The following is a 71,568-nucleotide window of genomic DNA, read 5'->3' as shown; positions in this document are numbered from 1 at the left end:
CTATTTAGTCCCTGAACTGTGGACAGACTTGGACCCTCACAGCAGATTAGCTTTAAAAAAAGCACATGTTTTTTTACCTGATAACAGATGCCATGGAGGAAACAAACCACAGTCACTGTCCTCCCACTGTGCCTGCTACATGCCAGTGTGTGTCCTCCCACATGCCAACATGTGGGATATAAGCAGGCAAAACCAAAGAGCAACTTGGTATTCAGCTGGGGTGCACAAACAGCTACCACTTTCTGCAGTTCCTGTGATCCAGCCCATCAAAGAGACAACAAAGGCAGCAGCAGCAGTGGCAGCAGCAGCAGTAGCAGCACCATCCTGACTCTGCAGGCCTAAGGGCCCATCCTCCTCCTGGCAAAGAGACAAGGGAGACTGCCTGGGAGATCCAGGGCTGGAAGCTGAAGAGGAAGCTTAAGGCAGCTATTATGTTAACCACTGTTGTGAAAAAGGCCTCAGCCCATCAGAGACTGCAGCATCCTCTGACTCCACACAGCCAGGAAACTCCTCTCAGAAGAAAACCTGTGCGCTTGATTCAAAACCCCAGACAGTTTAAGACTCCCAGGCAGCAACTGTGTATTTAGCACTTTCCACTGTTAATGTGATTTTGGCAGGGAAAAGTCAGGGGCAACAACACATATCTTGTCAGGTGCTCTTGCAGGTGCTGCTTGGAATGGCTGGCAGACAATCAGCTTGTTTCTGTCAGGCTTCTAACCAAGGCAGACCTGTGAGCCAAGGAACAGGAGTCATTCACAACAAAACACTTCCTTTCAGAGATTCTCTCCATGCAGGTATTCTGAGTACAAAGAACTCACAGGCAAAGCAAGGCCAAATAGAGGTAAATGGACTACCTAGGTGGATTGAGTTTCTTCACTCTCCTGTAGGAAGTTCACCTTAGCTGACTCTTCTCCTCAGAACACTTCACAGTTTTTCATTGGCTTTTCTTTTATAGATATAGTATTTTATGTAATATTTATGTTCACTATAAATTCATATTAATATAATTTTTAATATACTCACTGGCATGTAATTCCTAAAAGTATTTTACACAAAAGTAATGGCAACTCTTGAGATAAGTAATTATTTCCTCCCTTAGGCTCTTGCAATTAACCACTGTAGACATGCCGTCAGATACTTCTCCATAATTTTGCCCGTGCTGTCAAATACTTCTCCATACTTCTGCCCAAAACATTTTGAGTCATCCCTTGTCACAACATTTGATGACACTAAAAAATAATGATTAGTGATCTAAGAAGAAAGAATGCAAACTGGTTAATCACAGGTGAAGGCAAGTCATCCAAATAATACTATCTCACTAGGACATCTGGATTGCTCCCTCAGGCAAGTGTGACCTTCACCCCCTCACCTTGTGCTTTTTTCCAGTAACAACTGCATCTTCTGCCCTTAACAGTTATCATCCTACCATTCACAGCCCCAGATAGTACTTGGAGTAGATTCATTCTCACCCAAAAGCCTTAAAACATTTTAACTTGAAGCATTTAAAAGATACTATTTAAATAAGTGCTGGTTTGTTTTTTTTTTAGCTAAGCACCAAGGAACTTGAATGCACTGAAGTACATGAACAAAGTTTGTCTGAAAACTTCAAAGATGATACAAACCCTACTTTTCACAGTCACATACTGATGTATACAAAGCACTGACTATGCTGCGATTCATTTCACTTCTCCTCCTTCGTTGGTTTGGGTGCCCCTCCTCCTTGGGAAAAGCATCATAAAGATTTAAATCTGATCATTTTCGTCAGCAATTTTAAAACACTGTTCCTCCCCACCACCAAGAGCTTCAGAGGAGGCATTTTCACACACATACGAAATATGCCCCATGCAGAAAGCGAGAAACTGGCTACCCCAGAGAATTCAGGGAAAGATGGCAACTGAGGCGCTGGATACGCTCCGCTTGGACGGGAGTCCGCATCTGTGAGCATCAGCACTCCTGGCACCCGCCGTCGCAGGCACCGGGCGTGCTGCCAGACATTTACACCCGTCCCAGAGCGTGACCCAGCATCATTTGTCTCAGGTGGGGGAACAGCTGTCCCCGAGCAGTGACAGCCGCGCCCAGGCCATGGTACAGCCTTAGGTAACAAGGTTTTATTTCGCTCTCCTCTCGCGGGTTCAAGGAGCACACGCCAGAGCCTGCGCAGCCACCAAATAAATCAATAAGAGATTTCGAGTTTTGCCCAAGGGCTTTAAGTGCAAAACCGTAAACGGGCACAGGTGATGCCAGGCAGGAGGCGGCCCAGCCCCTCTCCTCTGCAGCCGAGGCGAGGGCACAGACGCACCCCGGGGCTCCCCAGCCCGCAGCGCTGCCGGGGAACCCGCACACCAGCCCGCGCCCCGCGGCCGGAGGAGCCGTGCCGGCCGGCCCACCCCGCCTGGGCACGGGGGAAACACGGCGCCGGAAGGGGAGCGAGCCCGCCCCCGCGGGGAACCCCACCGGGACAAACCCGCCGGAGCCGCCCCCCCCCCGCCTTACCTCCCAGCGTCTTCACCAGCACCCCTGTAGCTCGGAGATGCCCAGCGAGACGCCCAAGCGCAGAGCAGCACGATGGCCCGAGCACCACGGCCAGCACACGGCGCCCACCCGCGCCGCCACCGACACACCACAACGTCCTCCATGGCGGCAAGCCGCGCACGAACGCCGCCGCCTCCGCCGGCACACCGCGGAGAGAGGGCACCCCTCCGCCGGCCCTAAAAGCACCGCGGCCGCCCCCGGACCGCCCCGAGCCCGCCCCGCTCCGCCCGCCGGGGCCGCGGCCACGCCCCAGCGGGCAGAGGGACGGCGGGGCCTCGGGGTGGGGTGTGCTGTCACCCTGCCGCACCGGGTCACTTGTCGGGAAGGGCAGCAGCGGGTGCTGCGGGCCGGGCGTGTTGGGAGCAGGCGGGATGTGCCTCGGGTGAGGGTGCTGGCGGGGCGGAAAGCAGCTGAAAACGGGGCACGGCCGCGCTGAAAACTCCCGGTGTGGGAAAAACGGCTCCAACGGAGCGGTGCTGGCGGGGCGCGCTCAGGGCTGCGTGGCAGGAGCGCGGGCAGGGAAGCCGCAGGGAGAAGCCGAAAAGAGCAGCCGGGGAAGTGGAAGAGGAAAATTGGGGGAAGCCTCTAGATCTGTGAATAGTGAATAAGGACAGCTAAAGAAGGTGAAAGGGACAAGGTCTGCACTTCAGCCTGCAGCACGCACGGTCCGTCTCGTGCCTTGGGCTAGGAAGGGGGGTTCACTCCAGCCCCCAGGGTACCCCACCAGGCATTAGGCCATGAGAAATGGAACTCTGTGGGAAGTGGCTAGGCACAGCAGTCCTATAGCACTTGCAATTACACAATATATTTCCAAAAAAACGTTGTAAGCAGAAAGAGGCTGAAGAGGGATGGCAGCCTTGACAAAGCATCCCGGGGAAAGGGAACAACATCCTCCTCCAAGAAAAAGTCATTCGACCTTTCTGCGTGCATCTTTCATAAGTGTTTCATAGAAATGGGATGTTTTATTTCCCTCTCCATATTCAAGAGATCAGAAATCTAAGAGCCAAGTACTTAGTATCCAAGAAAAAAAACTGAATTAGAGTCCACAGCCTAAAGAACTATTTCCAGGAGAGTCATGTGAACAAGGATGTCGCATTCTGGCTCCTCTTTTTGGCTCTGGCACTACATCATCTTGGGCAAGTCTTCTCTGCTCTCAGTGTCTTGCCTCTCCTCCTACTCTTTGCCTCATCTGGTTAGATAATTTCACTGAGGCAGAGACAGGATGATCCCTGATGAAGCCTCTAGGGACTACAAGCACAGAAACAATTGTCCAGCTAGATCTGACATTGCCAAACAAAACTTCAGTGTCTTTGTAGGTGTTTAGTTATGATCATGCCCGAAAGGCCCAGTTAGGACTGAAGGCAGTAGCCTGCCTGTGCCATACACACAGAAAGAGTCCCTACTCCAAAGACCTGCACTACAAGTGGTTTTCAAACATTACAGGGGTGTGTAGATCCGAGTCAATTATTAAGTGTCCAAAGCCTGGAACAGAAACAATTCAGAAGAACATTAGTTTCCAATCTGGGTGATATTCATAACACAGACACCAGTGGGTAGCTTATTTTAAATTTGTATTGTGTCTGTTGCACAGCAACAGCAGAATGTGATAGAGGTCTTTTAGTACTTGCTCATGAATTTTCATCTGGGGTGCAAATGGCAGAGGCCAAAGTCTTGGTTGATTTGTTTTTATCTGGCCTTAAGGAGCAAAAGTCTCCATTCAAAGGACAGATATAGCCCAAGCAGCAACAGTGGATGCTGTCTAGATCCTGAGGAAAACAGGACAGCGTTCACAGTAATATGTCACACAGATTTGCGTCTCCATTACATTTCAATATCTTCATTTAGATCGTAACATCTAAAATTGCCATCTGAAGCAAGAATTATAATACAGATAATCCCGTGCAAGGCAGTGTTGCCTTGTGTGTTTGTTGAGAAAACAAACCTTGAAAATTGAAAATAATTTGTTTGACTTAGTCCATGTGCTTGTTAACCTCTGCTTTAGTAAAATGGCACAGCCTATGTCAAATTTGATGGCGTGTGGCAAATTCCTGAGTCTCAGAGGGCTGAAATCCATCAGTGTACCTGAAGCAACAAAAGAAGATTCTGGAGATGTCTACTTGTAATGTTCATTGTGTGGAATTAAGGGTTTATTATTGCTTTTTTTATGCAATAGCCCAGCTATTGGAGCTACTGTCACTGTCCTCAGGCTCCATAAACAAAGAGTAGGAAGGGAGCAGTCTCTTCCAACATTTGTGTTTTCAGAGCAGGGGAAGGCAGCTGGTTTGATCCTTGCAGTCACTACACACTAGGGGGAAAAAAACACTGGTGAAAACATCTTTTGATGGGAGGCAGCCATCCTGTATGAGCTGAACAGAACCAGGACAGATGCAAGACTCACACATAAACAGAAACACTTTCTTTATTGCATCCAGGTTTCCCCTCCATGCTTGCATGAATAATTCACAAAGCTATTAATATTACATTGGAAAAAAATAATCACTTCTGTTATTGAGTTGCTTGAAAAACCACCTTCTCTGCCTGGGACAGCAGGGAGGAAATGTGCCACCTCACCTGACAGCCTCCTGGTGACAGAGCTGCTGGCAAAGTCCTATTATGACTGTGCTGAAGTTCAGCCTTTACATAGATCTTGCACTCCCATCACAGAATAGCTGACTGTTAACTGCAAAAACTTTGACTTGTTTAAAAAAAAACAAGCAGCTTGCTCTCTTTGCCAAAGGCCCTTTGCCTTTTAAACATATAGCTGTTATAAACCACTGATCACCCATCTACTGATAAATTAGTTTCAAATGAATGACATCATTACATTTTATTTGTTTGCTCTGTAACCTGTGAGGACATACAATTTCTCTGCCTCACTTTTACCAGTAAGCCTGTTTTCTTAAGAGAGGAGGACTTCTTTCTTCAAGCGCTGAGACCATACTTTCAGCATGGGTAACATGGCATGGTTCCATTAAAGCCATGGAAAAAATGCTAGTTTTAACAATCTTCCATGCTTTCATTTTTTCAAGGCCTATTTTGTGTACAAAGGCTACATTTAGTCATGCTTGCTATAGAGTATTTTCCACTAAAAAGTGCAAATGGGGAGAAGGACACATCCCATGAGAATACATTGGAGTCTATACACTTGGAAGAAAAAAATTTCATATATCCTTATTTTTCAATTTATTTCACAAAGTACAGTGCATACCAAAAAAGCTTTGGTTGAAATTATGTGCTTCATGTTTGTCTAAACCAGGTATTCCAAATGGATACAAAAGGTTTTGGTTTTTTTTTTTAACTTTGTGAGAAGTTACCAACATTCTTAATTTTTGTTCTATTAACACTAGCAATAATGTATTTTTATGTCTGTAGCAAAAATATATTTATTGCCTAAATATACATGGTTTTGTGATGTAGATGTAATGCATGACTTTAATGGGGGTTGGATTGAATCACAGGCAGAGAAAAGCATCTGTAAAATTCTCATCAGTTTTACCCCGCTGCTTCTGTAAATGGTTTATTTTTTTGTTCCTATGGCTATACTTATTTTATCCCACTTAATTATCAGCACATACCAAATTTTGGTGGCATGAAGCATGGCTGCAAGCTTGGTTTTCCAGGAAGGGGGAAGCCTTGTTAAACCAACTTGGGAAGAAAGCCTGGACCTGAGGTGGCAGTCCGACTCTGTCTTTGCTAAGCTATTGCATGTTATTGGCTTCTGGTAGGTCAGATCTAATAAAAAGTAGCATTTCATTTGTCTCCTGTCACAGAAGCCGGGTAGCCCCAGAATATCAAACAGTTTCATCTCATGTAAATATCTGTATTGTATTGGAAATAAATAGGGTCAGAGTAGTTATCCTGGTACTCCCTTTTATCTTCTGCTGTTGAGGAATGGCAGGTAGCCAGCAAGCCACTCAGGGGAATACTTTACTCTCTTGTCTGTCTTCTGGCTGCAAGCAGGTTATATTTTTTCTCTACCACTGTATTTGCTATAACTCACTCTAAAAATTGATACCCTTTATACAAGGAGTCAGATGTTTTCAGCTTCACTTTGTATCCAGGAACCTAAGTGGAATTTTACCATCTGCTGTCATGGACCTCCAGTTCTTATTACACTGAAAATAAATACAAGTAGTTTGGCTTCTATGCACCCTATAAGCCCAGAACTGTGTATTGACAGAGCTGCAGCCTTGTGTGTTGTCTCCAGCAGGAATGAAGGCTTGAACACAGCACACAGGCATGCCCCCACCTCAAACAACCTCATTTCCATAATTTAGAAATTTAGGTTTCTAGTTCAGCAATCCAGCTACAATTCAAACCCTGTTAAAAGCCCTGAGTTTACTTACTCCTTACGATGAATGGGGAAATATGACGAAATGGAGGGGATCCTAGCTAGACCAGCTAATAGGAAACACATTGTGCTGAAGGCAATTGCAGGCCATAGGAACTGCATGCATGTTCCACACAATCTTGAGCATCTCAGGTGTGCCTATGGTGAGATGACTCAGTGAGAAACTGAGTCTTTAATACTGGGGAGTAAGAGAGAAGAGAGAGATCTTCACTAATGCAATGGTCACATGAATAAATCCCAGTGCAGCACCCAGCACTTTTCATTTGGAGTCCCTAAGCACAGGTTTTGTGGTCATTTGGCCTCCCATGTACAGCAGGATTTTATCACTTGGAGCATAACAGCTGAGATTCCTTGTTAGTCTTGGAATCAGGACCTCGAGACCTTTCTAGCAAGCCCTACGCTTGCACATTTTTCAGTGGGACATCTCAGAGCTTGTTCTTGCAAGCTGCTAAAGTTGCTGGCCTTTATACAGCAAAATATGTAAGTGTACACTTAAAGCTTGGTTCTGCAGTGGGAGAGGAGCGTCAGAATTCAGCAATGCTCTTCCCTTTGTGACTTTAACAGCATCTGACCAAACGACGAAGAAACCTTCACCCTGGCATTTACATGGAAGGAGCTTTGTAAGTATCTGAGTGGTTCTATGGGTCAAGCACAGGAGGAGATGCAGACACCATCTTCAGAGCAAAAATGGTACAAACAACCTGGCAGATGTGTTAGAATCTGTGGCATCAACACAAGGATGGCACCCCCTTCTGCTGTCCACCATGACCTGAGGCCTGGCAGCCTGGCTTTCTACTGCATTTGGAGAGATGAAAAGTGAAGGAAAAAACATTTATATGTGTTATTCCAGAACTTCATGATCTCTTTAATGACTGAATCTTCCAGTGTAACAGAATTACCACTTAAAAGAACCTATTCTTTTCCATTCATGCCAGGATTTTAAGGAAGGACAAAACATGTTGATGGCCAGTAAATTAACTTACCTTTGCATCTCTTTTTTTTTTTCCTTAAGTGATATTAAAGCCTACACTTCCTAAAAGAGTATTAGTAAGGTTCTAGTCCTCATGGCAGTGTTAGACACACATACAGGGGTGCCACCTCCTGGTTCCAGCACACAGTGTAATGCATGTGCTCGATGCACGTACCAGATCCCCGTGTCACACATACAATGCAAAGGGGGAGGGTGCAACATGCAAAGAATAACTTGCAAACCCAAATGTTTAAGACAACATCTGGAGAGAAATCAGCCTCAGTTTTCTAACAGAAATGGAATTTTTATATAGATATCCCTCCTTATAATACCTTGTAAGTGTATTTTAGAAAATTACATTAATAAAATGCAAGATTGAGTGGTTATTTGAAGTATAACATACAGATTATTTTATTGATTGTGTGTACATACTTAGATCTTATGTGAAGTTATAAATTAGATGAGTAGACTGCTCATAGCCATATACGATGAGCAATTTTTTAAAAAAATCCCTATTATATAATTAATAAACACAGGATTCAACATATGAACTAATGAGTGCTTATCACATAGTTATAAAATAGGCCGTTTAACAGCTGTCTGTATAAACTTAAAAGTACTTATTAATAACTATCCCTTATAAAAAGAAGAAATAAACCTTTCAAAATTATTTAATAACCTACTTCTTAAAATTTTGATATGCAAGAATATAGTATTTCCCCCAGAATTACTCTATTTAATATCCACAGTTTAGATATTAATCACCTTTCACCACATGCATCTTTCCTAGAGTCAAACAGAAATACCAAGGGATATCAACTGCTGTCAATAATCTGCTGTTGCACACAAATCATGACTACTGATTAGTAAAGCAATTATCATATTAAAAGAGTTCAACAGGGCTCAACATACTGTAAAATTAGAAATCGGTCAATACCACTGCCATTATATAGAACATCATTGATTGGATGTACCAAACGCTGGCCTTGATGACAATTGATCACGATGAACTCTGCTCACAGAGGAGTCTGGTACACTAATTGAGGAGCCATCGTTAAACAGAATAATAAATAGAGGAAGAGAGGAGAGGAGAGGAGAAATGGCTACAAAACTAGGGTCCTTCCTTGTGTGTACAACAAAAACAATAAAAAGACAAAGAGCCAGGAAGGCCTCTGTCTCTACTGTATGTCCACTAACTTCTAAGTCTACATTTCCAAAACCAAATGAACCTGTGAACCCCTTGCAGGTCATCTCCACAATCTGCGCCACAGCTGGGAAACAAGCTCAAAAGAGCCTGAACAACACTTCAGCACAAGCGTTTCCAAAACCAAATCCCACAGAGAGGATAGAAAGCCCAGAGGTCTCACCCATAGCATATCTGTGACCTAAATCCATTGGCCTACTTGAAATGAGGCCTCAGACTGCACGTGTAACCAAAATATGTTCCTTGAGGCTAAAACCAAACACCAGGGGAGGAGCCGCCCAGGCTGCTTTCCTTGTTTGGTTCATGGCAAGCTGCACACGAAAGAGTTTCAGTGAAATGCAGGCTTGTTAAATTTGGCACTAGCTGTTCGCTGTTCTCACTACAGCTCAAGGAAATGCATGCTGGTAGGAAACAAGTTCGGAACATCTCCCTTATTATCCTGAAAACTTGTTTTCTTCTGAAAGCATCATCAGTCTCAGATCAGGAACAAACTGCAGCAAGGTACAGAAGAAACTCATCACAGCAAATCCAAATGTCCTACTGCCTTCAGGTTTGTTGCCTCTACTGAGTTTTAAAATACAAATAAAAGCCCAGGGGTTAGACTCATACCTGACTTTGAATGAACTGAAGGACAGAAGTAGTTCTGACTTTGGTTTGTCACAGGGTAGAGATGACCTGGGGAAACCCCACACAACACAGGCTGCTGAAACTTCGAACAAGCACAGGCTTTGCTGGTATTAAACCACGACCAGTAATCAAAGATCCCATGCTGGGGGTACACAGCATTATTTCTATGTTTTCATGGTTTCCTGGAAATGTAGGAGAAATAACAGGCTCATTTATCGGCATTTAGGGCGAGCAGGTTGTGCAAGGCGGAGTTTGCTACTAGTTGAGTGGACGCCACCAGATGGCCCCCGTTGCCCATTTCTTCTAATGCTCGTGGTGCAGCCACGGGAACGTACCTTGAGCCGGGAAAAAGAGCTTCCCAGTAACGCAGAGCTGGTCAGCAGAAGTCGGAGAGAGATGGGCGTTTCAGACGTTCCCAAAGGTAAGACACAGCTTTAGAAAAGCGCATTTGGATCCAAGGGAATTAAGGACCTGAGCTACATCAATCGTTGTTAACATGCAAGTACGTTACAGTGAAAAATTATCACACATTTTAGCCAACAACTGTTCAGTTGTCATAGTACAAGAGGTCATCAAGTTGCTTAACACTACATCTTCTAATAATCCACGACATTTCTATTGTTATAAGTAACTCATGTTTCTCATGTCCACACTGTGCTCCTAATAGATAGAAGGCACTTGGTCATCCCTTTATACACATACTCTGTGTGTGTATAGACAGAAAAAAATATTTATTTGTAAATATATATAAAAAGAAACCTCAAAACTCCTGGTCCCATCTTGTATTTGAGTCAAATACGTTCCCGGAGGCCCAGGAAATTTAGAGAACCTTCCTGAAAAATAGGCTCAAATACATTAAGGCAATGGTGGTCATTTACACAGAAATTCACCTTACGCTGCTTAACACTGCATAATTACAATCTGTTTCAGGTTACTTTACCCTTGCAGCAGAGCAGCACAATATACTTTAAACATGAATAGGGGTAACATCCAAATAATCTCTTCTTAATCCACAGATGAAAAGCCAGAAATGAGACAGATGTTGAAGCTATTTCAGTCTGCAGATTTAGTTTAAAAGGGTCAAAACATAATTCACCTTTACAAGTTCTACTCCCAACTGAGGAAAAATTAGGTAATAGCAATGCAAACATTCAAAAACATGTTTTCAGAGGACTCCTTCTCAAGCTGTGATTTTGGAAGCCTGCCTAAGGAAGGAGAGGCATGTTACACGCAGTGACCCAGCCTTTATGGGATTTTGTAGGGTGCCCTTACTTGTCCAAGGCTTCAGGACTCTAAATATAGGGAACACAGCTCCAGCCTGAAACAGGATAACACCCAAGTGACTTAAGGTCCGGAGCCACCCCAGAACCCACACTGTGTACAAAGATTCTGCACTGTGCCTTGACCATGCTGCAGTTTTATTAAGGACCTAAAGGAGGAGTTTTTTGAATAGATCTGGTTTTCCATCCGCACAGTTGATCAAACAGTGATGTCTCTGAAAGTTAGAAACAGCAGCTATGTTCAACTCTCTGTCTCTGACTCACTCACATAGCAAGAGGGTATGATTTTACTGTTACCATGCCCTCCTGCTGGAGGTGTAAGACACACTTATCTGTGGTGTCCTTTTGGATAGTAATCAATTCCTCTATAACCTTATCACTCTAAGGGCAGTATACAATTTCAGGTAAAAGTAATTGCCAAGGCCAGTGCTGATATATTCTGTATTTCATTTGCATTTCAAAAGAATGGAGGAGGTGGACGGTAGGTAAAGAAAGCATCACTAAAAACCACAAACATTTCTTTAAAGCAGGACAAGACAAAATAGTCTCTGTTTCAAGTTAGGCTGGTATTTTTTAGCAGCTAACAAAGCACACTTCACTCATCATTAAGAAGTTCTTGTGTTCATTACTTGCTTTACATTTCCCTATTCTATATGTATGTACCTACTTCACAGAGTTTTCAGCTTTTTTTGTCAAGACAGCCAAAAAATGGCAGAGGAAATACTGACAATCCCACCATCCTCCCACAGATGACATGTAATACTCATACCTTCAGGGGTCTGAGCTATACTTGTACAAGACTTGGAGTCATAGATATGAGGATCACAGATTCAAAGGCTCCTCTTCTCTTTTTTAGCTGGGGAAGTGTAGCAGGCTGAGGAAAAAGGCACATCATCTCCTAATTTCTTACAGAAGCAGAGCCCAGATTAGAATATGTCTCTTCCAACAGTCTTATCTCCCCATATTTTCCTGTCTCTACCCCCTTTTTTTTTTTGCTTACTCAGTTTCCCCTTTTACCTTTGAGCAGGAAGAAAGCACATAGTAGTGTGGGAAGGATGCTCCCCACACTTGTCTTACTGCAGCCTCTGTTAGTGACTCTCAGACAGCAGTCACACAGAAAGAAAATCTCTCAATTTTAAACTCTGGCACACTGAAGAGATTTAACAGTTATCAGGATTGTCTACCACATTTCTTCACATTTTTATACCTAGAAAATAAATCAGCAGCTTCAGCAGCCGTGGAAGCACAGCTTACTACACTCAGGAGCCAACAGCCCTCTTTCACAGCAGGAGAGCCTGAGGCAATTCTCCTCTGTAGACATACTGCTAGCACTCTCCCTACCTGAGTGGCTAAAAGCTTTGTAGAAGAGCAGTTTCTTCTACTGCTTACCTATGACACCAAAATTTGGACTGACTGATCCACCAAAAGGATTCACATACCTGTAACAAAGCCCAGCCTGGCCCCAGAAGAGGAGAGCTCAGTTCCATGCCACTTCTGTGCCATGCAGCCTCAGGGCAGTTATCACCTCTGTTAGCCCCTCCTCTGAATATTAGTTTTCTAGACTCTCCAGGGCTGGGCAAAGCTGTATCTGTGCATCTGTGCCTCTGCAGGGTGTGTTTGTGATCACCACAACAGATCCTTCATCTCTTCATCAATGGGCTCTCATGTAAACCTTATTAACTGTCCTTACCAACATCTCTGTCACAGAGCACCTATCTGTGTGTGTTTCATTAGGGCTATTCAGATCATTTAAGAAGCCAGATCCTTCCATATGGGAGCTACTTACCAGGAGAGCAAATATTTTATACCACTAAATACTGTAAGTGATGGAAATATTTCCATCTCATACTTCTTATGTGCAGTTGTTCTACTTATTTCTGGAGGGTGGGCTTGTCAGAGAGCAAATCCTTAGCCTTCATACTGAGTGGTAACATAAGCAGGTGGTTCTCCAGAAATAATGATAACAGAGGACAATGGATGTCACATCAAATGTTTTCTTTAATTTGGGTAATACATACAAAGAGACACAGAAAGGGACACAACAAAACTAGAAGATAAAATGTAATTTAAAACCACAATATATTTTCTTTGACACTGTCCTTGGCTGTGATTAATTTACCTCAGCATCACACACCCAGGCATCAGGGGCATGCTGCCCTGGACACTGTTATGCTCTTTGTCAGAATAGAAAACTTTCTACATTGCTGTCCCTGGTCTTGTGACATGGAGAGGAAAGTCAGCACGTGTTTTTTTTCCCCCTCTGACATCCAACACTTCCTCTCCAACATACAATTTGGAAAACATGTTTTGGTGAACTGCCTAACTCCTGATGTGAGGAGCTCTCCACAGCAACATGGTTACTGTGGCTGACAGGAACACTGCTAGTCCAAGTCACTGAGACAGCAGGCTAGGACTACAGAGTTGTTTTGTTAGAAGCTAACAGGTAACCATTTAAGTCCTCAAGGTATTGCAAATGTTTTAAAATGGTGTTTTAATAAGCCTAAGTAATTTTATTGCCAATTTTTCTCACTCAACATCGGAGAGAATTTTACTAGTAGATTGTATATTTTCCTATTTATAAAATTAGAGTCTTTTGCATTAAATAAGGATATCTCTTTATGGTTTCCCTGCTGTGCCATATGCAAAATATCTTACAGAGACAGAAGGAAAACATGTTTGGTTTCCTATAAAAACCAGTCTATTTTCTGGTAGAGATAAGTCATGGAAAAATGAGATAAAATAAATACCGTTTAACAAACATTTCCGTTTCCCACAGATCCATTTTCTATTACTATCTGGCAATATTTTTTCTGTTGCTCTTCCTTGAAAGACTCTTTCACCTTTTTCCTTTTTAGTCCCCCATCCCTGAAAAATACAGAAAAGAAAGAGCCTTGAGCTCACTTCAGGGTCAAGGCAGAAAAACATTGCAATATTTAGACCGCGTAGTTTCCACTCTTTAATGTTGGATTTTGTACAACAATGTTAAATGATCTGTACTGCCAAGTCTTACCACACAACAATGCCCTTTCTTAACCCAGCATTTAACAGTCAAATAATTCATTTTCACCTAACACTGCCTGCTGGCTAGATCTACCTGTCAGCTCTATTTCTCTCTATATACTATATTATTCTATTTATTCTAATGGAATGGTTCAAGGAATATTTTCTGGATTTAGTCACTAAGGGTGATGGACTACAGTGCAAGCAAAGCAAATCTGGAAGAAGTTTTAAAGGATTCCAGGCTAATGTTTCAGAATACAGAACACCTTAAAATGCTTTAAACCCAATCTCAGCGGTGTTGCTTCTTACCAAGGAAGCACAGACATTCCTCCCCGAGCAGCAATGGCAGCCTTGACTCTGTTGGCAAAGTGAACAGCATCTTCTTCTTCCTGAAAAATATAGTAATTATTTGCTTTACAACATAAACATTTTTTCTGTGCCTCACTTAAAGACATTTTGTCAGACAGCAGGCACTTCCAGACCCACAAGCCAGATGTGACTTGCAGGGCAGTTCCAGCTGATCCTGGGGAACGCTGCCCAGTTTGCCACCAGTCAGTGCCAAAAAGAGCTAAGTGGAGGCGCTCTGGTTTCTGGGGCAATCTCAAACAACACACAGTATGAGGTCACAGGTCTGGCCAGAGCAGGGGATGTGTCTACTCCCAGTACTTCAGCATGAGTCTGAAGCTGGGAACACACCAACAGGATCCCCCTTGCAGGAGACAGGGTTCTTGAACAGGGTTGGGCCTGGTGCATTCAAATTTTTGTGAGCTCACAGGACTCTGCCCAAACTTCAGAGGACTGAAGATACATGCATTACAGCAGCTTCCCTGCCAAAATTAGGGCTAAGGAAAGACCATGGTAGACAATACCAAACTAGGGCTTTGCTAGAGAAAAAGCCTTGAGCACTTTGTCAGTGTCAGGGTAGTATATAGGGTAGTGGGCTGGGAGGCTCTGCCAAGTTGTGGGGTAAAGCTGCTGGGCAAAGGATTAGCTGGATATGCTGCAGGGCTGAGAAACAAGGTGGTGGGAGGAAGCTGTTACAGAGAACAGGGTGTTGGGAAGATGCTGGTAGTGGGGGGGACACAGAAGGCAGAAGTGACCCTGTATGGAGTGAAGGCCTGAATCTATGTATCCCTTCTAGAGTAAAAACAGGAGGTCTATGCCAGACTGAGGGGCAGGACTCCTGCAGCATAAACCTATGTCTCTTCTAGTCTCAAGGATCAGAAGAAAGCAACTGCATCTGCACCCAAGTAAAGGTTTTAGCAGCAATAGGGAGCACAGTGGAGGAATGTCTGAATATTTTCAAGGTTAGTTTTTATTTGAAGATAACTAACCCACATGAATCCATGCTCAATTTTAAGACTGTAGTGTTGCTTTCTGGTCTTAGTCCATTAAGTTATCAATAAAAATTCACAAACACTATGCATAGTAACACAGACAACATTTTAAAAGCATTTTCAAAACTTAGAAAAGCATAAGTACTTCTTGGACCATCGGTGGCAGGTACCATACGTTACAGACAATAGCCCAGCTGGTCAACAGATTGAAAGTATAGGTCATCATAGAATGCTTTGTGCTGTTCCAGAAGGCGTCTCCAAAGCGGGGGTCATACTGGAAGACAAGAAGAATAAGCACAAGGGCATGATCTGCTACCTTAGTTTAAATCACATAAGCTGCTTTTTTTTCAGCCACAAAGTCACAGTTCAACTTAATAAAAAGGGGTAAATCTACTCACACCTCCTAAAAGAATCAGTTAATTTAAAGTAAAGCTCCAACATTTATTATAAGTTTCTAACATTTTTCATTTACAAGCCATGCAGGACCTCAAACTGTAACAGACCCATTGAAACACAACTGTAACAAGAGATTTACTCAAAATGTAAAGACTTGTCATCTACAGATATGCTGACTATGAAGGTTTAATGAAAAATGTTCACACCACTTTTAATGATTTCCTTAAGATTAGGCAATGTTAGAGTTCCAGAAAAAGTAACTAACATATCTAGATCTAGGGCAACTTGGCTAAAGCTACTCAGAAAGACTTGGAAGTGCTAAGCAAAGTGCCTTTATCCTCAGAGCTCACAAGAGCCAGGAGCCCTAGGACAGAATGAGCAAGCAGAATTGAACACACAACACGGCAAGGGCCACTGTACTTTTCAGGTCGCTCCTAACCAGTTGCAAAGATCCTCAATGAAACATTTCCCATACTGCACTGAACATTGCAAACCATCAAGTTTTTGTTTTCTCAGGGTTTATTCAGTACCTCATTCACACCAAACAAGCCCCTTTATAAGGTTTACACATGAACATCTTCTCTGACACGAGAAGCTTTTGCAAACAATCCTTCCATATTTGGAAAACTGCAGTTACATTACCTTGATTGCTACTGGATGGATGGTCCCTCCTACCTCAAAGCTTCCCTTCTTAAACATCATTACTGATGTGTTGTTAATGCAGGTACCTGGTCAGAATTAAAACAGATGAAGAGCTTAATCCATTCTGAGAAAACTATCAGCAAATGAATCATAAACTGTCTTAAGGAGACTTAAGTTGCCAAAGGAGAAAGTAAGCTTTAGTTCTGGAACAAAATCCCAGAGCCTGTACTCTCTTCCACTATGTTATATGCTAAAGCAAATAGACTGTCATAAAACTGTTGTAAGATACTAGAACTTGACTTTTAATATCTCACAAGAGCTAATTAATTCTACAAACTAAAAACAAACACCTCACTTGTAAAGACTGGATACAATAAACTGCACTCAGTGGCAAGAAGTGAGAAGAGCAATAAAATCAACGTAGTTGTTTCCTACCTTCTGGGAAAATTAAAATGGGTAATTTGGCCTTATCTGCAATGTGTTCTCTAATTCTGTGGAGAGAAAATAAAATTTCACTGTATATTTCATATTTGTATTTGTCCAAGCATCTAAACATCCATTACCTCTTACATAGGACAAGAAAAGCCCTTGCCCTGTTGTCTTTTGCCAGGCAGTAGCCTCAGCTGGGACATGTGATAGTGAGACACAGGCCTGAAACTCTCTCTTGCTAATTACAGAGGTACATTTTTTACAAAACTGTATGAAGTTTCATTTTACCATTTTAACCTAGTTAACATGAAGCCAGAAAATGGTGGTACTTGAAGTCTCTGAAAATAACTTCCCAGGTTGCAGCTATGAACACAGTCGAACTTGCCTGACTGAAGTATATTCCATATTTCTAGTTTTCATGCCTTCTAGGTACATAGCATCAGTTTTACATGTATCTAATGATTCTCTACATCTAGTCAAGTGACAGGTTGCTGTCTTACTACATTAGCTGCATCACTTAAAAACAAATGTATCACCACTAAGCAGATGACTGACACCAAAATCTGTTGTTTTCCAAGACACCCATCTTTCCTATGACTCAAGAGCATGCAGCTCCTCTCCAGTTTCCATTAAAGAACAAAAGCAAAATATCAGATACCATCAAATAAAAAAAATTGAAAAAGGAGAACGATCTAACATAGGGAATCCTTTCCAATTTTCTAAGGACAAACTGTCATAGATACTTTATGTTAGCTGCGTTGCACCCTTTTTCAAGAAGATTTAGAATGACTAAGAACAGTCTCTGTAAACACCTGATTCTATAACAACTGTCATACTGAGTCAATCCTGTTTATGTCCTTCAAGTCCAACATGTTATCTCTGCCAGGAATCAGTATTGCATGTCTTGAGAGCATCATAGGCATTAGGTAAAAATTTTATGATACTACTCCAGGTGCTCTTCCAGCTTCTAGCAGCTAGGTGGTACCTTGGTTATGGGGGTTTTTCTTTGCTGCAATCACTCTCCCTTCATATTGTGATAACAGCAGATACAACCAGCTTTGATGCTCAGAGCTGGTGAGGAAATGTACCAGGACAAGCCATGATCTGGGAAGCAGAAGTGCAGATAGAACTCTGTTTTCAGTCCTGACATCCCAAATCACAGTCTCAAAACTGAATGAATAGGGTCCTGCCTGTGGCAGACAGGGCAACTGTAGCAATGTGGAAATTCCTGGAGGTTATGTGGCAAATGATCAAACATGGAGTAGAATTATTAGAATAGTTTGGGCTGGAAGGGACCTTAAAGATGATTGCTACACCCTGCACCTTCTCTGACAGAGCAGTTCCAAACCTGACACTGATGACAACCTACAGCTGCCCACCAAGGAGAAATGCAGGGTAAGAGCAGCCTCAGCTTACGCTTGAACCTCACAATTACTAGACTTGACCAGACAATTAAGCAAACAGCTCACACTACCTTACTTTTTCCTCACCAGATGACGGTCTTTCATTTCCGAACGTTCAAACACGACATGCTGACCCGTCCGCATGCAAGACTTTTGAATGAGTCCTATAAGCCCTCCGTGTGCCTGGCCAACCTGCAAGACCAAAAGAAACTTGTTACTACGCAAATGCACACACGCATCTGTTTCTAAGCTTAATCACAAATTGTACCAATTCTCTTGGTCATAAATGCACACACACTTGCCTGCATGCGCTTTCTTGCAGTCCAAAATGCGAGTTTGAATGCCATCAAATCCCCCTCTTTCGACCAGTTAGTTTACCCTCTTCCCCAACACCACATCTACAGGCATCTCAACATTACTGATATTTACCAACTCTCTTGTTCATACCAAGGAATAGCATCCATCGCTGACCAGGATTAGGACATCTAATGGAGATGTGTGGTTGGCTACACAGATGCCTCCTTGCTGTGGTCTGTTTTCCCTGCAATGACAACCATAAAGGTAATTATTAAACATTTATTCTCCAGACTACAGGCCCCATCAGATGACCCATCCAGCAGGCATACATGCACAATCAAGACTGAGTGACAAAAGCATTTCAGGCCCATGGCTTATCTGCAAATCCGTAGGAAGTGAGAGAACACAAAACATTTTAAAATACTAGTATTACAGCATATATGTTAAAATTTCTGGTAGTACATTGCAGCAGATAAGTCATCTTCCCTCATACTTTTGAGAGTCCCTTCACATTTCAGCAGTTCTGGCATTTCACCAAAACCAGTTTCCTTTTAGCTGAAAATATGAGATTTCCCTGGATATGCATTTTAGCTGCATATATTACCATTCACAGAGGTATGTATCAAAGAATATTTGGACACCAAAATTCTAAAAGCAAAGGCGCTGCAGCATGATTTTGCTTTTCTTTCTAAAGCACAAACAAGATATTTCAGAAGCCTCCATGACATAAAGCATACCATTAAGCAAGCAAGACACTACAAAGATTTACCAAAATACCTCCCATAACTTACTTCAGGAGAGAGCACAAAGAATTAGTTACTAAACAAATTGGTTACTGGGACAGATGAGCATTTTATGGCAATATTTTTGCATGTGGTTAAAACAAGTTCATGGCAAACATTGAAAAATGTCTAAGTGCCTATTTAACCAGGAATGCAAGTACTACTTCACCTACACATACCCTGCCACTACACAACAGAAGACACAATAGGGCATGCAAACATCCTGACAGAGTCTAGATGATCCAAACAGCTTTTTGGATAAATTATGCCATCATAGTATCCATGCAGTAATGGAATAAGAATCCTTCTCTGAAACTTGAGACATTAAGTACTGTAAGAATGAATACCAACCCACTGAGAGCAGATTGGAACCACTTACCTGTTGTGAAAATGAACAAGACCACTCAGACATCGGACACCTAGTGTGGCACATATCATCTGAACCTGGTTGCTCAGCCAGCCTTTAACTCTAAAAGAAATGAAGCCATACATACATTTCCAGTTCTATATAGTCAGCCATAGAACACTCCAATGTAAACTCTCCAGATTATTCCAAATACCTGTTACTACAAAGCCCATACTAAGAGGATTCTCTGCAGTAACAATACCACACAGAAGGAGCTCATTGGTATCAGAGATATTCTTGATCCACTCTCTTACTGTAATCTATTCTAAATCCACCAGATTCAAAGCAGAGAAGATAATAGGGTTTTGTTTTATAGATTACTTCTCATTCACTAACATAAATTTAATATAGCAGTATCTAGCTGGTGAATCACATTCGAGTTTCTTGCAGTGAGAAGACACAATCTCAAAGTATTAATATGGAATTGCTCAGGACAGGTGATTTAATTGCCCTGTTCTGACTCAGGTAGAGCATACTCTATTTTATTCTCTAAGACATGCTTCCAGCAGTATCTATCTGGCTTACATTGCATGTCTGCTTTCAGATACCATTGCCATACTCTCTCTCATAGCACTCTGTAAGTTTACAGTAGAGAAAAAGTCATCCCATGATAGTCCGCATTAATCCTCTGGCTACAAGCAGAGTGTTCCAACTACTAGTTCAAATCCTTAAAGAAATTAAAAAGAAATCAGTAGAGCCCTCAGCAAACACCTACCTGCCATTTGGAAACTGTCCTACTACCATACTGGCCAACACCAGCAACAGGATGCTGAAAACAGACAAGCAGACGCTACAAAGTAAAATAATCTTAATTAAATGCTAAGAAGCGAAACTGGAAGAGTAAGCAAGAAAAAACATTTTATTTGGCCCTTTGATCCATTTCACAATGCTTCCCTCCACCATAATAGCATCTAACTAGCAATAGAAACCACTAAAGGCCAACGGGACAATACAAGCACATGTTTTCACGCAATTAATCCTGCACGGGTTACAAAACCTTGTGCTGCTTGGAGCCTAACTTCCATAAAGCACCATGCTCTGATCTGAAAGTATCACATGGTGAAGAAGCCATGGTGTTCAAAGAGGACAACAAGTAGTGGCTGGTGTTCTTTTATGCAGGTGAGATTTCTCAGGGCCAAAAGGGTCTCAGAATGTAATTTTTGAAAACTTATCCAGATATTTCAGTATGTATTTCCACTCTAAAAGGATGAAAATTAAATTCTGTTGGTTACTAATGGCTCACTCAACCAGTATATTGAAGCCATTTCTACACAGATGTTGTCTTCTTAAGCTGTATATCTAAGTTTACAGGCAGGTATATGTGCTTGGCTATGTGACTGGTACAAAATTCCACCATGCACTTCAGCTAGGTTATAAGTATATTGCCCACCCGTCAAAAGAATAAGGAATTTTAAAAGCTCCTGTTGTTTGCAAGAATGCATGAATATTTGTAGTGGTTTGGTCAATATGACAAAGGTTGGGTTTGCTTAATAGACAATTTTAAAATGCTGAACATTTAATACATTCCAAGTGGATGTCTCTTTTTTTCCCTCCATTCAGCCCTATGCCCCATGAACACTGGCTTTGCTTCAAATCCCAAGTGTTCAGCACACAGTCTCCCTGTCTCTTAGGCAAGTAGAGCCTGATCCTTTCAGTTGAAACAGCTGTTACTTTACCCGACAAAAAGATATCCAGTTTATTCCTATACAGTTTTGCTGGATTTTAAAAACAAATTAATTACTAATTACTATTAATTAAATACTAATCAAACATATGGAACATGGGAAATTTACATCTTTGGCACCTCTTTTTTTTCTTTTAAGGATATTTGAGTTTAGATGGCATCTTGGAAAACAGACAAAAGCCACATTATTTCACAACTTCCCTGAAAAGTAACATGAAAAGCAGATCCCAGCGAATTACATCTGGCTCACCGAAAAGGCAGCAGGAGACAATACCGAATTAGGATCCCAATGACCCACACAACAGTGAGTTGCCAGCTGACACGGTGCAAGTTGGCATTGGTTCTGCTGAGGAGGTTCCAGGACACCAGTTCCTCGGAGGAGAACCGTCGAGTGACTTCATCTTCTGCAACTGCCTCACACCCCTTCTTGGAGAAGTACATAACATCAGCAAGGCTGAAGCACCCTTGGCACCGGCCAGCAATCTCCTCTTCCATGGGGGTTTCGTCTCTCTGGATGATCCCTGCATGAGGAAATGAGTCCTCCTTCCACACGGTGAAATGAACAACATGGGTTCCAAAGAGAGTAAAATACACGTGCTTTTTAGAAATAGCTTTCCTCCTACTCAAGCACCATAATTGCATTGTTATGCCTCATTTATGTACTGAACATTTAATTCCACAAGTTACTTCTCTAACCCTATGCCATATAACCCCCCCCTAAATTGCTGAGGAAAGAGAAAAGCATTCAGATCAAGCTGCAAATAAAATCTTGAGCACAACACCTACTTCATTGTCATTTACCAAACAACATATGTACACACACCTAGAAATGTCAACAATGCACTGCCAAGGTTGCAGATCCCTCCTGGTGCCCTGACTCAGATTCAGCCAGTGCTTGTATACTTATTGTTCTTGTTGCTGTTGATTAGTTTTACTTTTTTCCAGCTGTAACAAACTCCTTCCTCTGTATTTTTTTTCAGAACCATCTTTCTCCCCCTATCCCTTCTCCTTTAACAGTCCCCTCACTAACAAGGAATTGGAAGTGTCTAGATTTCCCCCGACCCCCAAAACATGCATGGTGTAACACTGCATGTTGTTCTTCCAGACACATTGTGCTGGAAGAATAAAAACACATTCATGTTCTTCTATTTGTAAAATTACACCCCATCGGACAACCACACAACAAGTTTCAGTATGTTTGCTGAGGTCACTCTGAGACCAGATTCTTATCTGGCTGGTTGAAGTGACTAAAATTGTCTTGATTCATACCAGCTAACACTTGGCCTTCTCGTTTGCCTTTTGTTTTTTGTTTTGGTTTGGTTTTTTTTCCTGGTTTCGTTTCTGTTTTTGTTTTCTTTTGTTTGTTTGTGGGGGGTTTTTTGGGGTTTTTTTGTTTGGTTTGGGGTTTTTGTTTTGGTTTTTTTGGCTTTTGGTTGTTATGTGGGGTTTTTTGTTTGTTTTTGTTTGTTTGTTTATTTGGGTTTTTTTTTGGAGGGGGTGTATTGGATGACATTAAATGCGCATTACTCAAAATACACTTAATTTCTCTTAATCAATATACTACCCCCCACCAGAATCACAAAACTTTCCTCCAGCTGCACTTCAGTCAAACTTTCAACATCCAGGAAATCATCAGACCCAAAACTTATTAGCTGACAAACTAAGCAGTCTACACGACTAATGACTAAAAATGGCACTACAAGTAAAAGGATTACCATGAGAACTTAACCCACTCCCCTCTGGTCAAAGAAGAAAGGAAAAATAGCTGGGGGAAAAAATTACTCAGATTTTATCCTCATGCCTAGACAAGAATGCAAAATTTAACTGTGATCCATGGGATGCTGTAACTCCTTCACTTGAGAGACCCTGGGTTTTTTGCATGCGAGGAGTTAAAGAAACAAAAGAGAATCCATGCAGAGCAAAGTCAAGAGCAATGAACACTCATTCAGTCTTGTAAAGAGAGAGCTGATGGAGTCAGAAAGAACAAAATACTCATGAAAACAGGGACAGCTTCCCAAATGCTTATCAGCAATGTCTTTCTATACCCACACTAGTCTCTAGGTCCTTTTATTCAAGAAGACTCAATAATTTGCAGATTATCTTGCTTATAACATCCTTCTGTAGCTTTGTAACTTCAACAGTTATTTGCCCATCAAACTCCTTCCTAAGTAAGATTTTTAAATAGTTGCCTTTTCACAAGATGAATAGTGCTGTGTCCCCTTCATCCAGAGATCTTACCAGTGGAGATTAAATTTTCAAGTGCCAGCGCCTTCTGCTTTTTTACTCCCTCCTCAATCTGCAGGGTGGCCCACTGTTCCCAAAACAAGAAAAGTAGATGTTGATGGTTTTAATTTCATCATTTCTAGACATTCTGTAATTACCTTAGGTGAGTTGTCTGAGCCTCTTTTACTCCTACACGGTCTTAGATTTTCATTTTTCAAAGTGAGCCTGAAGGCTGTCCTGCACACCTCCTGTTTCATTTGTTACATAGACTACCTTTCGCCATTTCCAGGAAAAATTGTTTGGCTCAAACTTCTTTTCAGGACACAGTTGTTTTTCTTCTGGAGGCTCAACAAATTACTGAACTACCTGAAAGACTATGAGATCCATGGGTCCAAAACTCTCTCTTTTCCACTTAGCTTCAGGCAACAGGGTTATGCAAAATACTATCACTGACATCAGAGAGATGCTGAAAAAATAGATCTAAAAAAATTAATTTTAAAGAATAAAAGAGATTACCTCATTTTTAGGGCATTAATGTGATTTCTGTTAACAGAAAACAGAGGCAGCAACATTTTGTATCCATGGTATTTCTGAAGAAGTAGCTTTGGTAATGGGTTTTCACCCTTCCCTGTCTTCACCTTTTTGAGCTAAACCAAGTTTCTCCTCCCTGCACAGAACATCATAAAACTCTCCATTAGCAAATCAAATATACCAATACACCTAATTTTTCAAGTTTTCATAGTTTTGAATGTTTTCATCATACATATATAAATAGTAGCTCTAGTTGAGTCCTAGAGCTTCCTGTATTTATGTCAACATATCTGGCCTAACAAAGGACACCGGATGCCTGAGTGTAGGCTCTGCTCATTATCAAAGAATCAACAACCCACTCATCTTATGCCTTCACCTGCTATTAAAGCTACCCATCTACAACAGATAAGGATAATCCATCTGCTTCAGGATAAACTCCTGCTTAAAGTGTATTTCCTTCTTACTGATGTGTGCAGCCATTTAAGTCACCACAAAGCTGATCTCAAATAGTCTTCACTACACTACAATGTGTTGCATGTGCCAACAATATCAATTAGCTTTTTTGCCATCCTGAAGTTTTGCATGCTCTCTACCAGCTCCTTCTGTAGCATTAAAGTCAGTAAAAAAAGGGATACTTTGCCAAGGCGTAATTAGGATATTTTAGTTACCCTTAGTTGACTTTTTCTTACCAGCCATCTTAAAAGAAAAGAAAAAAGTGAAAGCAGAATAGGCTTTGATGGGATATTTTAAACTCCATGTAAACCATCTGTTATAACACCATAAAACAAACAAACAAAATCAAAAAAGAAGAAATTAAAAAAAAAAAATCCCATACCACAGCCCTTCACTATACTTCCCAATTACTCTCTTGAAAAGGTCAACTGGTACATCACCTGTCTCAATCTTTTGCAACACATGAAGAGTCAGAATTGTGGAGCCAGGGGATGTCATGAAAACAGCAGCCCACACACTGAGAAATGAAAGAACATCCGGAACAGGTACAGCAGTGTTGCAAAAGACAGTAAAGGCAGACATGTGGCAAATTTAACCTCTTTATAATGTACTGCTGGTTCTCACCCCTTCCCCAATATTCTTTTAGGATGCTTGTATGGCATGAGGGAGGAAAATAAATAAAAAAATCACTGAGCTTGACAAATAAAGCCTTTTTGCCTTACTCTCTGCTTTCCTGTCTCCTGTCTACCACCCTTATCTTGCCTATCAGAGTCCTCCTACGTAGAGAGGCACCTGGCAGCCAGCAAGCACTGCGAGAAATGAGCTTGCTCATACTGTCCTAGAGGATTTGGAATGCCTCAAGGAGGCTGGCTTTTGATTGCCAAATAGAAAAAGGGTGATAATTACTGACCAAGCTGACTCAAAATATATGTTAACTAATTTAAATGAGTAAGACAAGTCAAAACCAACAAAAATTTATAAAGATTACTAGTAAAATATAAAGTCTTGACTCATAGAACAGAGAAAGAGTGAGACAAAAGTGGCTGTAACTAAATGGTCAAGGCTACAAAGACGAGGGGACAAGGCAGAAGAGAAGGAGCTTTCAAGGGCTAAACAGTTACACAGGGCTTGTCAGCTTGGCCAAGATGGCAGGGGACAGAGGTCTACAAAATCTGGACTGGCACAGGGCAAGTGTATAAGGTACAGTTATCTGTTTTCTCTTCTAATACAAGAACTGAGGTTCATCATATAAAAGTGTTGGGCAGAGTGTATGAGCAAGAAAAAGGCGATATATTTCCACAAAACACAGTTAAGTTGTGAGTTCATTGTCCAGAACATGTCACCAGAGATCGTTTGAAATGGGAGCAGTTACAAAAAAAACATGGATGAAAATTATTGTGGAACACAAAACCCTCCCAGCTCATGAACTGGCATGGGAGACTGAGGCAACAAGGAGTGAGGAGGGAATCTGACCATACAACCACCCAGCTCTTCAGCTTTTCATCGAGCAGTTGAATTGAAGCCTGTCAAACTGTCTGTCTGGGTCAAACTCTGGACTGACTCAGCAGACTAGCTACTATGTTGTTCTGCATTCAGTTGCACCTGTACGTATAATTTGTTTTTAAAAATGAAATAAGTCTTTGCGATCACCTTTGTATTGCACAGCATTGAGACAGAGCTGTCATGCTGGTCTTTGTTGCAAAACAGTAATGAAAGGATGTTTTAAATGCCTTACAAAAAAAAAAAAAAAACCAGATGTTGCAACTAACACAGAATTTGAGTATTAAATGTAGCAACTTCATTCCTAAGTTTGCTGACTGAACGAGAACTCAGCTGCTGTGCTTTCCTCACTTCCATTTCTGAAGCGATGAGGACACAAGGAGTCCAAACATCCAATGGTTGATCCCAGATGGAATACTGAAGACCTGAGAGCTTAACTCCAACAGTCCATTTGTTTGAGCTTCCTGTAATTACATTCTAAACAAAATAAGAATGCCCAATACTTGGTTATATTAATTACTTTCTTCATAGTACCTGACAGGAAAAACTATACAATATGGAACGTTGATTTTCTGAAATCTCACTTTTTGTGTTTTTTATGAGGGTTTTGCAGTTTTTCCTCCCTTTTCCATTTAAAGTACTCCATTTTTCTATACTATGTAATAATTCAGTTTTTCATCTCTTCCCATATTTTACTACCTCTTCTCCCATATTCTTACAAGAGGTTTTTCTAGTCACTCATTACACCGGCTTTTCTCAATCCTTTTCTCATGTGTGACAAAGGCTTTGGGGCAATTACTCCCCACAGTCTTCCAATACAATGGCAAAGAGAAGGTCAGTAGGTTTTTAGCACAAACTAAAATCACCATCTAAGATCGAGCAATTGGGACCTTTTCATCCAACAGTCCTTTCTGGCTGGCCTCATTTCCCCTTTCACATCACAACCAAGAACCCAGATCAAATGATCTCAGTATTACATTGCATGTCAGAGAGAATGTGACTGCCCACCATCAGATTGTGAAAAGGACTCACAAATCTCCTGCCTGCTTTAGTGAGAGCTGATGAAATAGGTTAAGAAGGGTCACAAACATTTGTTTGGAACAGGAGCACAGGTGTAATTTGTTTGGGCTTTGTTGCAGAGGCTAGCTTAGGATAGCCATGTATTTGAAAGCAAGGCAGGGAGCTTCTTTCACTAGTTTAAGTGTCAGCAACATCTGCCCATACTCCAGCGGGAGTTTACAGCATATTAGCTACCTCCATGTAGCTATCAATTCAAAGACTATTCACAAGTATTAGATGTCTTTCCTACATGTGAGTATTTCTCAAGAAACAGCAATGCTCCAATTTCATACAGAAGTTCAGAACTCAAAATTCCAGAAGATTCTTGGCAAATAGAGCTACGGCTGTTCAATATGTTTCTTTGACTCTCCACAGGACTGCGAGAGCAAAGGCATTTTCTTTTGGAACAGCTGGAATACCGTCCCTAGAACGGCTTCGCTAGTATTGTCATTTCCATCAAACTCTGATATAGACGAGCAAGTACAAACTCACAGAAAACACATTATTTACAAATAGAAGTTTACAAGCATATGGGAAAAAGTAACCTTATCAGAAATCAAACCACATTCATCTTTATCACTTCTAGACGGTACAAATTATTTCCATACATGATTACATCTTTTCCATTTGTTCCAGTCACTGTTCACAGTGCTAAAACACTTCAGTGAAGTCAAGAAATCAAATTGACTTATCTCATCATATGCCACCATTACTCATTGCTTAGTAATAGATCTGAAAACTTAAGCTTTATTCTAAAACACATTTTTTTTTTGCTCCCAGCAAATTCAGTAAAGGCTACAGATATGCTTTCTTTGAAAAATATTTTCTGACTTTGAAGTCCTCGATTTCAATCTCTACTTTTTTATTTTTCTCAAGCTGACAAACATGGAGGAAAATAAAACATGTTTTCCCTCTGCCTCCCTATTTGCCACCTACAGCTGTAAGAAACAAATATAAAGTGTTTCCAAGTGAGAAGTTTTCTGTTAATTTTGCAGGTCTACGTAACAGACTAAATCAAATGCAACATAATGGAGAATCCAGTCATAGTGCTCAAGGTTGGATTTTTTTGCTGAAATATCAACCAGTTGTTTGGTACTTCCTAAAGCACTGATATTCCTGCAATATAATCCATAGTGTGCTAATATATGACTAAGCATCTGCTCTTAGCATTTTCATCTTAGCTATCCGGTTTGGCATCCTATTTCGCCATTCCGGATAAAAACAGGAAACATGGTCTGTCTCTATGCATTACCCCATTAGCAATATCTCAGGTAGATAATGTCACAGCTGGAAACCAGTCCACCCTTCACTGGGCTTTCAATGTCAGGTTGTTAATTTCTCAAACAAGCGGTGCATAGAAGCCTGCTTTAAAGCTGACTGTATCCCAAGCTGCAATTTTGGCCATATTCTGAGGAATGAGCCCCAGGACTCAGAGAATAGGCCCAGCAATTACATGCACAAGCTTTAACCCAGCATTTCCCAGCCGTACTCTTCCCTGCAAAGAGCCTAGTGGGCCACAGCACAAGCAAAGGTGACCTAAAATTCCCTCCCTCCTCTCTCCCTCCCATTTCCCCCCAAAATAGCTCTTAGTTACTCTTTTGGCACAACGAGAAGCATTTGAGCAATACTTCAAAGAAAGTAGTTGGAATTACCTATCAGATGAAAACAGAGGAAACTCCTTTTTTGCCCATCGAACAATTAGGGAGCAACTTTGAACTAAAACACAAAACAAGCCAGTCTGAACTGCAGTGCATGGAGTTGTGCTGCTCCTGTTATTAGCTGCTGTGGCCACAGGGAACTAAACATAAAAGGCTCACCTGATTACATAACAATTAACTTTTTAATTATTTCTTTTTTGATAAATTGATCCTCCACATTGTGAACACAAAATTGTCATGCTTATAACCTGTTACAAAAACTGTGGAAAGAGAAATATCTAATGTGCTTCACAAAAGAAGTGCCTTCCTATATAAAGCAAACACTGAGTGGGTCAAATGTCTCTCAAAGCTGGAAAGTGCACAGAGTGGGGGGAAAAATACAGAAGTTATTTTAATGTCTGGCAACTGCAGCAGCAAGACCTGTCCAAAGACCTTCTCAGATTTGGTATAAGAGTGCCAAGAAGAAGGTACCAAGAAGAATTTAATTAGCATACCACTAGTTGATTAAAAAAACATATGATGTATAAAGGCCAATATTACACATAGCCACTCCAGGCAGTCATTTGTCATTAACACTGGTATCTGAAAAAGCAAGTAACCCTAAACTTTGCAGACCTGTGCACTATGCTAAATGTTGTTCATACAGCTGAAGACAGATCCTGCCCAAGAGCTCTTAATCAGCATTAAAATGAAACAAAATAAAAAACAAACACTCAAACAAACACAAACAAGCAAACAAAAAGAGACAGAAGAATTATAAGACAGAAAAAAAGACAGAATTGGCAAGGTAAGATGGTTATGATATTAACTATATCACATGGCTACAGACATTTTATGCTGCACAAATAGATGACTCCAACAGTTTAATAATAATAATAGCAATAATACTAGTAATGTGTTTTCTGCCACAAGTAGAAAGTATATTCACAGAAAGCAGGTTTATGCCAGAAGCACAAAGTTAATCTACTGGAAAATGGAAATCCTTCACTGTTCAGTATGATGAATTCACTGCACCTACTTCTGGCTAATGATGGATACGAAAAGTCAAACTTGAAAAACTAAATGGAATTATGGCTTATTAAAACCCCCAGAAACCTCTTACTGATAGCAGCAGAATTAGGATCTTAGCCATGATCAGTTCATCCCTAGAAAAATTACACTTTTAGAAGGTTGCACAGATTCCTCGAGTCTCGTACAACAGAACTTGTAACTGCTTGATCCTCCAGATTCACATCTGGAAGAAGCAACACACAGAGTGAATATTCTTACCTAGAATATTAATACCATGTAAATAAAATAATCCAAATAAAACCACTGAATCTTATGCACATCTAAAATACATGTTCTTATTACTTACCAAGTCCCATAAACTAATACCTCTTTATATCTGACTTTTCATGAGTATGCTACTTGCATGAAGTACTTTAACCAGCCTGAACTAGAATAGATCATGGAGTCTCTATTTTAATCCAAGAAAACCTCAAACCAGCAGCAGATTATATGTAAGCCAGCACATAACTAGATATCATTAAAGACACTGCTCAAAGTCTATCATGTAAAACAAAGCTTCAAACAACACAGCCAAGTTAATGGAATTCTCTCTGCTGACTTTTATGGCTTCTATAAAAAATGTACAGATTTTATTATTAAACATGTCCTGTAGCAAACACATACCTTTTGAGCCTAATTCTCAACTTACCTCTAATATTTTTATTACAATATTCACATAGAAATGAGAAATCCCCAATGACACTCGGAACATCGAAGGCAACAAAACTAACACCACAAACAAAATCATCCAGATTGACAAAATCTTGCTTTCTGCAAGACCATGGCCCTCTCTATTTTCTTCCATGCTTACTCTTCCAAAATGCCAACCAGCTGCCTTTCTGAGAATATATGCTCATCCGTAGTGGAGAATCTAGCAAGCTTCCAGAGATAGAGCCAAATAAGAATTACACATTCTAAGAGCCAAAGTTATGTCTAGGTGAAGGCTGCTGCTCTCTGAACCTGACACCACAGATACTCTCAATGATAATGTGATTTCTACCCTTTATCCCACCCTAACTCCACCCACTTCCTTGTAATTGATAAGCATTTACTCACCAGGGGAGAACAAAAAAAAAAAAACATGATAGGTAATAATATATGTTAGGTAATTAGATACTGTCAATAAGAAAACTTTTCAGTGTGTCAATTAGTTTTCACAAGGTGTCCTGCCAACAAATTACAATACAGAACTAGGTGGGTGTGGTTTTCAGACTGCCTAAAATCTTCTCTTCTAAACCTCATTTAATACACATGAAATACTTCTCCAACTGACATTTGTGCAAATTGGTGACTTATTTAGTCAGACTTTCTACTTCATGAGGAAATAACTGCCTCATTTTGGTATTTGATCAAAGGAATGAAACTAAAGCTTGAGGTGCAAGTCAGGCTTTTTTATTTTATTTTTTAATAACACACATGAAATGAAGACGCAAGTTTCAGCAGGCAGGGATTGACAATATGATAAACCTGCTCTCTCCATCGCTCTACCAGAAATTAGCCAAAAAGCCTGTATTACAGGGTTACAAAATACACTGTGGTGAAGTAACAAGCCTTTCATCCTTTCAAACCTTTTCATCTATTCAACTACAGAATTGAAATGCAATAGATAATCCAGTTTCTCCTTCTATCCTATCAATTGTCAATAATTTAATTCAGTATTTCTTAGGAAACAGTTCAGACCCTAACAGCCACCTCTCTCCTGCCTTTTTGGATGCACAACAGAAGAGGTGAATAACTCCAGAATTCAAGGGGAGCCCACCAGCTGCTTGTTTACAACCTTCTCACAGAACAAATTAACTAACTTTGATAGAATGAGCAAAACTTCCAAGACAGTGATATGCTAGTCCACAAAGCATCTTCCCTTTGCACATACTTACATTAGCGTGTTTTTCTAAAGCTGGGGCTGTCCTTTTAAAATATCCCCATTCCCATGTACTATTGTTTGGTTTGTGGAGCAGTCTGAGTACACACAAACTGGATTTTCTTGGAAATGAAAGCAGACCCAAAGATCCTCTGTAGAAAGTGCACCCAATACACTCCAGTCAGTAACAGAAGCAGAGGTGTCAGAGTGGGCTGTACCACCTCTAAGTCCTCTAGTTTATACCACATGCCCAGGCACCAAAAAGCAGGATTCTGACGTGTTCTCAAGCTCACATGAATCTCTGGCATGCTTCTTGTGCCCTATAGTGAGTCAAGTAGCTTTTGTATCTTCAGATTTGCTGCTGAATGACATCCTTCGGGTCTTTGCAACTATATTGCAATCTTTTTCAGCAGTCTAACTTTTCTTTTGCTTCTTCTCATTATTTAACTTCTTTGCCTTCTCTCCCCTTTCTGGCTTCTTTCTGAGCTTTCTGTATCTTCTACAAAATCTTGCTGATTTGTCTTGTTTTTTTCTGCTTTCCCATTGCTCGTTCTCTCAATGGCAACCTCAAGCCCCTCACTCTCCCCTCATGCTGCTGCTGCCAGGTACGCCATCAACCACTATTTTCTCACCTGCCCCACCAAAAGGCTCCAGTTCCAGGCTCCCCTGGGCACAGTGTTTTATCGTTTGTAAAACAGCTTTACTCACCGGTTTCTGTTTAGCTACCACTCCTTCCGTTCTCATTACTAGTCTCTTCCTCGAGTGGCTTGCCCAGCTAACACATGATCCCTAGGGTGGCATATACTGGAGAGCTGGATGGGCGGGCGCTGATGCACCTGGCACAAGGCAGTGTCTCTGAAGAGCTGCCATCAGCCCCAGCACAGGGGATCGGTATGTGTGTCGCCTGGGTGCTAAAAACCTTGTGGGCGGGAGGGTGGAGGTAGTTTCTGGGACCTGATTGAGGCAGGAAAGGTGGGCAAAATTAAGTATTGATAGGACACCACAAAGTAACAGGAAGATGTGGTGACTCGCTTAATGGGATGCCTCAGCAATAAGTTTGGACACACAAAAGACGGATTCTTTCTTAAAAGGGTAGAAGGGAAGACAGATTTGCCTACCCAGGGTGGGAGTAAGAAGATGTTTCCCCTCCTGAATAGGGCAGAATTGTTTTCCATCCCATGAAACCTTATCATTTGCACTGCCTAACTCTTACAAAGTCATATTCCCCACTACACCATGAGCACAGACACTGTAATCCTTACCTGCCACTTTCTAAAAATACCAGAGAACAAGCAACCCCCTCCCATGTTCACCCATCTACTATGCTGAATTATGGGATTGTCAGCTATAATTTTCCCTGGCAAACCACTCAGCTCAAGACACATGAGGTTTTTTGAGGGTTGCTGAGACAATTATCACAGATATATGAGGAAAAAAAACCAAAACAGGTTTAGAGGGGGAATAAATAGAGAGATCTTGGCAGTCTATTGCTTTTCACCAAACATATCACATTTTCCACACAGCAAAAGATAATTACTACACCTATTCCACTCAGTTTGCTCCTGGACACATAGCACTGCAACAACCCACTGCAGTGAAAGCATCATCTTGAATTCATGGGCCAGCCTGGCAGCCCCAGCCCCTTGCAGGTTTGTGAAAGAGGAGGCCACAGGGATGGCATTCCAAGTGAAAGAATTTAAGAGCTGCTAGTAGCCTCTCTATTGAGGTGGTCAAACTATCCAGCCCAAAGGCACTACAAAATCCATATGGATTGGAATTTTATCTCTGCCCTGGATGAAGGTGATGCACTTGCTCATGATGTGAAGAAGAAAGGAAATCTTTTATTTCTCAAGGCAATTCATAACACAGCTTCCTGTTTTTTGGTCTGAAATTTGGCATAGCTTTTTACACCCCAGCACAATAATTGATCTTTTATTATTTCCAAAGAACCACTGAACTATACGTTTGTCGAATCCAGTATGAGCTGAATGACTACAATTTGTGATGGGGCTACACAAATTTCCTCGGCACAGTAATTTCTTTCAGAATTAATTCTGCCAGCCACTGACTAAACAGAGCTTCTGCATGTCATTCTTCTGCCCTCTTTGTCCCTCTTACCAACAGCCAGCCATGCTGCAATCATATCCATTTCTAAGCTGGGAGAGGGAAGTGTGAAGGCATTGCAAATAATTAAAATAAACATGCAGCAACAGAATGTAGCATTCATTTGTAAGGTCTAGTATATAACAGCTGATGAATTTATACCAAATAGCCACAAGCACTTCTTTATCACAAAGTACCCTGAATGTCAAGGAAAGCTGCAAGACAATGTGCAAAACTCTCTGTTCACGAAATCTAACTTAGAAGAAAAAGATGCTGGTGACACAGGAGGAATTCAACAGCAAAGCTCCCTTTAATTAAACGAATCTCAAATTGACACCCACAAGCATAAGAAATTCACTTGAAACAATCCTGGTCTCCTAGGGAAATGAAAAGGAGACAAAATGGGTGTCAGACGCCTACTCTTGGCTCTTGATCCCTTGGGGTCATTCTACTAATTTCATATTGCAAAACATTGCCTAATATCTAATTGCCAATTGTCATATGGAACCAGAATTATGACCCATTTACTTTTTCAGTGCAAGGAGAAGCAAACACGGCACTGACCTCTGTCTATCTGTAGTGCCTTACATGGAAGGGTTAAATCAGGTATAAACAGCCTTTTCCTGTACAGCAGTCAGCTTCTGAGCAGATGCATATACACTGTGAACAGATGAAAAACAGCAATGAGGCATAACAGCTTTCAAGAAGTGCCACTATGGTTTTGCCTTCCCAATACGCACCCTACTGCAGACACAGACTGGAAATAACACTTGGCATGGCCTCAAAGAGAAGGTATCACACAGTCACAGAAATTTTGGGAACCACTCTTTCCAGGTATGCTTTCTTCCTGTTCAGTACTAACTATTCCAGTGACTCTGAGGGGATATCCTACAGGAGTTTGCAGCCTGCCTTTCTTACAATGCCTTTCTTATCAGACTACCAGAACATTGTATGTCCCCAGCAGATACTGTTCCAAAGGAGCACTGACACATCAGCTTTAGCCACGTGGTGCTTCAGATGTTGAAGTAATACGTTCCCTAAAGGTTAACAAAGAGAAATTTCTACCTGAGGTGAATGACAATGACCACAACTATCAATCATGGTCAACCATCTATCAGCTGATCTTTTTTATAGTAAATATACAGGGTATATTGTTTATGGTAAATATATAGTATATTTTTTATAGTAAATATACAGGGTATATTGTTTAACTGTTTTGAGTTGAAACATGATACAAGCATTGCCATTAGGCACATGAAGGTGTTACTATTGCTAAATGCTCTTCTGCCTCCAGTTTTAGGGCTCCCTGGTATTTCTGTGTGAGTTTTGCTATGCTACAAAGCAGACTGATCTACTTAGAAAAGCCTTGTAAGTCAATGACAGACAGTCAAGAGAGCAAACCTGGGCTGATTAGCCAGCATCAGTTAATATTCAGGGGTACCAGGATTATGCTTTGCAGGACAAGAAAGTCTTTCAAACAGGACTGATGAGAGCATTGTGCACTCCAGTAATTCTGATGTGTGCACTTACACATGAAAACTACTAAGAATATATCTTTTTCAATTGCAGATATTAAAAATAAAATAAAATAAAATTTAAAAACAAAACCAAAACCAAACAAACAAAAATAAAAGGAGAAAAAAAAGGGCATTTTTGGTTTTTTGTTTATGTCTTCTCTATGTTTCAACCTCAAATTCCACACCTGATTGCTACTCAAGGGGGAAATAATCTCTGGTAGTTTTGTTTTGATATTTATCAAGACTGAGGTTCATGTTTTACTGGTGAAAAATCCTCCAAAAAGCCAGAATAACCTTAAAGATCACCTATTGCATGTAATAGCAATGTCAAGTGCAATATTTATCTATAGAAACTACACTGTTTTCAGGCACTTAAATGCATCTTTGTACTCCTCTGCATTAACATCCTAACTGATCTATGTCTGCTGCTCTTAAGGTCTGTACAGATCCCATCTACACCACTAAACAGATATGTGTTTATATCTGACCACAGTAAGATTGTGCTATTTATGCTTTATCTTTGGCCACCAACAGTTGAATTATGAAAACATTGAAGAAGTATGTTTGACTACTGTATCACTCATAGAATGACTGTAATACGTTTAGTTCTGACCACACAAGCATTATTGTTTCCACACAACATAAATTCAACAATTACAGAACCTTATTTATTGTATCCTGTAGCTTACAACAGGTTTGAGTCTTTGTATCACAAAACAGGGAAATCCACTACATGTTGTGGCTACATTTGTTTGCCTTAGCAATGCATACATATCACAGATGTGTAGGCATTACACGACTTTCAATACGTACCTCACATATTGTCCATACAAATCTTGTCTATGATTTGTGTATCATTGATGCTAAATGCAATAAAATAATTTGTCAATGCCCAACATTTATTGCATTGGTTAAATGCATAACATTTTCTCCCAGCTCTGGCTTAGGAGTGACTGCAAACACAGCACAGGGTCCTTTGGGGCAATTCCTGAAAGACGTCAGCATTCATCCCCTTTCATCATTTTCTCCACAAACAGCTATGGAATATGGACACATCCATCAGTTCTTGTTGCCTTCGCCACGGCAACGTGGTCCATAATGGAATCATTTGTTGCAATGTATCACTTCAGTTGTGTTGTACTTATTACCCTTTTTTAATACCACATGGCTTGCATTGTAAGAAATGCATGCTAGCTCTTTCCCATTATCCTCATCCATCATTCTGTATCATTCAGACACTTGTGTTCCCCTTATCCAGAGATCTAGATCATTTATGAGTGTGTTGAGAAATAAAAGTCCTAGCTGGTCCCTCTCTCCACTGTAACAACAGCTAAGAAGCACAACAATTTTCCTCTTCTAAATTTTGGCACCATTCACATATATTTTAAATAATACTTAAAGAATTTTATTTAAATATACCAGAACTAACCCTTCTCCTTCTAAATCTTGCCAACAAGTTTTAATGGAAAAAATATTACACTAAGAATATTAATTTTATATGCAACATAAAAAAACATATTTGAGATCCCAAAAGCATGGAAATACAACTTAAAAGACCACAAGAGCATACACTCTATTTCAAGAGTCAGGCAATTAATGTCTAAGGCTAAGAATGTGCTTACCTATAATCCTGGTGAGGGATGAAATCAAACATTTGCTTGCCTGATGTGAAGGGGTAAAACTCCTGCGGCCTTTAGACCAGACCTCTGATCATATTTCAAAGAATGTTGTCACTTTTAACTCTCCCTTCCTGAAATTGTTTTCTAGACCTTTCTTCTGACTGTTATGTCAGGAACACCTGCTAAAATGGGTAAAAATACATTACTACAAGTATTAAAAATGAGTAAAATGTGACAACTGAAAAAATACAGAATGTATATTCTGCAAAATCAGTCTATACATGAGGAAGAAGTTGTACAATTTACTGCTCAGCATTGTTCAGCATTATCATTTTATTAATTCCTTATCACAATTTATTAGGTTATTAACTCAGAAAATTTATTAGGTTATTAACTCACCACAATCCTAAGCAGTACAGTGCATCTCCAGACATCCTCACAGCTGCATGGCCTGTTTTGAAAGGCATGGCCTTGTTATGGACAGCAGGTCAGCCAGTGCCATGCCTTTTCATATTGCAGGCTGGCATGACACAATCCTCCCATTCCCAAGACATGAGCCCAGCTCACTCCACCCACACTTCCAGCAGGATGATGTGGGCCAGGCAGCTCAGTTTAAATGTCATTTTGATGAAAGCATCAAACTAAAGCTCGTAGTGCAGCTCAGTGAGGCACTTCCATGAGCACAGATCCTGCCTTTTGGCCTAGAGCTGCATCAGGTCCCAGAGCTTGCAGGCAGGAGACTGGCAGCCATGAATGGGGCCAGGACACCCTCGGGACAAGCCCTTGGGCTGCACTCACATACATTCACAGAGACACAGAGGACTGAGCAGCCTTCCTAAATCAGAGCAGTGTTTCAATTGTTTCAGTCTCCAGGAATTTAGACTTAAGAACTGTGCCATTTAAGGCAAACTGCAAGGGATGATTTTCCAGAAGTCTCACTGGGCAGGTGGCAGGAAGAGGCTGGGAGAGTGAGGGAGGATAGAAGCGGGCACAGAGGAGGTGAGGTCTGGTGCTGTTGTTCACAGAATCGGATTCATTGCACAGTGTGTAATAAGCCAATAATTACACTACACACTTGAGAGAGATATTGATTATCTATTTCAGAGTTACACAATCATGGGTCCTTGGTGGTATTTCACAAATCAAGCATGCCAACTATCAAAATTTTTCACTATTTATACATTTTAGCAAACAAAGGTATTAATGTTCATTGGTTACAAGTTACATAGTTGTCCTTTCAATTAGTATTGTATCTTCTATTGTTTAATGATTCTCTTGCTTCTTATGCTAATTAGTCCACAGGCTCGGTCTTTCTCTTCTTTTGGGCCAGTGGGTTTCTTGAGTTGGTGGCCGTAAGTCAGTGGTTGCCATCTACCACTGACAGAATTACCTTTCATGCAGTTGAAGCTGATTCAGCACAGTTGCTGAGTTGTCTTCATTAGTTTCTTCCTTATCTTGGGAATTCTGCCAGATGTCTTTGTGGCCCATAAACATTGCATTCTTTGTGTCCACTATGAGTGATACATCCTTCTTTCCAAGCTTTGCTAACCTCCCCATGGGCTGAGATCGTTGAAGCATGTCCAGCCCTAAACCTTAACAAGACAATTTTACCAACAAGTAATTTGTCTTTCTGACACCTGGACACCACTTAGAGATTGTTTGTTAGCTGCTATCTTATAGTCTTAAGCTGAGCCAGGGGAGATTTAAGTTGAACATTAGGTTGCATTTCTTCACAGAAAGAGTGCTTGGGAACTGGAATGGACTGCCCAGGGAGATGGTGGAGGCACCATCCTTGGAGGTATTTAACAAGACTGGATGTAGCACTTAGTGCCATGGTCTAGTTGACACCGTGGTGTCCGGTCATGGGTTGGACTCGATGATCTCAGAGGTCTTTTCCAACCTAATTGATTCCGCGATTCTGTGATCCGTTTTCACCGATTAAATCGCCTTTCTCGTTGATTAGCTTTGAAAGCACACAAAGACCAAACATCAGAGGACACCCTTTCTGAAGAAAACGTTCACACGTTCCCCGTTTCGCCCCGGCGCTGGCGGCCGAGGGGATCCCGCGTCCCTGCGGGGCCGGGCTGTGCCCGCCCGGGCCCGGCGCGGCGCTGCCGCCGGAGGCCGTGGGGCTTCCCGCCTGCGGCGCGGCCCGTCCCGCCATTGCCGGGGCATGGAGGGCGAGGATGCACCTCCGCCCTGCTCTCGGGCTTCGGTCTTCGGCGCGCTCGCCTTCCAGCACCTTCAAGCACCGACTCGGACACGGTGGTGCCGGCCGGGGTAGGAGGGCCAGGGAAAGCGCGAGGGAGGGGAGCGGAGGGGCGCCTCCGCCGTGGCCGCGCCGCCGCCGGGCCTCCTCCCTGCCCAGCGGCTCCGGCGCGGCCCAGGGGCGCGGGCATCTGCCGCCCCGCCGCGCACGGGAGTCGCTTGTTGTTGCGAGCGGCGGGGAACGCGGGTCTTCCCCGGTAAACCGGGAGGCTGCGACGGCTGCAGCGCCGTGTCTGCCCAGGAGCGAGCGAAGGGCTGGTATGGCCGCCTAGCCCCAGCCTGGGCGGCGGGCAGCATCCGCACAGCCGTGGGCTGCTCGCTGCTCAGCGAGGAGGGACGGGAGACAGCCGAGGAGGATGCATCACTACTTGTTGGGTTTTGGTTTTTTTCCCCTCGGAACTACGGGCTAGTATTGAAAAATTAGTGAAAACCTAGTCTGTTTTAAAAAAAAAAAAAAAAAGTTCATTTTGACACCTTTTTTTCCTTTTCTGAAGACAGCATTTGGACTTAATATGAGAGGGAAAATCCTCTTAAAATATCCTGAGTTGGAAGGGACCCATAGGGATAATCAAAGTCCAACTCCTGGCCCTGCATAGGAGGACAGCCCTAAGAGTCACACCACGTCCCTGAGAGCATCGTCCAAACACTTCTTGAACTCCTCTGTCGGGCTTGGTGCCGTGACCACTTCCCTGGGGAGCCTGCTCCAGTGCCCAACCACCCTCTGGGTGAAAAACCTTTTCCTTTATCCAGTCTAAACCTCCCCCAACTCAGCTTCATGCTGTTTCCTCGAGTCCTGTCACCAGTCACAAGATTGAAGAGATCAGTGCCTGCCCCTCCTCTGCCCCCCACAAGGAAGCTGTAGACTTCAATGAGGTCTCCCTTCAGTCTCCTCCAAGCTGAACAGACCAAGTGACCTCAGCCGCTCCTCATACGGCTTCCCCTCAAGGCCCTTCACCATCTTCATGGCCCTTCTTTGGACATTCTCTAATAGCTTTGTATTTTTCTTATATTATGGCACCCAAAATTGCACACAGGATTAGAGGTAAGGCCCCACCAGCACCGAGTACAGCAGGAGTGTCTGTTTAATGCTACAGTTAACATGAACACTTTTTTCCTCTTCCCCTCTACAGGAAGGTTTTCTCCTTGGAGATGTGAAAGGTGAAGCCAAGAACAGCATTACTGACTCACAAATGGATGATGTTGAAGTTGTTTATACAATAGGTTAGTCTGTCCATATTTTTAATACCCTGCTTGGTTTCAGGCAATATATGAATGCTTTAGTTTTGAAGGAGGGGCAGTCAAAAACTTAGAGCAATATCAAAGCTGTGAGATCCAGGAGTGCATGTTGGTGTAAAAAACATTATTTTGCAACATTTTAATTGCTACAAAAGTTGCAATTACTACTGCAGAAAACAGAGTAACTTTAAATAAATACTAGTTCTTAGTTCCTTGAATAGCTGCTCTTTACCAAGTATCTCGTCAGATTAAAGGTAATTTAGGGTTTAGACTGCTACTTTGTCCTGGCCACAACACAAACTCTCCTGAACTACAGTTGCCCTGAAAAACTTGGTCTATTTCAGTGATGTGACCTGTAATGTATTAGCATTTATTACCTCATTGGGAGCTTATAAAATACTGTGTCTGAAGGCTGCAAGCTGTTTATTGATTTCATTAAGCAGATGTCAGATGTATTTTTTTTATAGTCTTCATGGGATTGGAGTGGATGTGCATTTTATACTGGCCCTTACATTTGTATACATACATGCACACACAGTTAACTCCATTCCTTTCAAATGCAGTTATACAAAAAGAAACAGAACAAGGTAATGCAGCATGTGCCTTCTTGCCAATCTTCTGGAAAATAAGGTAGGGAGAAATTACAACTCATTTTCTAGTTTTACTCTAGGATACAATTAAGGTGTAACACTTTCCTTCACAGAGTCTCACAGCTAAACCAAAAATGTGGGGAATTTTTTGCAGTGGCATTGATCAGGTTACCCAGAGTCTTGTCATTACATTCTCACAGGCAGACTTAGTTGCTCTAAAGTTTGGAGGTTTTTTTCAGTTATCTTGTGAAAATGAAAACAGTGGAGAATTTAGGTTAAAAAAAAAGGATTTAGAATGCCATTAGATCACCTGCCATTTTTTTTGTGGTTGTCAGCCTTCCATTTATCTACCCTGTGGGTTTCTGTTCTTCAGCCTCATCTTACTAACGGCATCTATGCCTTGTTGCAGAGTAACTCAAGGGAAATCTTTCATATTACATACTACTCCTGTACTTTGACAGAAGGGAGAGAAATAAAATGCCCAACTTGATTTTTCATTTGACAAAATACACAAAAAAATACAGTTTACAGAAGTGGTTCCCTTTACATTTGAACAAATTAATTAGAATATATTTTTTAAATATTTCCTTTCTTCACCTTATTAATGCATTTGTTTTTAAGAAATTATATAAAATTATTTCTTGGTTCTGCTATGAGTTTAATACTGATCATAGCATACAGAAGAATATACATCATGAACTAATGAACCTGGTGTAATATTACTTTCACTTTCCAGATATACAGAAGCATATTCCCTGCTACCAGCTGTTCAGGTAAGAGTCTTAAATAAGCAGATACAAAATGCCTAACTTGAACTCTTCAGGATTTAAACTTATATTACATTACTTGAGAAAATCACACGATGTAACTATAGTAGCCATATCAACCTCTTGGAATAACAGATGCAAAATGCCTTATGTTATTCCTATTCTTTTTTATTATGTCTTTTTTTTGGTCTTTGCCTATGTATATGGAAAAAGAGATAAGACACAGTGCACCTTCTGGTGAGCTATGATACCATACAAAGTAAAGAATAATATCAACATACTGAAAAAAACATTGCTTTACTAAAAGTATACATTCTCGCCACTCACCCTCAAAAATAATAATAATAAAAATTTTAAAAATAAATAAAAAGGTACAGCCATAGACTTCTAAGTGGGTCAATAAAAGAAACACTTGTTAGCCCCATAGCAGGAGTAGTTTCAAAAGTTAGTATTCAGAGTTCCATCATAGATGGAAACACAGCTGTGCAGGTTTACACCCCTGTAAGGGGAGAATCACAGTTTCCTTCTCAAACCTTTCTGAAAATTAATAAACCCAGCTCTTATTAGAAATGCATTTTATATCAAATTGAAGGTATCTTATTTTTTTGTAGTTCAGAGAACACAGGTGCTACTTTTAACTTATATCCCAGCAGCACTGATGCCAGAAGAGGATCTGGGCTGTACAAGACCTCCTACAGAGCTATCTGAATAATGAAATCACCCGGCTCTGTCCCAGCAGAGAAGCTGTGGCAGCATATTGTTATGCTTAATAGGAGGGGGAAAAGACTATTAGAGACGATTACCAGAATGTTAGTGAATAGTTATTTCTACAGTAGCATTTTTCCCCCTCTAATTGTCCTACTTTTCTTCTTCTAGCTTTTATAATTCTGCAGGAGAACTGAATGAACTTGCCCTGAAGAAAATACTATCAGGCTGTAAGAAGGTATTTTATTTTCAAATCTAAACCATACTGAGGAGCTTACTGAAATTTTGGAGGCTGTTCTGGATACCTTTTGCATCAAGCTTTTTTTCTCTCCTCATTTTAAATCTTTTATCTAGTCCCATATGCTGCTGGTCAAGGCAGATGCATCATCTCTTCCCCCTAGAAAACCAGATTAGGTTATCTTTGGTATATATATGTAGGGTTTGCTACATATACGTCACAACTTTATTTGTTCTTATTAATTTCCCAAGTGAACGCTTCAAGTATCCCAAAGGAATTCTATCAATTTCTAGCTTAAGATGAGTTAAGGTCAGCTCGCTCAAATAGTTAAGCACCATTTGACCAAAAAAAATTAGTCTTCTCTACAGAAGAAATTTTTACAGGGGGAAGGTATAAGCTGAAAAGAAACAAACCACAAAATAGCAGAACAAAGTTTGCAGAGTTTCAGCTTGAGCACAAGCTCAGAAACAGGCCGGTTCAACACATGGTTTTGAAGGAAAGAAGCTGCCATACTGGAATTAGGCTTAGATGTTTTAAGGGTTTCAAGTTAACTGCTTGAATATGTACATATAACCAGACAATTCAGACTTGTGACTTTGTACTGTATCAACCTTGCTTCACTGTGACACACAGGGACAGCAGAATTCAACACTAACAATGATTTTTCTTCTGCCTGCAGAGTGTAATAGGATGGTACAAATTCAGACGCAACACAGACCAGACCATGACATTCCGGGAGAGACTTCTCCATAAGAACCTGCAGTCACACCTGTCAAATCAGGGTCTTGTATTCCTTCTGTTAACCTCTAGTGTGATGACAGAAAGTTGTTCTACTTACAGACTGGAACATGCCTTACATCGGCCACAGGAAGGGTAATAATTGGCTTGTTTTCTACAGTGTGTGCTCTAACTTGAAACAGTTGTGGTTTTTTTTTTTTCACTTTGTTGCAACTGAATTATTAACACTGTTTATTTTACCCTTGAAACTTATACATTAGGTAAGATCCCTCCTTATATTGCTAGAGCACAGTTCAAAGCTTACCCTGGGACTCTATTCTGGGATGTCCCTTTATATCTGTAGTGCCAGCATCACCAGGCAGACACTGTCAGCATATTTATGTACATAAGCTGTTCTTGATCAAGTTGGTTTTCTCTATAGGACTTCAACCATCCATGGTGTTTATCTTGACATATTAAGATATCTAAATTGGTGGTAAATATTTTCAGAGACATGCTGCCCACAGGCTAGGCTTAACAAGCAAGAGGCTAGGCTTAACAAGCAAGTATTGCATTATTGTGTATTGTACTCAGAAACAGGGGAAATAATACAGGCTCAGTGTCTGGTTGCTCCTGGAGTTTGCCTTTAGCCTCATCTGTGTGTCATGTAATACATTTAGCAAGGACTAACTATACTGTAAACCCCCATCTGGGATGCTTAACAGTCAAGAACTGTTAACTATCAAAAAGAGGTCTCTGGATGTTAATAGATCATGTTTTTATACTTCTGCTTTTTCAGTCTTTTCCAGAAAGTCCCTTTGGTGGTTACCAATCTGGGTATGGCAGAACAGCAAGGCTACAGAACAGTGTCTGGCTCCTGCGTATCTTCTGGCTTTGTGAGAGCAGTAAGACAACACAGGTACAATGACATACTGACTGACAGCTGTTGCTTCCCGTTAACATAACTATACTTACCTTTCTATAAAAGCATTTACGTGTTTTTGCAAATGCTACAGCTATATCCTGCTCACTTTTTGTCCTTTATCTGCAATTATTTAGCATTCCACCACACTTGGAAATTAGTTCAGTCCCATACTCTGCCAGGAGAGCAGCTGTCTGTCTCAACATAGGCACCTGCTACTGAAGCTCAAAATGCCTATTTATTCTTTAAAGCTCCTACTAAGTAAGCACTGGGATAACTAACTTGCAATTATACAGTTACATTCTTGGCCCACAGGTCAGAGTTCTTTCACGAGGATGGATCCTTGCAAGAGGTTCATAAAATAAATGAGATGTATGCCACTTTGCAGGAGGAACTCAAGGTAAGCCAGGCATACCTGCCTCACCTTTGGCAGTACTACAAAACTGAAGTCAAGCAGAGGGTACAACATCTTGCACTACATGAGAAACAAACCTGTGTCTTGGAAGGGCATCCGAAAGATCAGGGAGTTCCATTTACTATCAGTAGCTGCACATTATGTTCTCAAAGTTGAAGACTTAAGGTTCCATTTGATAGAAGTACACTGATAAATCTTCAAGTTCACTAATAAATTCTCAGAAGAGGATTATTTTGAAGGAGTACTATCTGTAGTTTGTTAGATCTTCTTTGCTTAGATAGGAACAAATAAAACATCCTGCACCTCATTCAACACAAGGTTTAAGTGATCTCTAAAATCCACCTCAGCTTCACTACTTAAGCTTTTACTACTTTGTGTCCAACTTAATTGTGAGTACCTTTAAGGATTTTGCAACAAGGTTAAAGTCAGCTTCTGTGAATACTATTAATCTGATCAAATGCCCTTTTTCTTGCAGAAAATATGCTTTACAGTAGAAGTCAGTGAACGATCTGTAGAGAAACTTTTAGCAGAGGTGAGGCAATTAAAAGAAGAAATAAAGAGGAAAAAGCAACAGGGTTGTTCAGGTAAGTTAACCAAATGTAATGCCAGCTTTAGACTTCCAAAGTTCGTTCAATTGGCAGAAGCAGAAAACACTTCTGAACTTGAGGCAGCCAAAACAGCAGGGGTAGGAGTGTGCAAGATGTTTTGCAACTGTAACTTTTTTTTTTCCCCCCAGGAGAAGACAGAAACTACACAGGAGAGCCAAAGGAGAATGTTCTCCTTTGTCAGGCACTGCAAACATTTTTCCCCAATTCTGGACTTCAGACATGTATTGTTTCCTTCAAAGGCCAACAGATATCCAAGAACTGCTGTAACATTAACCATAATATTAATGTCACGGACAAACTGACTCTCATGGTAGAGGAAAGAGACTTCACTGAAGCTGAAACAAGACATCTAACCAAGCGTAAAGTCAGAGGGACCACAACAGTATCAAAGTCATTCAAGAAATCCAGATCATTGCAGCTTCACCGAGAATCACTTGCAGACCCAGAGGACAGTGACCAGGACAGGAAGCTTACACTGAGCAGCACTGAATCAGACGAGGATGTGTTGGAAAAAAATAGAGACACAAATGAATACCCACACTCTCCTACTTTCTGAGCTGTTAATGATTTGTCAGATGACTTCACACCAAAAGCTACTGCCAGCATATTCAAGTGATGTGTCAATTTTCAGCACTGCAGGGATGTATATAACTTAATCCATTTTTGCAAAATGTACAGGGTTTGTTTGGGGTTTCTGTCCAGTGCATGAATCCTGTTCAGCATAACAATGTCCAGATGACATTCCCTCATTTTGCCTTCCAGAGTTCCATCTGTAGTCTCTCTCTCAGGGTTTAAAGACTATGCCAGCAGTCAAATAAGCACATACTGCCTCAAACTAATACAACTTCAAGCTGCTGTAGAAGAAGCAGTACTATCCTTTCCTCAGCAGAAGCTGATGCAGGCAGCACCAAATGAACACAGATAACTTAGAATTAGCAGTCTACTTGAACTGCCACATTTTAAATACTTTTAATTTATCCTTAGGAAACCAGTACTTGTTCATTTCCCCCCATCTTACCATCCAGAGAGGATAAAAAACAGCCACCTAAAGTTTAACAAGACCTGTGAGCTCAGAAAGGGGTCCAGAAAGCTGCCAGTTTCTCTTACTGCCTTAATATTTCATACTTCCTTCAGACAATAAATTTTAGAGACTTCATAAAATTAATAAAAATCCAACTGACATCCACCCCTCAGTCAACCACGCACTATGCCAGAAAACCACATTTCCAGTAAGCAAGTATATGAACATGAAACACAGTTTTATTGTTTATTTCTTTACAGCATTTTACTCTGGATACTTGATATTACATATCTTGGGGTCTGTGAGAAATTGTGGGTTCTTAAGCACAACTGGCATAAATCCTGTAAAAAGATAAGATGGAGGTATTCTTAATAGAAAAGTAAGCTTGCCTTAGAAAACTCGGAAGCATAATCATACTTACCAAGTACTTGAGCTCTTCTAATGGCTTTTGTAACTTCCCTCTGCTTCTTGTGGCACAAGCCTAAAGAGATGAATTATTTTCAACACTAAACAAGCCATTAGTCTAAAGGGTGAAAGGGATATTACTGATAATTCCCTCTATCTTTGTCTAGTCTTCCTAGAAAAATGCACATGTGCTTTTACTGTTACACACAAAATGCATATAATTAAGGGATATTTTTATTCCTTGATGCAGGCTACTTAGTCAGAGGAATACTCTTACAAAACGTATAGAGTTGGTAGCAGTTACTTTTGGAAAGATTGCTGATGCACAGTTACTTAGAAGAACATGAATATTAACCAGTAAATTTTTAATTTAATACTTCACATACCTGTTATATGTCTGCCATAAATGCAGCCAGTATAAGGAGAAACAAACTGGGAAAGAAGCTACTTAAAAATAAGAAAATCAAAGTCAGTTTAAGAACTTTTTTTGGATGTTTATGTTACTACTTGCCCTCTGTTTTTCTTTTTTTTTCCCCATCTGTTTTTACAAAACACAGTTCTACCTAAAGAAAAAGTAGAGCTTGGAACTAAACAGTATTTTCTATGGCATAACATTTAAGCTGTATGACAGATGGATTGTAACCAAGGACTTTTATTTGGTAAATGACAAAATTGTCACACTAACACACAGAACTAGTAGCTTGATCAGCTTATAACTACATTATTTGACCCTTAATCTGCACACATTTTCAACTTTTAAACCCCTACACATATGAATGGATTTTTATGTTTGGGGGGGTTTTTTGGTTTTTTGTTTTCAGTTCTTGTGGACTTCTGACACACACATTTAAATATCATAAACCACTTACCTTCATCCGAGGACATGAGTTTTCACTCACCTGCACATTCTTGTAGTCCACATTTATTTTACATAAGATACATCTTTTTGGAGGCTCCTTATAAGGGTTCTCCATTTGTATAGGCTGAAATTAGAGAATTTTTAACATCTTTAAGCTTCACCAGAAAATAAAGAACATTTGTTACTTTGAATCCTTCAGGCAAGATATACCTTGAAACCAAAAGAGATATTTAGGGCACCACTGAAGTTTTTAAATAACTTCCCTAACTCTGTTTCCCTAACACACTGATTGGTACAGAGCCGTCTAAAAGACTTCTCACAGGTAAACAGCCTTTTATATTTTAGTAATAATGATACTGTAACAAGTCTATTAAAGCATTCAGTGAGATGGTCCTTACACCTGTTACTAAGAAGTCAATATCTGCAGAAGCTGGTAGTGAGGTGGCTCTGTCTGATAAGTCACAAGAGTCTTTTTTTGAAAAGAATTTCAAAGCAAGTGGCCTGAGGGAGCTCCTGTCTGCTCACACACTTTAAAGAGAGATTTCCAAGGACTGAAAGGCTCCTCAAGCTTCAGAATACACCCAACACCAAATCCTCGCAAGAAATCACAGAATTGTCAGGTTTGGAAGGGAGCTTTGGAGATCATCCAGTCCAACACCCCTGCCAAGGCAGGGTCATCCTATTGCACAGGATTGCCATCCAGGTGGGTTTGGAATGTCTCCAGAAAGGGAGACTCTACAACCACCCTGTTGTGGCAGCCTGTTCCAGTGCTCTGCCACCCTCAGTGTACAGAAGTTCTTCCTCATGCTGAGGTGGAACTTCTTGTGTTTCAGTTTATGGCTACTGCTCCTTGTCCAGTCACTGGGCACAACCAAAAAAGGTCTGGCACCATCCTCTGGGCACCTGCCTTTGAGGTATTTATATGCACTTTGCAGGCACAGGTAGAATTTGGGCAGAGAAGGAATATTTCAAGAAGTTTTTGCTGGTGCCAAAACCCACATATTTTTTTAATGTAAACCTAGTGCACTCTCTTAAGTCTTTTCCTCAGCTATAGAGAGGAAACTAGCTGGTGCTACCAAAGCTTTTGCTCCACATTCGGGTTACTGAGGCAGCAGGTTTAAGGACTATAGTTAGAATACTGAAATACAGGTCAATGGTGCCGTAACTCTCAGCACCCAGTGACCTCCTGTTCTGTAACACAACGGATCCGTAGCCACCAGGGCAAAGCCTTTTCAGACACGGCTGAAAACGGAGAATCGGGCTTTTTCAGCCCGGCCGAAGCCCCTCCTGCGCAGGGTGGGCGGCGGGACGGGGGGTTCGGGGGAGCCTCACCTGGTCGGGGTGCTCGGGTTGCGCCTGGGGCTGCCCCTCGTGCTGCAGGCGGCGCGGGCGCGCCCACAGCGCCGCTGCAAGAGAGAGAGTGACAGGGTTAGCGGCGGCGCGGTGGGACGGGGGAGTGAGGAACGGGGGGAGGAGGGAGCGAAAGGGACGCACCGGGAACCAGGCGCCGCCAAGTAACTCTGGGCCGACCGGCCGCGCCGCCATGATACCCGCGCACGGCCGCTTCCGCCCGTGCGTCACTGCCGCCCGCCGGCCAATGGCGAGCGGCCTGCCCCGCTTGGGCAGGCGATTGGCCGTCGCGTTGTCACGTGACTTGTCGCGGTGGGTTTGTTGCCGGGAAGTGCCCGCTCCCGCTTCATGGCGGTCGTACTTTGCCCGCGCGCCTGGTGTCCCTCGTCCTGTCCCGCCGGGCCGTGACGGCCCGCGTAGCCCCGGCCGCAGGGCGGCGGCTGGGCTGGGACCGGGGCATGGGCGAGCCCGGCCTCGCGCGTTGCGGAGGAAGAGCCGCCCAGCTCGGAGCGCAAGAGGAGCCACGCCACGGTGCAGCCCAGCGCCGCCAGCTCGCCGGTGGTTCCCAAGAGACCGAGCTCTGGTGGCGAGGGGCCACCGCCGGCGGAGCCCCCGGTAGGGGATGGCGGGGTCCTAGGGCTGGTATCGGGGCGGGGGAGCTCCATCTGGGAGCGTGGAATGTCCCAGACCGAGCCTGCGTGGCGTGTGTCGGGAAGGGCCGTGCTTTGTACGAGAGGGGATGATCCCGTTTGGCTTTACCTTTAAAAAAGCTCATCTCCATCAACTCTCTGTGCAGGCATCCATCCTGCTTGTAAGTTTGGTTTCACTGAGTCAAGGTGTGTGTTCGTTTAGAACTCGACCTGGGTTTCCCCCACAGACAATATCAGAAAAGACAATTTTCTTTTAAGCTGGGGAAGACCTAGATTATTTGCATCTGATGTGCGTGCTGCACAAGTTATGCTGCCTCCTGTGGCGTTGCTTCAGAGTATTGATGCTCGCTGTTCTGGTTTTACAGTGCTGTAACGATAGTGAGGAAGACATGTTTGGTGACTATGACAGCTTCTGTGGAAATGATTCTTTGCTAGCTCAAGTGGATGACATCGAACACAAGTACCTGCAGGATAAAAACATGGATGTGAAAGCAGCTAGAGAAATCACAGTTGGGAATCTTCAGTCAGGAATTCACCAGAAAAAACAAGACAACTTCTCTGCTTCAGAAAAAGCATCTGTCCTTAAAGCTGACAAAGAGGGTGCTTGCCAAGTGCAGGACAGAGACCTGGTGGATGGCAGTAGAGAACCAGCTGAATCTCTTTTCGACGACTTGCCATCATCGCAACTTTTGTATTTTGAGAAAATGGATGAACTTTCTTCTGCTTTTAGGACATCGCCAGACTCAAAAGAGAGGAGTGAATGTGTGAATTCTTCCTCGAACAAAATCAGGAGCCCGTTGTCTTATTGTGCTGAACACAGGAACAGACCTATGGACTTTTCCTCAGACTCCAAGTGTGTTTTATTGAAAACTGAGAGTCTTAAAGATCACCTAAAAAGTGCTATGACTGGGAATGCCAAAGCCCAGACTCTGCAGGTCTCTAAGACCAAGCAGCTTAAAGAAGCTGTTTTATCTGAAGAGATTTTTGTTGCTAGGAAAGCTATTGAATCTTCTTCTGTTGATATAGGCCCTTTTTATGGATTACCTAGCAAAGTTAAAGATTTATTCAGACAACTTCGAGGGATTGAAACACTTTATGGTAGTGTAACTAATGGTTTGTTGGAAAAAAATTGCTAATGGAGTGTTGTCTCTTTCACCCATTACCCTATAAAAATATTTAAGGTAATTTTTTGATGTAAACTGTGTTGGAAAATAGTTGTTTTGGTTTTGTAAATGGCTTTCTTGGTGTTTTAGGTGGGTGAAAAAGGTTTATATGGCTTATAGAATATACTGTTGAAGGCTTCACTACTGAAGACTTCTAGTGGTTTATTGAGGAAAAATCCTCAAACACTGGGCTTAAAGTATTCCGTGGGAAATGCAGGCATTGTGCTATTGGCTAACATGCCCCTGGGATTGCTAATAGTTCCTTTTTGATTTTTCAGAGTGGCAGCATGATTGCTTAATGTTAGACTCTCTACAGCAAAGAAAGAACTTAATATACTCGTTGCCAACCAGTGGTGGAAAAACATTGGTAGCTGAAATAATGATTCTCCAAGAACTACTCTGCAGGCAGAAGGATGTTCTGATGATCCTGCCATATGTTGCCATTGTCCAAGAAAAGGTCTGGATACAGTGTTTCTGATACTGCTTTGTTTGATACTTATATTTTCTGATATGTTTCGTTACCTTGTCGCTTGGCTGGTTTTCAGCAAGCTCCATGATTTTTATGAATATATGGTGGGAAGTGAGTGAAGTGAGTGACCCCTCCTAGATACTGTTCTGAGGGTCAGTAATTTTGTAATGGAACAGTCATAAATTGTGAGGTGAGGATGCTGAGTTGTAAAGTAAATTTTATATACATGTATTTATATATAAAGTGAATTTTGAAATAATTGTGCTTTTTCGATGTTTTGTATAGTTCTGCAGCCCAAGAGCTGAGCTGTCCAACTCGCTAAAGAAATGGTCTTGAAATAAAAGCTATCACTTTTGGTGTAAAGGGAAAGTTAGTTTTAGAAAACAGATGAAACACAACCTGATAATATGTGCAGACACTTCAGTTTTGCAGCTGGCATAGGTAGTCATAGCTAATATGTTTTCAGTAATTCAAGCCGTTGATTGTGGTGTGGGTTGATTATTTGTATGTTGAGTTCTTGAGGCAGCTCTGAAATCCAAAATGAGCATGTGTTTGTTCTCTGATTTTTTTCTTTACAGATTAGGGGTTTATCGAGTTTTGGGGTAGAACTGGGTTTCCTGGTTGAAGAATACGCAGGAAGTAAAGGAAGATTTCCACCAATCAAAAGGAGAGTAAAAAAATCTCTTTATATTGCTACCATAGAGAAAGGACATGCTCTGGTGAATTCCTTAATTGAAACAGATAGGATCAGTGACCTTGGTCTGGTTGTCGTAGATGAGGTATGACAGAAGACTTACTCAGTTTGTTCATATTTTTCTAATATAATTAGCAAACAGTGGTTCTTTTATTGCTTTGAGTGTTCATCATGAAATTACTACTACTTAACTAAGTTTTTTTCTGCATTGGTACATAATTCTGTAATATTGAAAGTTATTTTTCATTAACTGAAGCACTTGTTGCTGTATCAGGATGATTCTGTATCGAGAGATTTACAGTGTTAATGATTGGTGGTGAATTGTTTAATAACTACTTGTCAATTGGACATCTGTATCAGATTACCAAAAAGCATAAATCATTTTAGTTGTATGGAATGTATTTTATGAAACCCAGAACTTAGCTCCTAAGTGTGAAACCATGTGACTTTGTGACTGGTATTAACAACAACTCAATGGAACATTAAAAGAAAAAAAAGAAAAATATCAAGTAACATTTGGCTGTGAGAATTGCCCTTTATTCTGCTTTTTAGTGGTGTGGCTGAGTTGTGCTACTAAGGGTTGATTGTGGGGTTAAATAACATGTGTAGGGAGGCTGTTTAATTCATGGAATGCCTCAGGCTGACTGACCTTACTTTAGCACAGGAGCTTCTAAACAGAAGACAGCTGTAGCATTTAATTCTACTCTTTCTGGGAGCTGCCTACTAGAAATTTTTCTGCTCTCAGTGTTGTTTAAAATGCATTTTGTTGAAAATTGCTTTTGACTGGTGAATACAAAAATCTCCGCACTGACTTTTTACTGTCAGGAGTTAACTGTTTGGGTCAATTATGGTCTAGTTAGTTGGAAGGTAGATCTTGTCTACATTTGGTCTTGATTCTTAAATGTTGTTTCATTGAGGTTGTACTTTTGGAAGGAGCTTAGCGGTCAAAATTTACAAGCGGAAGTCCAACAAAGAATCCTGTAGTATTTGTTTAGGTCTACATATTTGTTGGGGGTGGTTTAGGTTGGTTTTTTGGTTTTGTTTTTTTTTTTTTTAGAAATACTCTTAGTAGCATTCTTGCATTTTCTTTTTCTCTTCTGTGCACAGCTGCATATGCTTGGTGAGGGAAGTCGTGGAGCGATACTGGAAATTACTCTTGCGAAAATCCTTTACACCAGTAGTAAGTCATGGCTGCAGTTAATGTTATTAACATATTGTGGTGATGGCATCTCTAGAGGGGAGTCATGCTTTTGCTTTCTGGATTTATGGTGTTCTGGCTGCTTTTGAAAAACATGCCATGACTCCATGCAGTAATGATGTTCATTGACCCTCTAACGATGGGCTGGGTATTCTTGAAACTTTTTTGATACTTCTCTGCAAAATCCTGAGTATTGTCAATTGTCTTCCATTTCTTTGTAGGAGCCCCTAACCATTCCAATTAAATGCTCTTTTTTTACATCTCAAGTAGTATTTCTTAGCCTAGATCCCCCTTTAATCTGTCTACTTCGGCATTTACAAAAGAATAATGATGAAGAAGCAGGCCTATGAATTAATTACTGAGCAAAAGTGTTAAAAGTTGGTCATGTGACAATAAATTCATCTCAACTTCTGTTCTACAGAAAACACACAAATCATTGGAATGAGTGCAACGTTGAATAATGTTGGAGACCTGCAGAAGTTCCTGCGAGCAGAATACTACACCAATAATTTTAGACCGGTCTGTATGCAAGATACCATAGACTAGTAAAGAAGATATTTGGCTTTAAAGTTACAGTAAATCTGTTTAGGATTGTATCACAGCTTTTTTGCTTAATTTTACTGTATAGTGTAATATAATCTGTTCTATTGCTTGCAGTTGTTACCAATACAATAAATTTCACTAGGCATTTTAAAATGCACAAATGTAGTAACCTTTATATTGTCCTGTTAAGACATTTGTGTCATTTTAACTAAACCAATTTCTAAATTACAGCTACTGTGATAAATCAGTTCTTTTGATGTAACTAGAATCTCTATTACTGGTGCTTGTATGCTGTCAGGACAGTGGTTTTTAATAGTTCATGGGATACTGTATTTATCATTCTTCATCATGATTCAGTGCCTTATCAAGGCAGATAATTAAAACAATTATCTAAAAAATTCTTGATGGGGTGAAGTGTGTGCTTGTGTGTGAGTACGTACATGTCATGTGATGCTTAGAAAAAAGCTTTAGCTGTACATAAGCAATAGCTTGAGAGAAAACTTAGTAATTTAATTAAAGTTTCTGTTCATGGCTTCTATCTGCTAGGTAGAATTAAAGGAGTATGTGAAGATACGAGACACCATTTATGCAGTTGACAGCAAAACAGAAAATGGCTTTACGTTTTCACGTCTCCTTAATTTCAAGGTAAAAACCAAAGTGCTTATAGTTTCTTTGAACTGCTTTTATGAAATGTATTATTATACATTGATTATTTTTAATAGGCTTTTTACTAGAGAAATTGCTTAAACATTATAGTTCGTTTGTAGTACCTGTGAGAAAGAAAATGGTGAGCTTTGGGGACGAAAAAGGCCTTAAAATACTGAACACTTAACTTGATTTTCACTTTATTTTCACTCTTTGAGGTAGAAGTTTCTTCAGTATTTTGACCTGTGGAGAGTAATGGTTTTGAGTATTCCAGATACCCAATGCTTTATGTTTTGGGGTAGATTTTCTCAATGGTTCATCACTTAAGACAGTACTGAAAGAAGATACTTTTTGGGGGGGTTTCCAGCTTATTGCTGGCTTGTAGGGATTCATTTCAACCTTTACAAAGAAAAATGTGTCGAATGGTAGACTGCCAGTATCACAGTATTTCTATGGTGTTGCTAAAAGAAAATGAAGTATTAAGAGGAAAAAGAGAAGAATTTGATTTGTCCACCCTTGTATCCCTGAGTCCAAGCTAGATATGTTAATAAACTCTTTCAAGTGAGAATTGGGAGAAAAGCTTATCGTTCAACTTCTTGCAATTATGCCACATTAAATTAAATGGGTGTATTCTAGCAAAGGTTGAGAACAAGTATTACTTAGTATTGCATACTTAGGTTATGACTTATTAACAAATATTTAAACTTAGAAATTCCGTCTTTATTGTAGTATTCTAGTTGTCTGGAGAAAGCGGATCCTGACCACATCATTGCACTGGTGACTGAAGTTATTCCTAATTATTCCTGCCTAGTCTTTTGTCCCACCAAAAAGAATTGTGAAAATGTGGCTTCAATGGTGTGCAAGTACCTCAAGAAGTAAGTGTATGTGATGGTTTTTTTTTTTTAAATTATATATACTGAATAAAGGATTTATTGTCACTAGTTCACAAGTGACTTTCCCTGGGGATTAGAAGTAAATACTCTGACTGTGGAATCATATGAAGTTGCTAACTGCATAAGTGACAGCAAACCGTGAAAGGCTTATTAAACAAAAGGTTTTTTTAAAAATTCTTGCTTTTAAACCAAATTAGTTGAAAAATGGTTATCAGAGGACAAACGCTAAAGAAAAAAGGAAACATAATTTAACTTTGTATCCCTTTGGCACTGGTGTCTGCAAGCTTAGAAAGCAAACATTTTTCTCTATAGCCCTGTCTTTGGTCATGTATGTTATTTTATTAGTCATTTCAGTATCTCTGTTCCTCACCCACTTTGTGAATCTAAGTTTTAAAATGTAAACTAGACTTCGTTAATAAAGAAAAGAAAGTAAATCTTAGATTTAGTTTCGTTTAAATGTGATTTGATCAACTCATAATTGTCTAGCAAAGGTAAATTTTATGTAGAAAGAAATTATATTAAATAAACAACCCCCCTCCCTTGCTATGAAAATTGAAACAATTTTTAAATGTAGCTATAATCTTCACTACTGGCCCTATTTCCTTTCTTTGGTGCATTTAATACCCACACACAATCAATAAATGTTTGATCCCTTTTGTGCCTGTGCTTATAAACACGAAGAGAGTTCTATTGCAACTAAATCAGTCCTGTGTATTGCTGTTTTAAAATTACTGAAAATAACCATTTCTCCAACCTAGAAGTTAGAGGAGTGGATAATGAAGAGAAATAGACAGTAAGCATGTTTCTTAATTTTATTTTTTTTTTTAGTTAATGGTTGGTCAAAGTCTAAAGAAATACTTTTCCTCCTCCAAGAGAATTTAGAGCTCACAGGGAGAAAGAAAAACAAGATCTCGTCGAGAACCTAAAGAGTATTGGAAATGGAAGTGTCTGTCCTGTTCTGAAGCAAACAATCCCTTTTGGTATTGCCTATCACCATAGTGGCCTTACAAATGATGAAAGAAAAAGCATAGAGGAAGCATATTCTTCAGGTGTCCTGTGTCTGCTTGCTTGCACAGCTACTCTGGCTGCTGGAGTCAACTTGCCAGCTAGAAGGTTAATAACCAAAACATATTTCATTTTTTTAAATAGATTTTTACTTTGTAAAAAAAAATGCTTTAATAAGTTGGAAATATCAGTGCTATTTAAAGTGTGTTTCTGCTTTTACTAGCAAACTGGAAATATAAGGGATTTTGTGCTCAACTTGGGACACAAGACTGCAAAGTTTTTATGTAGGAAATGTGAGTCAGTAGCAAGTCCCTCAGAATGCATAGCTGAAGAGCACTTACCTAAATAGAATAAGGAAATGTTAATAAATGGAAGAAATATTATAGTATTTTACTAATGTTATTCAGGAGTATAGTGGTTTCTTTAGAATTTAACCTAAGAACAGTGTTTAAATTGGAGAATAAATATTTTTAAGGAGTTAGTTTGAACACAAAAAGTTAGTTTCAACACAAAAATGCGTTATCTTTTCATGTACAAGTGTTGATGATATGATTGCTGTAATCTGTCTGACCAAAGACTATTTGCTAAGAGTCCACTTCTGTGTGTTGGAATTCTGAGGGGAGAAACAAAATTCATATGGACAAGTGTTGTCTTTTTAGCATAACTGATGTATGGTCAGTGTTGAGCATGTTTTTTCTATAGGATTTATTTTATATCTCAGTGATTTTCATCTTAAACTCAGGCCTAAGTACATGTAAAAACCAGTTTCAAAGGTTCTGCAAAACATAATGAACATGGCTTACCATTTAATAAACCTTAAGTTGTTAAATTCTTTGCATCTAATTTACGCATCTGTTCAAAGAGGTGCAGTAGATTTTTATTAGTTATTAGGTAAGGAGCATATATAAAGAATGAATTTGTATCATTTTATTGCTGCTTTAGTAATTTGAGTATAAAGTATAACTTATTAAAGGCTTCTTTACAGGGTTATTCTCAGAGCTCCTTATGTTGCTAATGACTTCCTGAAGAAGAACCAGTATAAACAAATGATTGGCAGAGCTGGTCGAGCTGGTATTGACGATGCTGGAGAAAGTATTCTCATAGTGCAAGAAAAAGACAAACACTTGGTAATTTTTACAAAACTATTGGTAATTTAAGTTGTTGTGTTAAGTTGGTGGAATAAGCAGGAGGAGCTGGGCTGCCTAGCTTAATTTTTGTTCACTTCTTAATGTTGCAAATATTTAGCTTATATAATAATACCTTTAAACGACCTTTATGTGATTTGTTTTCAGATCTGAACTGTAAAATTTAGATGTTTACACTTACATTCTTTATGAGCTGAATCATGCACATCATGCACATGTTTTTTTAAAGTGTAAAATTAATGCATAAATATTTCCCCTGTACAAGTACATTTCTTGCTCTTTTTAGGTTCGGGATTTAGTTAATAGTCCTTTGGAGAATTGTTACAGCAATCTTCTGCTGGAGTTGACCAAGGGAATGCAGAGCCTGTTGTTGTCTTTGGTTGGACTGAAGGTATCAGTTAACTCTTCTCTGTGAGTAACTTAAGTGCTTGGAAATGTGAAGAAAATGTTACCTGTTGATTCTGTAGAAAAAAAGCAGACTTCTTAAACTTCAGAACAGCTTCCAATCAGATAAGAAGGGCAAAGGTTTGATTAGTCTTTATTAATAACTGAGTTAAATAAAACCATGTAATATGACAGTTTCCTTATGTGTAAAAGCAAAAATGGTATCTACCTTATTGTACAATACAGTATTAATATTTCTATTTCTGATACTTGATTCAAATAGAAACAGTGGAAACAAATTAACATGATGTAGTAGCTCGAATAATAGACCAGGTGGAGAGCAGTCCCATCAGATCCGCCATAGGCTGCCTATCCATGCTATTTGTTGTCGTGTGTTTCTGTAGAAACACATCAACAGGATATCAAAATTCTTCTCTGTTTGGTAAATGTTTTCCTATATCTTATGAAATTGTAACTTCCAATATGCTAATCACTTCCAATACTGTTGCAGATAGCAGTTACCTGTGAGGAGGTCAACAATTTTATGTGCGGTACATTGCTGGGTGTTCAGCAGCAGCTGCTGTCTAAAGAGAAGAGCCTCTCAGAGGTAATTAAAGATGGACTAGAAAATCTAATAGAAAAAGGACTCCTAAAAGGAAGAATATCTGAGAAGGACCACAATTCCAAATGTACACTAACAATCACACCGTTGGGAAAAGCTACGTATAAAGGTGAGGCTATTTTTATTCTTCTTTTAATATGTATTCCAACAAACCCTTCATTTCAACCTTATCTCAGTTTGGTCCTTTTTCCCATCTTCAGTCTGAAACTGCAACGAAAAATAAGTTGTAGGAAGTTTTACTGAATGATGTGCTGAACTGAAAATGGGAATGAACAAGTAGCACATGACTGAATGGGATGGGAATGAAGTGTAATAATATTGATCCCAGTGGGAGCAAAACCAGAAGTGTACCCCTAAAAAAATTACTTAAAGATTTGATTTAGTGGTTGTGATCAAAGTACTCAGGACCTTGTTTTATAATTCATTGTTATGAACAGTCATTGTGAACAAAGGGATTTCTTGACTAGAGGGAAGCTTAAGATGGAAAAGGAGCATATGACATGTAAACCAATTGTAATAATGAAGAGAATGTATCAGGAAGTTCTGTTTTCCTGGCATAGCATAAAGATTTTGGGGTATGGAACACAACTGGAGTAAGATGAATCTGAAAGGTTCCTTCAGTCTACCACACAGAACAGACAGACATGGAAATAGGTGGCTACCTTTCCTCAGTTTTGTTTCACTGCTCATGTTAGGTTAGAACAATTATTCAGGTTGCAGGTTATTTCTCCTCAATTCAGATGGCATAACAAGGTTTTGTGGAAGATAAAGATAATATTGACTATGTTAAAATCTATTGCACTTGACTGCGTGCCTGTTTATAATTGCAATACACTCTGTACTTATTCTAGGATCTATAGACGTGGCATACTGCAATCTTCTGTACAGGGACTTGAAGAAAGGTTTGGAGGGGCTAATTCTTGAGAGCAATCTTCATCTCCTATATCTGGCAACTCCTTATGATGTGACTTCTAGCTGTAGCCCAGATTGGATGATATACTTGAGACAGGTGAGAATTTGCTAGCAAACATGCATTGGGACATAGAACAATCCTGCTTATTAAATTTGCTGTGAGTTTGTATGCATAGGAAATGTAGCTAGCAGGGTAGCAATGTAATGACAAGATATGTTGTTTTATTTTCAGAGGCAGGGCAGAACTGCTTTCCTGTGCTGCATAAAAATCTAAGTTCTCTTTTGTACTTATAATATTTGACCCTGTTTGGGGAAAACAGTGGCATGAAACATATCTCTTGAGTTGCCAGTACTCTAAATCCTACCTCTAACCTTGGTGCTTGCCTTACCATTGCCAAAGTCTGGTTTATCTTAAACAAGACTTTCCTATAAACTAGTTATATGTAGCCACATCACTGTCATCCTGCAAGAAAACCACTATTAAATTAATCAAGAGCCATGTCTTCCTTCTGATGAGCATTCATTTATATGTGTAATTTAAGGAGCAGAATCCACTAGAGATTTAACCATTTTTTGATATGTCTAATGATGAGTCTAATACTAAACTCCAGCCATGACTGTAACTATTACACTGTGGCCAATACTTTTCCTACAGACTACATTTGTGTCAGCCTTAGCAGCACTGCCCTCATTCTAGTCTTGCATGCTTTGTAAGATCCACCCATAATTCAACTATTCTGCTTTCTGTAAAGTGTTGTGTACTGGGGGAGCACTAAAATTTATTCATTTATTTTTTAGTGAAGCATTCAGAAATGGGCATTTACAGATAATTCAGAGAGGTGGGAAAAGAGACTACAGATCTGACTGTCTAGTGACTACAGTACTAGTCCAGTGATGAAGTACTCTGTAGAGATACTGAAAAACATTCTTTCACTGTAAATAGTACACGTTTTTCTATAACATTAAGAGAACTAAACATCGGAAAATTCTTTGTGAAATCTTGTTTTAGTTCAACCAGCTAAGTGCAGCAGAGCAAAAAGTAGCAGATATTGTGGGAGTGCCTGAAAGCTTTATTACAAAAAAGGCTTCTGGTCAAGCCATCAGAAAGGTAGGCTGGAGATTTCTCATACCTAAGATGACTGTTTAGTAATTTTATTTGATTATTTACAAATTCTAGACTATTTTTCTGCTAGTGTTCCCTATTACTGTTCTAATTATTAAAGTTCTTTTAACCTCATTGCTTGGTTTTCTTAATGTTAAATGTCTTTGGGTATAATATAGAAATGTTTTAGGGCTGTGAAGGAGTAGAAAGATGAAAAGAATTTCCTTACAGTACTAAAAGAAAATCTGCAGTTTGATATGAGGTCTGAATTTTAGCTTGTTTTATTCCTAGAATGTGGACAGTGCTGTGGTAAACAGGCTCTACCTGACGTTTGTCCTTTATACCCTGGTGAAAGAGACCAATATATGGAACGTTTCAGAGAAATTTAATATGTCCCGAGGATATGTGCAAAATCTCCTTAATTCTGCTGCCTCGTTCGCCTCCTGTCTTCTACACTTCTGTGAGGTAGTGTGTTACATGAATGTAAATAAATCCTCTGTGGTTGGTTTTGCAAAATCTGGAGTTTTGTTCTCTCACTGAGAATGTGAGAGAATGCACTGAGAATGTGAAAATGCACAAACTATATGGGGCAGTGATCAGTGTTGTTGGTGAAATATTTGGCCGTTTTACCTTTCTCTTGGAAATAAGGTCATCTGGTTGTGGAATGTCAGCTCGGGAAAAGAGTTGTCTTGGTCTCTTGGGTTTCTTTCCTCTGTTGAAATAATGCATTGCATGTCCTTCAGAACTGCCCCAACTTTGGGATGTTCAGCTGGAGTGCTGAACACAACTCTGCAACTGGCTAAAAGGATAATTAGAAATAACAGTGCTTCCCCTGTCCAAAAGCCAAATATGCACTTGTTGCCGTAGCAGAGCTTTTATCAGTAGTGTCCCCCAAATACAGAATTTAAGATCTGATTTTTAGTGATCTCTGTCTCTGCAGGAATTGGAAGAATTCTGGGTTTATAAAGCCTTGCTGACAGAACTTACCAAGCAGCTGACATACTGTGTAAAGACAGAACTCATCCCTCTGATGGAGGTAGCAGGGGTTCTAGAGGTTAGTAAACGTGGCTTTATGAAACTTTTCAGTGTGAACTTGTATGTGAAATGTTACTGTGCCTTTCAAGTATATCTGGAAGATCAGGCTAGTTTGTTATGGAGAATTCAGCAAAATGCAGATATTCCACAACAGTCTGGAGGTTGGGGGAAAAGTGGTCTGTTGAGGAAATGTGAGCTGGAGCCAATAATGTTTTTCTTCTGGCTGCTGCCACGGCAACAGTGAAAATCCTCTATTTGGACAATAATTTAGCTGTATCCTCAGTTGGAAAACAGAGTCCAGGTTTCTTTTGTGCTAAGAATTCTTCAGTTCATAAGAGTAAAGAGGAATAAGAATTTACATATTTAAATTAGAAGATCCTCACGGAAATATGTGAAGTCCTATTGGGAACTTAGGCTTTTGCAAATCACTTGCAGTGCTACATGTACTTTAAATAAGAAATTTAACCAGTTTCTGAATCAAAGATTCCTATTAAAGTATAAAATCTTTTGGGGCTTCAGTCCAAGGTTATACTCTCTGCAAAATGATTTAACTTGCCTGTCCAGCCTGTTATAGAATCAATTTGTCAGGAAACCATTGAATTTAGTGGCAGTAAGGTTTTATTCTCAAAAGCTAAACAATGAAGACTCGAAATCTAATCAGCTGTTGGGTTTTTCATATATATATCAAATTTTTTGAAAAAGATAAGTAGTAATTTTTTCATGGCTCACTCCATATGAGACCATTTCTGTGTAAGGCCAAAAACTGCCTGGACAGCATGATTCTGATAAAGTTGTGTTTGATTCTGATAAAGTTGAAGGAGACCCTTCAAAAAAATTATTGCTGTAACCAAGATACTTCTGCCCTGGAGTTTAAATTATACCAACAGCTGATATTTGTAGCAGGTAAACTGTCCTCCTGAACTTGCTTAGATTTCTGTGGAGGAGATGATAGAATCAGTCTTGAGATTATTGTCATGAAAGAGAATTATTTACACATTTACTTGGGCAGTTTTCAAAGAGCAATCTAAACCCTTTTCATGAGATTTAAGTAATTAGTGGGAAAAGATTCTGTGTTATTTGTCATACTGTGCATATAACAGCCAAATAGGGCACAGGAAATACTTGTTGGCAATTAGTCGCTACTTCTGGTGAAATTAATGACACCTATTTCACATCAATGAACATGCATGGAGGAAGATTATATATTGTAAACTATTGCCTGTTGGATGCTAAAAGACCCCAAATAAGCCATCAAAGTTTTTCTATTCCTTGTTGTCTTTAAAAGAGGTGAGGGGGGAAAAAAACCCAGAAGGTAATTAACCAAATGTTTGTTCATCAAATGGGCATTTATTTCATAACTCATATTGGGTATGATACATTACTCCACTACTATTGTAGAAATTAATTTTAATTTAAGTTCTAGCATTATTTGTTTTGCAAAAGAAATTTGTTTGCCCAGAGACCCTCCGTTAAGCAAATTCTGCTTGGCTGCTTTACATAGGCAACAGGATCAGAGTCAAAAGAAGCAGATAATGCCCACCCTCTTACACTGTTGATAATCACATTCCAGAGAATTACTCCTGTGATGTGCATCTCTCCTGTATATGTGGATTCACAGCCGTGACTTCGCACAAAATTGGAGAAATAAAAAAGATACTGTGATGCTAAAGGAAAAATTATTTATAAGCTTGAAACAGAAAGTGTAACCTCTTCTGGAATTTTGTGAAAGCTCTCTCTGTAATCAGCCCTCCTTTCACTTAGACACCTCCAAAGAATGTGAGACAGTTGTTGGTGCCAGTGACAGTGAATGCAGAAACCCTGATAACAAAAGAACATGGCAGAGTCAGTATCATCTAGGCTCAGAAAATAAAGGGTTCCTAAGAGCTGGGTGAAATTGTTGGGGGAGGTAGATTTTAGTGGTAAAAAGCTGTGCTTTTGAGGAGTAAGTTCTCAGTGAATATTTATATTAGGGAACAGAGAATTGGATTGATACACAGAATAAAATATTTGAGGTTGGTGCAGAGACTGGCACTTACCAGTAATTCTTACTACCTGTTCTAATAATCTAACACAATTCTGTACTTTCAGGCAAGAGCAAAACAGCTTTATAATGCAGGATACAAAACTTTAGCACACTTGGCTAATGCAAATCCAGAAACTCTGATAAAGATGATTGAGCACTTGTCACGACGTCAAGCCAAACAAATTGTTTCATCTGCAAAGGTAAGTTAAAAACAAAGTTTCTAAAAAACCTGCTTCAGAACGCCAGCATGTCAAAAGTGGATGTTTGAATGACATTAAAAATGAAGGATTCAGTTTACTAATTAGTGGATATTTGTGATCCAAATACTGATCTGTAGTAAGAACAACCTGTTACATACAGGATAGTTCCAAGTTGTGCTCCTTTTCAGAGGGGAAGCAAAAGGAAAAAATGTTTGATGGCTTATCTGATAAAATACAGGAACTAAATGACTACACTGGTCTCCCTGCTGAGTTGTTGTAAGTGGAAATGCTTGATTCTGCCAATATCTCAGGACTTACCTTACAGAAATTCTAGTGGTAGTTGTGGCAACAGAACAGTATTTTCAGGATTCTAGAAATGTAAACCAACAAGGCATAGGGTTAACCTCACCTATGTAGTTGCTTTTGTCATGCCCTGTTATTCTTTCCTTCTTTTTCCATTTTGAATAGGCATCACGAGAAGAGCCTTCACTTAATATCTGCCTCTAAGGTACCCTTATTGCCTTTGGCACACATAAATAAACAAAGGGAAAGGTTCTGTAACAAACACTGAGTTTTGTCTAAACAAAAAATATACAGGAAGTACTTTATTTATCAATGGTAGCATTTTCTCTCCTCTGTCTCCATTAATCATCTGCTGCTACAATGGTATTGGCTTCATGTTGGATTCTGCTGAAAGAACAGGATTTTGGTGAAGTAAGGAAATGTCTAGAATGAATGAATGGGGGGTTGGTGTAAAATTGAGACGGTCAGTAACGAAGTCTTGGTTTGTATGTTCTCGTGGAGTAAACATACTAACTTTGAGGTTTATGCACTTGAAAGGTCACATTTGTTTAATGTTGTTGTAGGCTTCCTGCTGCTCTTTTTTTTCTTATGCTGCTTTGTGAGCCAGAAGAGAGGAATATATGCAGATTCCTCATCCACATCAATGTCAAATCCAACAATCTAGCTTACACTCATGCTCAGATACTAAATTAATGGAGTTTTCTCTAACTGGGAAGTTAGAAGAGTGCTTGCATGGAGGCCTGTTCTTCCCCAGCTGCCAGCAACAAACAGCTCAGTTGCTGATACTGGGACTCCTCTGGTGTAAAATGCTGTAGTAAGAAATTTCGTATAAAGCAAGAAATTGGCAACTTGTCAGGCACAACTTAAAAGTGTTTATTCCAATGTGGAATATAAATGTTTAAGGTTAAAAATGATCCTTAATAGTTACAGACAAAACTGTTTAGTTCTGTAAATTTTATGTACTGTGGCAGAATTGAGAAAAACAGCTGTGTACTGTATGAATTTTTATGTGACTGCTTTTTATATGGGTGTACACTAATCACTAAGACATGTTGGTAGTGGTACTTGTGCACAAGTTAGTCCTTTGAGGCAAAGGTCCTGTGATCACTGTGGTCCTGTGAGCAGCAGCAGAGGTCTTTCACAGACCAGGTGCAATTTTGGAAAGAAACATTGGTGTTTTAACCTAACAATTACATCTAATGCTTGTATTTGTTTTCTAATTTTTTTTGTTTGTTTTTGTCACTGTAGATGCTGCTGAGTGAAAAAGCTGAGGCTTTACAAGAAGAAGTTGAAGAACTCCTAAAGGTGCCTACAGATATCCCAGGGACCCACTGACCAACTGTCATGGAGAAAAATCATGTCCAAAATTTGGATATTTTAAATTTTTTAACTTTCCCGTGTAACGCTGCTGCAATGTAATAAATATTTAATGTCTTTTGTATACCACAATTCTGTGTGAGTTCTGAGTTCAGAATGTTTCTTGGAAAGTTGACTTCATTTGAATGGTTGGATTATGAGCAGTAGGCTAGAGTCAGAAGATGTGATCTTAATTCATTCCTGGTTTCAAACATAGCCCTAGGAGTGCTTTGGGGATTGGACTAACTGCCTGGTGTGTACTTCTACTGGGAGCTTAGGTTCATAGTTGACTTAAATAATATCTTTATTTTGGATATTCCCTTTAGGACACATGGGCTTGAGCTAGCTATTCCCAAATTCCTACTTGGAGGATTCTTTGTTCTCTAGGTGTAGCTAACAGAAGGAGAGAAATAGAGCTGCAATTCTTAATAAAGAAGCTGTCCCAGAGTTGTGCAAGAAATTGTAAATGATGCCTAGTTTAAGCCTTCTTAAAAGATGCAAATATCAAATTCATATTCAGCCTTTGGTCATTCCCTGAAATAATTTTTTCAGGATGTATCTGTAGCTGTCTTCCAAACAAAAAGTTTACTTTTTTTTAATGTTTTTTTTTAATTACTTACTTAAATGTAAAGACGAAGTTTTGAAGAACTGACTTTTGAGAAGCTGTATCAAGTTCTGAGATTCCATGGGCATGTGTCAGTCACAGTTAGGATTTCTAAAGATATCTGAAAAAGATTTGTTCCAGCAAAAAGTTAGGGCTCGTGGAAGTAGTTTTGAGGATGCCTGAAACTTCCTCAGTTGTGATAAAGTAAACTTTGCAAAGCTGGTGTCTAGTACTGGACAATGGTAGAGCACTGCCCATTAAGACAAACTTGAAAGCTTGGATAGACTGGTGGGTTAAGTCATAGAATCATAGAATGGTTTGGGTTGGAAGGGATCTTAAAGATCACCTAGTTTCATCTCTGTTTTAGTCAGGGACACTTTTCACTAGACCAGGTTGCTCAGAGCCCCATCCAACCTGTCCTTGAACACTTTCAGGGGTGGGGCATCCTCAACCACTCTGGGAGACCTGTGCCAGTGTCTCACCACCCTCATAGAAAAAAAATGTATTCCTAACATCCAATCTATATACCTCCATTCCCTCTTGTCCTATCACTATCTGCCTACGTAAAAGGTCTCTCTTCCTCTTTTTTTATAAGTCCTGGAGCCTTCTGCAGGCTGAACAACCCCAGCTCTCTCACCCTGTTTTCGTAGGAGAAGGGCTGCAGCCCTCTGATCATCTTCGTGACCTCCTCTGAACCTGCTCCAACAGGTCCCTGTCTTTCTTGTGCTGAGGACCCCGGACCTGGCTGTAGTATTCCAGGTAGGATCTCACAAGGACACGAAAGTAGTTTTGAATTATGGTAGCCAATATAGTGGCACACCTGAACATGGCATTTCTCTGCAAAATCAGGTGTCTCTTCTCTGTAAAGCAAAATTAGGATAAACCTTATTTAAACTGTGTGTTTGTTACTCAACTTTGGTTAATTATGTTCCCTTTCTGGAAATAAACAAGAATGGTTTTAAATCCAGTGGGGCCATTAAATGTTGAATGCTTGATTGAAAGGAGTTATGGTGAAAAACTGATGAAAATGCTAGTATTGTACTGCTCATAGGTAGCAATGCAATAAATTCTTTATTTAGCAAAAACATACCTCCACTTATGATAATTCATAGTGGCTTACAAAGTTTGCATAAGTGCAATATTTGAGTGCATTCAGTATTAAACCAGGTCAAGAATTTAAAACCAGCACTTTTTAGAGGCAGCATGATTCATTTCCACTGGTTGATTGAGTGCCTCTAGAGGAATCCTGTTACTGATCCTGAAAGCTGAGGCATAAATGGCTTTGGAAACAGAAAATGTTAAGTTGACTCTAACAATAATTGTCCCTCAAGGGCAGAAGCAGTATTTGCCATGACTTGAGGCTGTGTAAGTCTGTCTCTTAATGCCTTGCCCTTCTAATTGAGATATATTTTTCACCAAATGATAGATAGTTTTAAATTCTCTACTGGTTTATTTGTGTTACATTCAAAAGACAGATGATGCTCACTCCAGCATAACTGTATGTACCTAAGTAGTTGATGTAGTACACATATAAGAAAAATTTAGTGATGCTCTTAAGGTCTAACCTGTTGCTCTAAAGTTTTATTGGTGGTTTCTCCAGAGTTTGGTACAGTCTTGCATGGATTTTGGGGGAAAAAAAACCCCAAAACAAAACAAGGAGCAAGTTACTGTAAAATTATTCACTCTGATTAGTGATTTATTGCAATAACTGATGTTGTGGGAATAATCCATTAATTGCTGCGTTAACTACAAGTAGTTAATGAGGCAGTAACCTCTGTCACAGTGATATTTGTACTTGCATGCTTATCAGAGTGTACATTTTTATTTTTATACAGCGGAGGGGAACAGCAGGAAAAAATATTCTTCCTGCCAGTTGCTAACTGTAACCTCACACTGTCCATCACTAACAACCAGCACTGTTGCGAGTTCAGATTTTGACCTGATGGATGCTTGGAAAGGAAGTCAAGTATTCCCTAGAAATGTCGGATCTCCTTTGAAAATGGCAGGAAAAGCTAGTTTGAAACAAGTGAGTGGTTTCAGATCTGCATGAAGCTGGTCTGGAAAGAAAAAGAGGCTGACATTTGTTGTCTCTGCTGTTCTGTTTACACAGGCTGTGCTCTGCCAGATGGATGAGTGCAACTCCCCCAAGGCTTTCTCTGTGACCTTTGAGAACATCAGAAGTGAAATGAATGAAGCTGCTCTAATTTGCACTGAAACTCTGATATATGTAGCTTGTCTTATTTTTCTGAAATCAAGCTTGTCAAGCAAGGCAGTACGTGCACTTCATACTGCACACTGTTTCTACAATATGTATTAGAGTATGATCAAATGCTTTTCATATAAAGCTTTCTTACCTGGGCTTTTCCCCTGGGTGGAGATGGGAAAAGGGAAAAAAGGTATAAAACAGATGCTGGTCATGATATTTCTGTGCTGCTGGATGATGCTGAAGTGCTTCAGTGTCAAGTACAGTACTGGGCTCATTATATATATATATGTATATATATACATATATATATATGTAACATGTAGGTGTTGGAATGGGTATGGTTTAGTTTGGTGGATGTGCTATGGGAAAGCTTGTGGTAAGGATGGGTTCAGGATGTTTTGGAAAGCAAAGATTTCTCACTTGCTTCAATGGAATGTTTCTATCCTAAAGCCTGTGTTAAAGGGAAAGAAGCAACATTGATGAATTTATCTTACTTCTATGTGAAATAACAGCAGGTGCTTCAAAGCTAAGGTAGGTCATAAAAATATGCCCTGTAGGATGTTCCAGCCAATGCCTTCATAACCCACAGTAAATTGAATCAGAGCTGTGGTGTGTGCAAGTCTCTTCAGGTGCAGAATAAGTGTTCTGACCTAAAACCTCAGAGCGTATTTCTTAGTCTTTGTGCCTATTCACTCCACTTTCCAACTTATCCACAGAGACCAATTTTTTGTGTATGTGTGATTCCCTTCCTTCTCCTGAGTCATAATTCTGTGCTTTGAAGAATCCCTGTATGTAACTTATTTAAAATGTCTCTCTGCAAGGACTGGTAAGGTTAACGTTTAGCTGTTAATTTCTATTGTGTGAACAAGATCTATTGTGTGAACAAGATCTATTGTGTGAACAAGATCTATTGTGTGAACAAGATCTATTGTGTGAACAAGATCTATTGTGTTCCTCTGTTCTAGAAAGCCATTTCCACGTGAGTTAGTCCTGCCTAGGCAGCTCTCACTTTGTCCGTCCTTTTAAAGCTTCATTTCATCTCTTTCAGCACGGTGGTCCAGCTCTGTGCATCAGTTGTAATGAGAGGCAAATATTCTCACTTAAAAGCTCTGTTCTGGTTAGTGGGAGGCTGAGTGATTTTGGTGTGTTCCACAGCTCCCACCCCACCTGAATCTGTCGGTTGCACGCTCGGTGGAAACAGTCTATTAGAACTATCTATAAAGCTGTGTGCACTTCAAAGAGAACTGCTAAAAGCTAGACCCACGGTGTTATTTCCAGCTCTGGATAAACAGAGCGTGTGCCGTCTCAGCCTCCTCTAACCAGCTGAGTTCAGAAATAAAAGCAGAGAGTGCTGAGAGCTGTGTGCTCTGTCAGGACAAGGTCTGGCCGGGGGCCTGGGGCAGGGAGTAAGGATAGCTTACAAAACCACTTTGATAGGCATCTCTGTTTTTACAGTTTCCATGCTTTCTTGGCATCAACTTAGTTTCATCTTCCTGATGCTTCTTATACAGAAACAGAGTGCTACTCTGGCACAGGTCTGCTCTGTTCATCTGCCCAAACACTGCTATGTCACAAGAATTGTTTGCCTTTTGTATAACTCTTCCCTTCAGAATTCCCTTAATATGCAGAAGGTATATATAATATATATATATTATATAAAACTGATATATATGAAAATATATCAGCTCTTGGTGCTTGCCCAGGAAGAGCAGTGGGGTCCCTGTTAGCAATAGCATGGTGCTGCTGCTGTTAAACAGTTGAAATTCCTGGAAAGTTTTATTTTTAATTCTCTCTAGTTATAAAAACCTAGTCGGCACAGTGTGCCTAATGGCATCACTGGCATGGGAGAAGCAGAACTGCTTTAGGAGCTGCATAACCAAAGCATTTGAATGTCACAAGACAGGGACTGGGCTTTCTGTGGAGTGAGGAAGTGGGATAGGGTGCTTCAAATAACACTCAAGTGAGCTTAACCCTAGTCCTGGTTCTGAAGCATTCCCCTTGTAGTTCACAGGGCACCACTCAAATTCTGCCCAAATTTCCATGGGAGTCCAAATACCTCTGTACTGATCTCCCCTACTTTGCAATATTTAAAAATGGGTATTAATGTGAAAAATGCCCAGGCAAAAGCTGCAAATTCTTGTTTAGTACATCTAGCTCTCATGCAAATGCTGGAAGGCATTATTTTCCAGCTACAAGTGTTTGCAGGCTGCTAAAAACATAACACGTGCTAGACCTTATGTACACACATCCGTTCACAGTGACTGAATCCAAAACATAGCCTTGGCCATTTGAAATACACACCTTGTGCCTCTGCTGTTAGCAATACAGCACAGTGGCAAGTGATTTGAGGCATCTCTCCTCGAAGAAGCAAACTGAGGAAATGAAGGCAGAAGTAGTGAATTCCAACAGAAAAAAACTGTGCGCAGGCTTCATCCCCCCTGACATCTGTTAACCTTTTCTGTAGTAGCAACCTTAACTAGCTACCAGTAGTAGCAACCTTAATTAGGTTTGCAGCAATGGTTTGTCACACACTTGAGCTACATTCTTATACCCTTGGTTTGATCATGGGGCTGGGTAGTTTGTGTGGTGCTCCAGTCACCTGCTGATAGACGAATTATTCCTCTGGCAGACAGTCACCCCAGCCCTTCCTGGGGCGTAGGCATATAATTGGTGCTGCACCCCCAAGATGGGAAGTGTTACCCTGACTAAGATATTGAGGCAGTCAGGAGTGTCACTGATGTTTCCTTTTTGGCAGAGCCATGGATGTGTTTATCAAAAACTGAGTTAATTTGGTCCAGTTCTTCTAGTTCCGGTGGAGAGTTACTTAATAGTACAAAAATGTAGAGCAAGCAGGAACAGGAAGGGCCAGGCAGGCGAGCACTTGAGCCATGCTGATTAATGCTCCAACTTCGGTGTGTGTGGGAAGCACTGCACCCAAATAAAGTAACAGATTTGCAGCCTGTTCCAGCAGAAAACTGATTGAAAACAAACTCAGCAAGAAACATGGATGCTTCAGGATGAACTGACACAAGTGAGAAATGTAATGGAGATGTAAAGCATACTTGTTTAAAAACTGCGTGCACAGAAACTCAGAAACATAGATCAGTCTTGCAGTCCAGAAAGCCAACTATATTCTGGGCTGCTTCAAAGGGAGCAGGACCTGCAGGTCCAGGGAGGTGATTGTCTCCCTCTACTCCAAACTCCACCTGCGGTACTGCATCCAGCTCTGGCGCCCCCAAAATAAGAAGGTCAGGGACCTGTTGGAATAAGTCCAAAGGAGGCCATGAAGATGATCAGAGGGCTGGAACACCTCTCCTATGAAGACAGGATGAGGGAGTTGGTGTTGTTCAGTCTGGAGATGTGAAGGCTCCAGAGAGAGCTTACAGCACTTTTCAGTACCT

The 71,568-nt window shown here is 40.4% G+C and overlaps 3 protein-coding genes across 3 annotated transcripts; 2 read left to right on the top strand and 1 right to left on the bottom strand.

Moving 5' to 3' along the window:
• Positions 1-13,116: 13,116 nt before the first annotated feature.
• Positions 13,117-30,619, bottom strand: LOC103763481 (glycerol-3-phosphate acyltransferase 3). The gene is made up of 12 exons (XM_018084989.2): positions 30,464-30,619; positions 23,579-23,651; positions 21,591-21,861; positions 20,372-20,446; positions 19,630-19,719; positions 18,619-18,712; positions 18,248-18,363; positions 16,775-16,830; positions 16,340-16,425; positions 15,447-15,575; positions 14,274-14,353; positions 13,117-13,829 (listed from the first exon to the last, which is right to left on the bottom strand). The coding sequence occupies exons 1-12, from the start codon at positions 30,617-30,619 to the stop codon at positions 13,715-13,717; spliced, it is 1,341 nt and encodes a 446-aa protein (XP_017940478.1). The 3' UTR covers positions 13,117-13,714.
• Positions 30,620-39,088: 8,469 nt separating this feature from the next.
• Positions 39,089-46,924, top strand: ABRAXAS1 (abraxas 1, BRCA1 A complex subunit). Its single transcript, XM_018073340.2, has 9 exons — positions 39,089-39,179; positions 40,313-40,403; positions 41,745-41,781; positions 42,652-42,718; positions 43,398-43,591; positions 44,235-44,354; positions 44,673-44,757; positions 45,248-45,356; positions 45,509-46,924. The coding sequence occupies exons 2-9, from the start codon at positions 40,373-40,375 to the stop codon at positions 45,934-45,936; spliced, it is 1,071 nt and encodes a 356-aa protein (XP_017928829.1). The 5' UTR covers positions 39,089-39,179; positions 40,313-40,372; the 3' UTR covers positions 45,937-46,924.
• Positions 46,925-50,463: 3,539 nt separating this feature from the next.
• On the top strand, positions 50,464-65,444 carry HELQ (helicase, POLQ like). The gene is made up of 17 exons (XM_018073326.2): positions 50,464-50,518; positions 51,107-51,285; positions 51,876-52,076; positions 53,099-53,171; positions 53,611-53,708; positions 54,279-54,377; positions 55,107-55,252; positions 56,144-56,383; positions 57,261-57,402; positions 57,707-57,811; positions 58,316-58,535; positions 59,278-59,435; positions 60,348-60,446; positions 60,732-60,905; positions 61,381-61,494; positions 63,564-63,698; positions 65,250-65,444. Exons 2-17 carry the CDS (start codon positions 51,127-51,129, stop codon positions 65,334-65,336), a joined length of 2,250 nt encoding a protein of 749 aa, XP_017928815.2. The 5' UTR covers positions 50,464-50,518; positions 51,107-51,126; the 3' UTR covers positions 65,337-65,444.
• The last annotated feature ends 6,124 nt before the right edge of the window (positions 65,445-71,568 follow it).

This window comes from Manacus vitellinus, unplaced genomic scaffold (genome assembly GCF_001715985.3).
Source record: "Manacus vitellinus isolate BGI_N305 unplaced genomic scaffold, ASM171598v3 scaffold_0_pilon, whole genome shotgun sequence".
In the NCBI taxonomy this organism is placed as follows: Eukaryota; Metazoa; Chordata; class Aves; order Passeriformes; family Pipridae; genus Manacus; species Manacus vitellinus.
Note: the sequence above shows the minus strand (reverse complement) of the source record. Positions and strands in the feature narration are given on the sequence as shown.

What these genes read in the sequence shown, in the direction of transcription:
- LOC103763481 (XM_018084989.2), bottom strand. Translation starts at nt 30,619, where the DNA reads ATGGAAGAAAATAGAGAGGGCCATGGTCTTGCAGAAAGCAAGATTTTG. An exon ending in TTGTAATAAAAATATTAGAG is followed by an intron (nt 23,652 to 30,463) that starts GTAAGTTGAGAA and finishes TTTTGGGAACAG; the next exon opens with TGGGCCACCCTGCAGATTGA. An exon ending in TGTCTCCTGCTGCCTTTTCG is followed by an intron (nt 20,447 to 21,590) that starts GTGAGCCAGATG and finishes TTTACTTTGTAG; the next exon opens with CGTCTGCTTGTCTGTTTTCA.
- ABRAXAS1 (XM_018073340.2), top strand. Translation starts at nt 40,373, where the DNA reads ATGGATGATGTTGAAGTTGTTTATACAATAG. An exon ending in CCCTGCTACCAGCTGTTCAG is followed by an intron (nt 41,782 to 42,651) that starts GTAAGAGTCTTA and finishes TTCTTCTTCTAG; the next exon opens with CTTTTATAATTCTGCAGGAG. An exon ending in AGAGCAGTAAGACAACACAG is followed by an intron (nt 44,355 to 44,672) that starts GTACAATGACAT and finishes CTTGGCCCACAG; the next exon opens with GTCAGAGTTCTTTCACGAGG.
- HELQ (XM_018073326.2), top strand. Translation starts at nt 51,127, where the DNA reads ATGTTAGACTCTCTACAGCAAAGAAAGAACTTAATATACTCGTTGCCA. An exon ending in AGGTAGCAGGGGTTCTAGAG is followed by an intron (nt 61,495 to 63,563) that starts GTTAGTAAACGT and finishes CTGTACTTTCAG; the next exon opens with GCAAGAGCAAAACAGCTTTA. An exon ending in AAATTGTTTCATCTGCAAAG is followed by an intron (nt 63,699 to 65,249) that starts GTAAGTTAAAAA and finishes TTGTCACTGTAG; the next exon opens with ATGCTGCTGAGTGAAAAAGC.